The following is a 72,089-nucleotide window of genomic DNA, read 5'->3' as shown; positions in this document are numbered from 1 at the left end:
CTAACAATGGTCTGTGTCTCGAAATCTTGATTTCAATTTAATTTTTCTTTACCTGTCTGTATTTTCCCCAGCATCGACAATAAATATTTCTCCATTGCTGAAATTTGTCACTGATTCACACTTGAGTTTAACACATTCATTTTCTCGGGGAAAGATTTGTGTGCCATCTTCTTCAATTTGATTGAACCTTTTATTTTGATATCCCACACACTTAAACATTATTGCACTACAATAAATGGCTATACACATATTTCATTTTTAATAATGCCCACTAATGTCTAAAACTTCAAATCGATGCGCATTTGTAACCTTCTTTGCATCATGTACCTATTTTTGGAGACATGGCATAATTTTGTCTCATAATTTAATTTGGGTCAACCTAGACTTTATCAGTTTCACATTTTTTTTAAAATAAAATTTACTTAAAAAAATAGAAAAAGACAACAATATGCAAGCTTGCATCTCTTTAATATTTTGAACTGTTAGTGCTTTGCTGCCTTACAAGTTACAAGAGAATCTGCTTAGAAGGAGCCAAATAGTTAGAAGAACAATTACGTGGTTTAGCACTTCTGATTTCATAATTCATATTAGTAAAAAAAAAGTACATAGGGTTATTAATTAATGCTTCTTCATATAGTGGTCGTTACACATCCAATTTTGTATATATAAAAACGTTTTAGAAGCTTTAACAATGAGAACGAAATTAGGGTTAACAATGACATTGAGATGCTTAAGCAGTACTTGTAGCTTGTGACTTTTAGCCATGGAGTAGTGTCTAGGTTCTGTGGCGTACGTTAATTAGTGTCAAGTGGGTCAATTAAATACTATCTCTGCATCTTCTTCTTGCGACCAAAAGACATAGAAGCTCAACCAAATCACAAACGTGGCAAGTCATTTAACCCTGTGTTTGTCCATAAAAATGCATTAATTGGTTTCAAATACTATATCCTTGCCTTTTGCAGTCATTAATTAGTTTACATTAAAACTTGTTTTTCTTTTTTAATTTTTGTGCACAATTAAATTGTAACTTTCAAAATTTTCCATGTTCACATTTTACTTTTGTCACATGTCACAGGCCTTAGTCTACCATGGACGGTGCTCAAGGAAGGGGTTTCTAAAAGTGAAAAAATATCTTACATTTACTTATTGAGTTTTAATCTCAATATTGATTAAAATTTATTAAAAATTAAATAAATAAAAGAGAAAAATTAGCAAGACACACGTTACATTTTTAGTTTTTAATAAATTTTAGTTAATAATAAAGAACGTATTAAAAAAGTATATTCGTAGCATTATTCTTTAATGTATGCGAGTTTTTAAATGCACGCTTAAATATATTAAAATATATACAAACATATTCTTTTAACAGGGACCTATAACCTACCATGTATAGCCGATGTAGCATAAGCATGACAATCACTTGCTGATGACACCATTGCATACGGAATATTAAATATGGGTAGAATTAGAAAATTCAAAACAAAGTACTGTGCAGAGGCTGATTGATTAACATTCAAAATCGATTTTAAAAGAAATGAGAATTAAAATTAATTTATTATTCATATTTGTTGTTAATATTAACTTTAAATTTCTGTTATGATTGGAAAAACTTAAAACAAATATGCTTATAATAAAGTTTTAAGAAAGGGAAGATTTTATTTAATTGGAACTAAGTATAGCACACGAAAGTAATCATTTTCTTATATGTTTAAATTAATTTATATTTTTTTAATATTATTAAATAAGGCTTTAGTGTTAATTTACACTTACAAAAATGTATAGTTACGCGTGCGTTTCTATGCTGTTCATGGGTATATATTCGCACTATAACTGCATGTTAATTGGATATAAATTATTCAAAAAAATGACGACAATTTTTTTTAAAGAGCTTTGAAAAAAGTTAGTAAAACTAAATAATAATTTATAAAATAAAGTGACATTACACGAATTTCGATTATTGAAAAACTAACTTATATTGGACCTAACATACATTAAGTTATGAAACATTCATGTCAAGGCACCCATTTCCTTTTTATATTTTTCATAGATATACACATCTCACAAATGCTGTTATTATCCGAACTTCTATATCTCCCACGTATATTTTTATCAGTAAAATTAATTTGAGAATGGTTATCAATATCATTAAATGAGTAAAATTGTAATGAATTATTAATTATTATATCTATAATATATTTAAATAATAATTCGGCTCAACAGATTATCTTATGAAAAAATCCAGTAGTTTAGACAAAAAAATTTATCATCATTATCGTAAAATTGTTGTGAGAATTAATTAATAATATCATTAAATGTTGAGTCTAAAAGGATTTAGAATTTAATGTTTTGTACATAAATTAAAAAAATAGTCAGCATTCTAAATTTCATAAAAGATATTACTTGATTTCTTGTTATATCTTTTATCTACTATATCATTTAAGGTGATTTTTTTAGAAAAGATAGAAATAATTGTTCAATAATTTTATAAAATAATTAGCAAAATAAAATTACTAAAATATTAAAGAAAAAAATGGAAAAAGTGTTAAAAATTATTACTTATAAAGTTCCTATTACGACTTTTCATATATTTTTTTAGTAATTTTTAATGAAATTTATATTTATTGATTTTTTTAATCAATAGTTTTAGAATAATTGTTTGAAATATATATATATATATATATATATATATATATATATATATATATATAACTATCCAATAACAATAGCCAATAAGTTATGACATTCACGTTAAAATGTAGTTTAAATTAATTTTATAATCTATCTAAACGTTTAGTCATAATTTATAACATGAAAAATGACAAAATATGGATATACTTAATTCTGCATTAGAGAAAATTACTTAAGTCAAACTTGTGGGCTAGTTGAAATGTTGTCTGATTTCCTGGTAACACCACCTCAGCTCCAAGCCATTCATAGCATATTCTTCCATATGACATCTAAAATCCTGTAGTTAAAAAGAAGATGATTTGATATCTCCACGTCCTTATTGCAAATATGCATTCTAAAGAGTGATTTTGTGTCATGATTTTCCTTTTTTACTTAGATTTGACACTTTGGAGATCCTATATCAAAACTTCATCTCCAAGAAAAAGTCACAATCATGGATCGAGTTATCTTAGACTATAAATCATTGAAGAAAATTCTATCCCCAATCCATATCTGTGCATCTTTTTTGTAACACTATATATGAAAATTTAACACTCTACCTTTTTCTATGCTTAATTGTCCAAGTTCATGATTCTGTTAAACGGGTTGCTTCATCATCTTTGTTTGAAAAGCATCTAAATTATCTTCTCGTACTACTGAAATAGTTCGCTACGTTATTTAAATTCCCATTTCCACACATCTTTCTCTTCTGAACCGGATTGATGATCACCTTAGTTCTTATTTTAAATCTATTGCGGATCTCAGAAATGTACTATAGATAATCACGATTACCCAAATTGTTAACATTAAATAATTTTAATTAGTTTTTCTAAAATATGACAACATATTAATTTTTTTAAAAATTTAATTTAACCATTTTTTCTGTTTTGCAGTCAAAGATAATTCATAATTCATGTTCCTTCCCTTCAAAACAGTTTATTAGTTTTTCTAAGGAAGTTGCTACATTATTATTATTCAATTAAAGATCTTTTCATTGACAAAATTTTAAAATTAAAGTCACATTAAATATAAAAACAAATGAGCTCTTCATGTTAACGAGAACTAATTAAAAGAATATTCAATATATTATGTTAAATACGTGTAATTATACTTAGTAAAATAAGTATTAAAAATATGTATATTTTTAATCGAATAAGTACGATTTTTTATTAAATATTTTTCACTTTTATTTTCTTATATAATTTTCTATAACATTGGTTAGTGTTTGTTAATATAAAATATCGAAGAAGCCGGAAAAGGCATTCTTTAATTAATGGATAAAACATCTTGTAATCGTAGCAATCATTCTTCTGGGCTGCTTTCGATGGTCATAAGAATTGACTTTCTTTCAGTAACTTTACAATATTTTTAACTTAAAAATCATTTATCTAGAATATATAGCTAAACATTCTAAGAAAATCTTATGATATAACATTGATCGTTATTGATATATTAAATTAAATATGTATCAAAAGAGAATGCATGTAAAATTAAGAATATGAATCTACTTGTAGTGTAAAGGAAGAAACTATTCATGCAATCGTGGGCGGCCTACCAAAAAGTTGCCTATTGAATATATACTACCGATTTCAATATAGAAATTCATCATCTCAAAAAAATTCTTATGATAGATATCAATAAGCATATTATTCCATTATTGGCATGGGCCAAACAATTGGCAGCTGCATGACTTTCAAAATGTTGAATTAATTGAACCCCTTAGATTCGTCTCCGATTTAACATCAACTAAAGTGAATTAGTAGAGAGATAGATAGCTTTACAAAGCTTTTGATATGTTTTATTCAATGGGTTGATAAGTATTCGATGAATTGAATAATATAATTAATGGGTACTCCTTTCTTTTACTTGGAAATCTTTAGTAGTCAATAGCAAGTTGAATACAGATGTATTAATGAATCAAAGCTAGTATGCATAAATGGCAAGCAGCACGTCTAGATATATTAGGATTATATATATCTTTAATGGGTTGAATTAGCTTTGAAAGCGATGAATGATGCCAATATGTTGTTTTAATTTGATTGTAGTTTCTCTGCTTTGCATGTTGGAAAAGAAATCTAATTGGTATATGAGGTGCTTAAAGTGAAAGCCAAACATTTATCGTCAAAGATAATTGCTATTCGAGTGCATGCTTCGCTAAGCATTAAGCGAAGGATAGTTTACTTCCACGAAGAAGCAGAAGATGAATTGTATAAATCTCTGATCTTGAATATCTTAGAAATGGAATAGCACACGCCGACTATATGCACTATTGCAGATATATATACTAATTCAATACAAATTGCAATGAAAGTAAGAGTTTGGTTTGAGAAAAAATTTACTTTAATTTGTTTACTTTTGATACGGACTCAATGCAAAATAGAATTTGATATCAAGGACCAAAATTTCTTGCATATAGAGCAAGAACTAAATCCATATTGGATTGTTAGATTACTTTATATATATATATATATATATATATATATAAATATATAAACAACTCTTTGTTAGATTATTGTTTTCCTACTCTGGTGATATTATTTTGTGCTTAATCTACTGCTAATAATTGCAATTAACTACTTGTATTAGGTAAATGCAAGCAATTTTGCTAATACAAACTTATTTAAAACAATTTGTGATTACTTGAACTCAAACAATAAGATAGTTTTTAAATTTTGAAATTTTGGTCGAAGTCATACATAAATTTCATTTTAAGAAAATATCGGGTAGTGATATATATATATATATATATATATAGACATACAAAACTATGCAAATCATTATTGGAGAATTACGTTCATGAGCCATATTATGCAAAAATTAAGATAAGAGACTCGATACTGTTGAAAGTTAATTTGACATTATGCACGACAGGTCAACCCTGAAAGTTTACTTGCTATGATGCTGAATGGTTCAATATTGAAGGAATAAAAACCTTTCCACGATCTTCATTGATTAAAAAAAATGGAGGTGTATAATTATAATGAAATGCCAAGAGAAATTTCATCAACTATAATTTGAATTATGATAGAATTGTACGATTCTTAAACTCCAATATGTTTGTTTAAAAAATGTTTTCCGATGTTCTTACTGGACAAGTTTTTTTAGGAAGTATTTCTAAAATGGGTGGATATTAAAATTGAAAAAAGAATTATTATTTAACTTTTTGTTCATTGAATATATATTAAAAAAATTACAAGTCATTTTAAGATCGTTTATTATATATGCACTGTCTGAAATTAATATTGCAAATAACTCTTACAAATTTTAGTAATAATAGATTTAAATTCTCTAATATAATCATATGAGAAAGAAGAATTGGCAATTTGTAATAAATAAAAGCCTAGTATGCGGTATTATTCAGTCATTTGGCAAGAGAAAACATCCAGAATGCAATGAATACATGATGAAATAGTTAGATTTGTATTCAATCTATTTGAGAGTATTAATTTCATGCAGGGGCAAAGTATTTTGTTACATTAATAGTTAGTAGAGTCAAAAGTTGACGACCACTTTCAAAAGCAAATGTTCAGAAAAGTGAACATAAGACACTGTTATTATAAGCTTTGAACCACAGAGTGAGACATCAATGGTGAGAGAGAGAGGGGGAATCGAAAGGAACAAAAGGCAGCAAAAGACGGAGCCACGTCAGTTAAGCTGACTATAAGAGCAGCGTGTTGAATTGGCCGTGCTTCCCAATTCCCATTATTCACAAAACATATGAATAACAGAGCGCGTGCGTCAAACAACAGCTGCCAATCGTGTCATACTGTCATTACCCTTCAAATAAATACCCATTAGTTGAGGGGTCCCAAAATAAATTGTCGGCGGTACCCTTTTCTCCAAAATTTCAAATCTATCTATTCTTTATCTGCCATCTACTCTCCACAATTATGAATCTCATCACACTTACTCTTTGCTAGGCTGAAAGGAAAGTTCGAATCATAAATAAATTAACTGATTAAAAGGAAACTCTGAGTAAGATTATTTATTTATTTATTTATTTAACCAAACTAATTAACACATATATTATTATTATTATTATTAGAGTTTTTCTTCATTTTTCTTCCTTTCTTTTCTGACCATATAAACACTAGTTTAGAAAAAAGAGCTTCATAAAAGTTGGTACGGTTAAAATGAGAACTGAACCTTGAAATTACAGAATGTGATGATTTTGAAAGGTTTCACACCCCATTCCCGTCTAAATGTTGAAAATTTAATTTCAGAAAACATGGGCTGCTGCATGTGTGTTTTTATGCACTTTTTTTCCAATGGGTCTGAAAGGGAAGCATTTCGAATGCTTTTAATTTCCTTTTAAGTTAGCAGAAGGAACTCTTGTTTATGCATGCTTAATTTGGTGAAAAATGTTTCCTTTCATAGATTTATATAATTATGAGACTAATCATTTTTTAATTATAAAGAGTGTAAACCAGAAAAATTTCTTTTTAATTAAAAAGGCAATTTCAAGATAAGATGTTAATTTAAATCTTATATAATTATCAACAAAGTTTAATGCATTTAACAAAAATTGGATTAATGGAAAAAAAATTATAAAAAGAGACAAAAGTTACTATCATAATTTTTAACATTATTTTTTATTTAAAATTTAAGTTTTACTTTAATAATATATGCTAATGTTTATTATTATTATTATTTCATAAATTATTGAAATAAAACTTTAATCTTAATTAGAAAATAACACAAAAAACACTTGTAGTAATGTACGTAAATTTTTTTAAAATATATAGATTTAATTTTACTCATTTATTAAATAGACATAATCGAACATAAGTCTTGTATTATTTTCGTTTCTAGTTATCTTTTAAGAGAAAGAAAAGCATAAAAACTGTGAATATAAGAGGTAACTTTTTATTTTGAAATTTCAAATGCTTGGGGTTGAATCCATCGGTGAATATACGATTCCTTACTTTCGGTCTTTATAATTATAATTAGCGCTAATGAAATAAATATATGTTAACCTTAAGATTGAGTTTTAAGACTACTTATTATTATTATTAATTAAAAATATTTTATAATACCTTTATATTTTTAATGTATAATAAATATATTTTATCAATGAAATTTTATAATTTTTATATATTTAAACTCAATACTATAATTTATAGTTGATAAAACTAATAAAATAATTAATGTTGTGCTTAAATTGAGGCAAATAAATACAAAAATTAATTTATAATTGACACATGTAATACAACTTGGCCGAAGCTGAAACGGCTCTACCTAATTCTTTTTGTAATAATTTGATAAATTTCTCCTCATATAATAAAATAAAGTCATTAGTTTTTAGAATTAGGAAATTTTTTATTTTATTTTTTGTATTCTTAAGACACGATTTCTATTTAATTTATTTTTTGCATAATTTTTACTCAAATTTCATATCATATTATCAAATTTTTTATATTATTTTCACAGATCATAATCTCAAATTGATTAATTTTATATTTTCCCTTCCACATTAAAATCTGCCTTTTCTCCTCCTTATCTCAAATACTGCCAGTTTTATTTAGTATCTTGAAAATCACTCACTAATATTTTAGTTTATCCCCTAAAAAGATGAACGGAAGTCTAAAATATCAATACAATATGTAAAATATTTGTATTATATGTTACTTAAATGAAGTTATTTCGTGACCCATTATAAAAAGACTGACTATTTTTATACAATAACATGTGTTTTATTCTAGAAAATTAAAATAATTATACAACTGATACATTATTTGAATAATGAAATTACAAAACCAGCATAACTAAATATTGACATGATATATTAGCACAGAAATGCAGCTTAAAAGTAACACGAATTATACTAATTAAGCTCAAAACTCGATATTTTCATGCTGAAAATGAAAATCGAATCACAATATATGAAATTCGTACCAAGCATGTACTTGGATAGGATTTTCCTAGAAGGACTAGTCCATAAATGTGCATGTAAAACCAGAAAAAAAGATATTGACTCGAAGAGAAAAATGAAATTGGTTTAGCAGAAAGTCAGAGGACACAGTATGAAATATGAATAAGTTTGCAGCGGAATGGATGAGTTTGAGCATATTGAAATGGTAGGGAAACAAATTTTCTATATATTTGTTCACTCGTGGTAGAGGAATGAAAACTGTTTCTTTGGCATATAGATTTGAAGTCAACCTCAATCAAGGGAGAAAAAAAATAGGGTCCACTTGATCATGTTAAATACTAAATAAATTATTCTCTCTCTTATTTCTCACTCCACTCACCCAGCCGCAACAGAAAAAAAAACCGGACCCAACTCGTGACATAATGCCCAACCGACCACATAAACAAAAGAAACTCTCCAAAAATACGAATTTTGAAGTTCTTGGTCAAATCCTCGCCTAACATGCCTTTTTGGTCTCCTTTCACGCACCCTTCCCTTCTCCACTTCATATAAAACTCCACTGTGTCTCTCTCTCCTTTCATCCACGAACAAATCAAACTCTCTCTCTCTCTCCGCATTCTTCCTCCTTTATCTCTCTCTCTCAAGTCTATGGCTTCTGCCACACACATACCCAGCATAACCAACACGAATCACATCACATTCTCACAAAGCTTTCCCCCCTTAAAGTCTCATCCCTTTGGCCAAGTTTCGTTGCCCCATAGAAAACATGACTTGTCTCCCCCAAGCCACTCAATCATAGCTTCGGGTTCCGCACTAGGAATCACCACCGTTACCCCTACAAGACCCTCAACCCCTACTACTACTACTACTCTATTTAATTTTTGGCGAGAGGTTCAAGGGTGCAACAACTGGGATAACCTTTTGGACCCTTTGCACCCTCTTCTTCGCCAAGAGATTATTCGCTATGGTGAGTTTGTCACTGCCTCTTACAAGGCCTTTGACCTTGACCCCAACTCCAAACGATACTTGAACTGCAAGTATGGGAAGAAGAGCATGTTGAGTGAGGTGGGAATGGCAAACTATGGCTATGACGTCACAAAGTACATCTACGCCACTCCTGACATCAACCTTCCCATCACAAACTCTTCTTCTTCTTCTTCTTCTTCTGGTCGGTGGATAGGGTACGTAGCTGTGTCATCAGATGAAGCTGTGAAGAGACTTGGTAGGAGAGACATAGTTATAACTTTCCGGGGAACAGTTACCAATCAGGAATGGATTTCAAACTTGATGAGTTCCTTGACACCGGCCATGCTTGATCCTCATAATCCACGACCTGAAGTGAAGGTGGAATCAGGGTTTCTCTCCCTTTACACCTCTGATGAAAGCTCTTCCAAGTTTGGTCTCGAGAGTTGCAGGGAACAGCTTCTCTCAGAGGTGTCAAGGTTGATAAACAAGTACAAAGGAGAGAGCCTTAGCATATCCTTGGCTGGTCATAGCATGGGGAGTGCCTTGGCTCTCTTGCTTGCTTATGACATAGCTGAACTTGGATTGAACAAAAAAAATAACCACAAAAGCAGTAGTGAAGTGCCCCTTACTGTGTTTTCCTTTGGGGGACCAAGAGTTGGTAACTCTGAATTTAAACAACGGTGCGAGGAGTTGGGAGTGAAAGTGCTAAGAATAGCGAATGTTAATGACCCCATCACCAAACTACCTGGTGTTTTGTTCAATGAAAATTTTAGGGTTTTGTTGGGTCCATACGAGTTCCCATGGAGTTGTTCTTGTTATGCTCATGTGGGTGTTGAGTTAATGCTTGATTTCTTCAACGTCCAAAACCCTTCTTGTGTTCATGACTTGGATACCTATATTGGCCTTCTTAGGCGCCCCAATAATGTTGAAGCGCTGACGCGTCAAAGGGACGGAGTGAACTCTTTGTTGGAGAAGGCGAGAGAGTTGATGAGCTCACACAACATAAAAATGTTATCTGGAGTATTAACTGCATGTAACTACCATGATTTGTTCAATTCGGTCTCGAGGGATATATTATGTTCTTGGAGCGATGAACTGCTTTTTGGCCTAGTTCTTTTGTTGTTGTAACTAGTAATTAATGAAACTGGTTAATTACTATATATATACAAGTTTAGAACTAAAAAAGAATTAGCTACAAGTTGTAGAATTAATGAAGGGGTGAAGACGACCGAGGACTAGACTATATATATATATATGTATATATGTAAATCCTTGTAAATTGATCGATCCATGGAGCTTTAAAATCCATGTTTATAACTTGCAACCTAGTATATATATATGATATGCAGTTTCTACATTGTTTGTTTTCAACTAAATTTTCGTTGTCGTTTCATTGTCGTTTCATGAGCATTCGTGAACATGATCGGTAGGGCATCATCCTTAAAATAATGGGCTGATTTATTTAAGCTTAAATTTTCCTCTCAATTCTAGCAGGTTAGACAAGAAAGTGGGAAGGTAATTATGATCTCCTTCCCAAAACTCTTTCCCCTCTTTATTAAAGGGAAGATTAGACGTTTGATACTCACAAGATCATACTTGGGTGGAGAAACTGGCTAAGTCTGACAAGTTCAAACTCGTAATAATATAACAGCTGAGTTATATTTTCACATCCCTCTCTTCCTCTAACTGTTTAAAATCCCAAGATGGGGTGTCAAAAAACTTTCCATTTTATAACTGCTTAGAACTCTGCCATACGTATTTGCTAATATTTCCATTGTTATTTTACTTATCACTCGAGTTCACTCAAAGTAAATTTCTCAGATATTACCTATTAATGATGTGATATCTGAAGTGTATAGAATGTCCGAACCTTCATCTTTCCAAAGTTCTGCTGGTGCTCGTGTCAGTCGTGTGTGTAACACCATAGTTTCCACATGGAACAGTAATGTTTACAGAACATTTGGAAGGCAATATTTTTTGGTGTCCTTTGTGTATTTTAATGTACTATTTTCGTTTTCCATTTACTGTCTATTGAGAAAAAAAATTAATTAATCATTTTGTTAGAATGAATTATTAATTTTTTTAACAGATTATAACTACTAAAATAATATAAATATTTTATATAAACAAAAATGTATCAGTAAAATAATAATAATAATAATAATAATAGTAAATATTATTTTAAATTTTACACGAGTGAAATAATATGTATTTATAGTGGTTTAAATAACAAAACTCTGAAAAATATTACTTTATTTAAAGGATTCATGCCCTGTTAATTAGACAGTTAATGAATTTTGTATGGTTTTCGAAAATTGAAATCCTAACAGTTAATGTAAGTAGAATGATTTCAGGACTACAGCTAATAACTTGCTTTTAGATTTTGAGACGTTCATCGTGTAGATATGGTTCAAATATTAACTACTCTACTTGCTCACATGTTTCATGTCAAAAGACTTTCATGCAAGCATGTTTACTAGAGAGTAAAATAATTCTTGGATCTGTACCTAAAAGCACAAGCGTAAGCTTTTACAACTTTATTAATCTCAAAAGTGGAGAAAAAACTTGTATGCATCTAACGGTAATGCTATTAGGACATAAATGTTTGTTTTACATGGCCTTTTTTTTTTCTCTATATTGTTTTTACACTTCGATAATATGTCAAGCTATAGAAAAGAGGAGAAATCTTTCTCAATGGATGTAAAAGATAAATGTAACAAAATAAAAAAGCCATGTGAAATAAGCTCAGTTTTACATTGCTTTTCATATACTCTTTACAAAATATCAAATGACCACACAAAAAATAAAGGGAGAGAAACAGAATATTGCAAATAGATTTAAAAACGAGTATAAAGAGATTGAAGTGAAATTAAAAATTAGAGGAAGATATTATATATATATATATAAGGAAGATAGATAAATAAACAAATAAATATAGAAATAAATAACATCATGTATAATATTAATTGTTTACATTTTAAAAATAAATAGATTATTAAAGTTCCATTAAGAATCCTTGAGTGTGAAACAATAATTTGGTCATGATTACACTGCTGAAAAGTTTTAAATGTTGACATTTTTCTCTTAGTTTCTCTTTTGTGCAGCCGTATAATAGTCAATGTTAGTAACTTAAAGTCCAGCAACATTCCATACTGACTTAAAAAAAAAATTACTTTTTCTTTCTGCATAGGGTAATAATCCATGTCATTTTTAACGTTGCTTTTACCCTCACGAGCGGTGTTTGGTTTGGTTTCAATCAACTAAGTGTTTGGTATTTTTTTTTAAAAAAGGGGTGAAGTCATGAACATAAAATATTATGACTTATATATAGTACATGTTTGATAGTTGATTAAATATGAGAAATGCTTTTTTTAAACTCTTGCGAAATGTTGGTAAAAGAAATGATAAAACTGAATTAATAACCCTTGCAAAATTTAATCACCTGACTTTTTCTTCTCTTTTCTTTAATAGCTTTCAAATTAGAGGCACAATGGTACATAGAAATATAGCCTTCCTACGTGTGAGAAGAAAAGCAAGGTAAGAATCACTCTCAAAATACACCATAATCAATCTCCAATGTTTCCATGCAAAGCCAAAAGTATACTCCCTATATATAATAAGCCAACCCACATATTTTATAGTGATGCCACTAATATATATTGAAATCACAGTTCATTGCCACAACTTAAAAGATAAGTTCCAATCTTCTTATATTTACACTACAAAAAATTATATTATCTATTAACAAATAAAAATTATCAAACATTACGGCAATGTTTATCAATATATTACTTATATCTAACAATAATTAATTTGTTAATATAAACGTAAATGTTTACACTAATAGATAAAATATTATATTAACATTTAATATATTGACAATATGTATAAATATTTTTATACTAATAAATTTAATATATCATACACTTAGTATAAGTTCGTAAAAGCTAATCTAATATTAACTTATTAATAAACATAATGATTTTTTTATAATATCTTTTATTAATATCATATTATAAAAATTACAAAATTTGTATAATAAGCTAAAGACTTTATAAAATGAACATTAAAAAGATAAGTCTGTATATAAGTCGTCGTTTGCTAGCTATTCTCCAAACGGAGCTAGCTACTCTTATTTTCTATTATTTCTGAATATAGTTAGTACCATACTTTTTAATATATTTTTTATTATCTATTAAAATTATAAATATATGTAAATTTTAATTTTTTATACTATTAAATTAACTTTTTTTCTCTTGATTTTTTATAAATTCTAGCATTCCTCTCGTGTTTCTTTGTATGAAAGCACCTTCGTCACGCTCCGACTATTATCGGAAACACGTTGACCAAGTTTTGTAACTATTATTTGAAGCAATTTTTGGCAACCATTATTGACAAATTAGTGATTGTTACCTTCTTTTCTTATGTAATTCTTGAAAATCCAGTTCCTGACACAATTTTCAATTTAAAACCCACTAAATTTGAAGATTGGATAGCAAAATTATAAGGATTTTTCGAGGACATACTTGGTCGGAAAAAAAAAATCATTTGCAATAATAAAATATTGGAAATTCAACCACATATTTTCAACCTAAAATATTTGTATACATAAGAAACTTTCATATAATCATGATCAGTATTTTTTAAAACAATCGTATGTATAATTTTACGAAATTTAATGAAAATCATTAACATTTAAAGATATGATTTACAATATTAGCTATATTGAGAATCAATTTAAATATAAACTAGATCAAATAAAAAATTTAATTATCTAATGCTTTCTAATAAAATATTATTATACTTAAAGATTATTATATAATAACAACCTTCGTCTAAAAACAAAGAACACAATGCTGGGACAAGTAGACTCGTCATGGCTACGTATATACTGGACAGACCAATATGTTATTAGATACTCAACATTTTTTTACATCATTTAGGTCAACACAGTCGTGTAAAATCTTCGCATGGATGTTACTAAAAAATGTATTTTTTATTAACTAAAAATCTTATTAAAATAAGTTTAAAAGAGTTTATAAAAATTTAAATTATTTTAATAATTTTTCAATAAACTCTTTTAAACACACCTTAGTATATCAATAAAGCTTCAATCCCAAAATTCTCATAACTAAACACTTTTTATATATCCTATAATATATTTCTCTCTTTTAATCATGATCACTTTAATATGCAATACGCTTTTTTTTTTTCATTTGTCAGAATAACTTTGCAAGAACATAAAGAATTCAATAACTGCCAAACCATTAATTTATGTAGCATTGATACTTTAACTCTATCTCTTTATTATTTATGTAGCAAGTATATATTTTAAATGCAATTTGTGTGTATCAATTATTGACTATATATCACCCATGTTAGCAAGAGAATATGACAAATAATTTATGACTTCAAATATGATTCGTAGACTTGATGTCTATTATACTGCTGTGAAAAGGTAAAAATATTCTACCGTGCAATTTAGTCATAATAAAGGCATTCTAAAAGGGTAAACGGATCTTCATAAAGAATGTCATTGAAACTTAAAAACTTTCTTAATGATATTAAACATTTTTTTTTATGCATTACAGCTCTTAATTCTCATCATTTTTACCAACTTTATTTCTCTTTCTCTTAGCATATGCAGCCGATTATTTGTCATGTATAATGCATCTTCATTTATTTTTTTTTCATGAGGAGAACCCCTATTTACAATATCCACATAATCTACAAGACAATTCTTGCCAATGTTTCAAATTCATGAAGATACCATAAATTTCTTACCTTGTTAACTCATGTAGATGAATTATTATTCCTATTTTACTAATAAATCCAACAAATCTTGGTGATGACCTTATTAACTAATGTTCTTAAGATATTGACTATAAATTAATAATTATTTTTATATAAAAAATAATGTTAAAAATGTATTAAAAATCATAAGAAAGTTTGTTATTACACTTAGCATTTGCTTAATAGTAATAATATTAGTAACAGCTATAACAATAAAAATAATAATAATAATAATAATAATAACAATATAGAGTAACAATGGCAATATTCTAAGTGTTCCATATTTCATTACCTAATGTTCGTATATAGCTTAATTAATACTTAAGGCACACACCTTCTAGAGAGATGGATTTAACTCACACATCTATGGACAATATGTTCTTCCTTTTCAAACACATTTGCTAATTGAGAAAATCAGGAAAAAAAAATGGCTAGTAATTAAACTCGTAAAAAATGTTAAAATATGATTGAAAATTTTAAAATTTATATGACTGTTAAACTTGGATTCTCTATTGGACAATATGTTATTAGTGATGGTTAAGGAAAGAGTTTATTGATCCACTATGTTCGTTTGAAGAAGAACTACGGTATTTGGAAAAACTTTCTCTCACAAATGTATTGTCTTGTCTATATCTTTTAACCCTCGCCTATGTATCATGTATGTATGGATGCCTAACTCATAAGTGAATTGCAAGGGGGATCTTCTACTAAGATTTTATTTAAGTTTTGTTTAGAAGTTTGAAACGAAAAAAAAAAAAACAGAGTTTGAAATTTTTTTAAAAAAGATTAATAAAATTAAATTTAAAAATATGAATTTATAAAATATATATAATATTTAAAAAAATTTAAATAAAAATTATTATTAAATAATTTTTTTTCTCTTTTTTCATAAAAATAACTCTCAAACAAAGTTTTAATTAAAAGATTAAACATATAACTTAACCCATTTAGTATAATTAAATTAATGTGTCTTTTACTTTTCTGTGTAATTTAATTTCATTAAAAGTCCAATTAAAATTCGTCTAATGAGTTTCGTGTTCAAGTTTAACCTATTTTACGTGGTGATCCTATAAATTAATATTATGATGACCGTAATATTGAAGTTATATTTTGGTATTACAAATAATAAGTGATCTCTAAGAAAATATTATCGTTATCAAATAATAAAAATGTCAAAGGTGTATACCAATGTTATCACGTAGTAGTCTCTTCATCTAAATCGATTGAACACGATATAAAATATGTCAAATTTTTATTTTGATCTTGAGTAGGTTGAGTTACCGCAAATAATATTAATATTATTTGAACATGACTAAACATTTGGTAGTCACTCATTTACGGAACAGGATAGAGAACTCATAATGTTAGAGGGTTAAATCTTATTTAACTACCCTTATTCTTCTATGTGATTTATTGCATGTTCAGCATGCAGCTTTTTTATTATAAGGATAAAAATCGCATTTGATAAAATTAAAATATATAATATTTTATGATATGTCAAAAGGACCATATACGTTAATGTTGTTATAAAAACTATTGATGACATTCATATAATTGTTTATGTAATATTTTTATAGTAGATAAATTTAAGACTTTAATTATTAATTTCTGAATATGTAGAAATGTACAACTTACTATATCGTATTCATGAGTTGCAAAATGTAGACATTAATTTGCTCAATATTAGTCGTGTTATTGTTATTATTTTAATTCATAATAATACTCAATTAGGTAAGAACATATATTCTACATAAGTTAATAAAATTTTATTAATTATTAAGTCGTCCTTAATGCTTTGTGGCATCGAACACTGGTTTTAAAGACTTGATCATATTAATAAATAAATAATATATATATATATATATATATATATATTATATGAGCTTTTAATTAACAAATAATATAATAGATTTATGAAAAAGGATATATAACATGTAAAGATAAACCTATAAATTATGAAATATAAATGCATAGATGCTTCTAGAACGGTGTACATCAGTGTATGGATATGGCAAAATTACCAAGTCAATGCCATTAAGTTGTACAAGAGATGAGATATTAACCACTGCATGAAGAAATTAATGGGTTGGTGAGAAAACTCTTAGTGTACTTTTATTATGAGAGCAACGTGCACACACGTGTTAGACATGTGTGTTAAAACATATATATTGCTTGCCCTGCATGTATTGTTGTTTATATGGTTCGAATTTTTTTTATAACTTTTAAAATAATATTAAATGAAAATTATTTACTGAATATATAATGATTGAAAACCATGAGAAGAAAAAAAAAACTGAAAGAAATGAAATCAAAAAAAGGATATGATTATCAAAGTTAACATTATTACAATTTTCAATGAAATTAAAAATAATAATATAACACTGCACATTATAAAAATCATATTATATATCTCTATTCTAATTCATTTTTCTATAAAAAAATTATATAAAAAATAGCATTAATAATTTTGTTAAATTATTTAATAATTATATATTATTAATTATTAGTAGTAGTAGTGAGTTCATCTTCAACCTTCGAACAACTAGTATAAATATTTTATTTATCATACTTAAAAGTCTTGTATAAGCAAAATGGTAAAAGTGAAACAGACACTTAAAATTGATGTTATTTTTAACTTATACATAAATAAATATAAAAATAAAACTATCTTTTATCTCTAAACAAATAAATATAAATGGATGCAGTATAAATTAGTAAGGGACAGGCATTATAATAGCTTTCTTCATTATGATAATTTCTTTTGACAAAAAAAATAATAATATTAGTATAGTTTATATGGATTTATTACAATAATAGTAACATATTATATTAATAGATAATTTTGTCTGAATTAAAAATATTTTTTTAATGGAGATAATTCTGAACAAATTCAAAATTCTGTTTTAAAAAATAAGCATACATATTACTTAAACTAACTCTCATTAATATTAATAAATAATTTTATTAATATAGAAATTGATATATATATATATATATATAATACTTTAAATATTATTGTAATACATTATATTATTAATACAAATTTATAATCTTTATATTTCTAATTTTATTAAATAAAAGATAATATTAATGCTTTCTCTATTTTGGTTAGTGAAAGACATTTTTCTTTGTAGTGGTATTTAGACTTGACCCATTCATAAAACTAGGGTTTAGGTATTTCTACAATATGACACGAAAGTTATAATTATTAATGATGGGCTATAATGTAACTAGTGTTGATTTAGTTTTTTTGGTAGAAGTGGATAATGGAGAATTTTCAAACTAATAGTGTTAAAGTTATCATGTTTTTGCCCCTTTTTCATTTAACACTGATTGAATGGAGCAAGAAACCTCGTTTATAATCACCCACTTGTCACCCTACTGTAACTTCCCTTCCCTCACTCCGATTCTTGCGGAACAAAAATCAAATGGAGATGGGATAATGGGATAATGGGTTAATGGTTAATTATTTAATTAAATATTAACAGATATAAAAACAAAATAATTTAATTTTTAATTATGACACTTTAAAATGATTATTGAAAATAAATTTTATTTGTTCTTCTAGAAAGTGTTTTTAATTTATTTTAGTCAATTGCAGCGCCTCAATTAATTGATTGCAATGTTTAAAGAATAAGAGGTCCTTGGAATATTTAAAAGGCAAGCTTAAGGTTTTGGGATCAACCGAAATTCAATCAAGAATTTTTTATATACATAAAAATGAATAATTTGAAATTGTATAAAATATGTTGACGATATAAATATATTTTAACATATGTTACACTTAAAGTTATTCAGAATACCTGGCTTCAAAATTGAATTTATATATCTTTTGAAATTATCTGCACAGCATTAAGATTAGAATCAAATGTAATGATTGCAATTAATCTTATTCTAATATAAAACAAATAAGATTATTATTTTGCTAACTTGTGTCCACGATATTGTGGTGTAAACGCAGCATTCAATTATTAGATTCCATCAAAAGCGAAACTCTAGCTTGATTAAGATGTAAAATACCATCCATTTCTTAGTTTAATTTTGGCCTTGCCCTATCACTTGTAACATATCATTGTCAAATTAAAGTAAAGTATCTTGGCCCTTTGCCAATAATAAAAATCAGTTAAGCATATATTAAAAACCTTATACAGTACGTAATACATGCTTCCATTGCACAAATCTTTTGCATGACTTGACTTCCATAAACCTTAACAGACTGAATCATCGTCAAAATATATGATTAATTGTTGAATGTTAGCACTGTTCAAGTGGTGGCTGTACATGGCCCATGCCCAATAATTAATTAAGGAACAAAACTATATTCACATATTATTAACAATTAATGTATTTGGCAAAAGAGTTCTTCAGTTTCATCATATCAAATTCTACATAAAAAAATATATTAAGTCTTTTTTCTTTTACTTTTTTACATAAAAAAAGTTAGAAACTTAAAATAAAAAATAATATTATACTAATAATTATTTATAGAAAATTATATTTTAAACTACACACACCCTAACTTCGGCACCTAAGACACCGACAAAGAAACATTTCCCCTATATCTCCCCAAAGCACATATAATCTTGATGTGATGTTAGTGATTTGGTAGCGAGTATGTCTAGATCTTGCAATATTTACTTTTTCTTAGTCTGAAATTTTGACATTTAAAATAAACAAAGTCATGTGAAAAAAGAAAGAAAGAAACTAACACTTTGATAGGGTAAAAGAAAACATTAAAATTTAATTTAAAAATTTAAAAATATTCTTCCTCTTCAATCAAATAAAAATAGTTTTATTTAAACATATCTTAAAAGTACGATGGTTTTACCCTCATAAATAAAATTTTCAAAACGACAATTGTTTTATTCTGTCTGTCGTATTTTGTAATTTGTGTTAGAAAATTCTCAACCATTAATAATCGATAAGGATCTTTATATATTGATATAATATTTTTGCCTCTCCTTTGTATTTTTTGATCTATTTGTTTTTATCACATCAAATTATCTATAATATATTTTATGTATTTTTTTTATTATTAACTATCACAGTGAATTTGTCTGAATAAAAAAAAAACACGAACATTTGTAGTTATTTTGTTTTGGCATATTAAAACAAGTCCAAATGCAACAACGAATATGAAAATCTCTAGGAGTTCCTTTTTTTACCATTATTTTATTTAGATAAGAGATTAAGCTAAATATTTTTTCTTTAACTTTACTCTTTTAATCCTTGATTATTTTCTTCAAACATTACTATGTAAGGATATGAATCTCAATTATTGATATATTTAAAAAAAATGTATGATGAAAAGAGAATAGACCGGTGGAAGATGAAACTGCACCCTCTATTTTTATTTTTATTTCAAGTGTGGGAGATCCGTATCCAAAAAGATTCAGAGATAAACAAATTAAATTATCTTTAACAGAAATTGACTTGATTAATTAAGAATTCTTAAACACTATTAGTATTATATATAATTTTTGTCATATCAATGGTGTATATTGGGGGTGTCATGATTGAGATGGATGAGCTGGTGCATAAATTGTTGCCATTAGCTGTTCACTTTTTCTGCAAAAAGAGTTGTGAAGTTAAATAAAAAAATCATTTCCAATCTTAGAATATGAGCCAAATATACCATTGTCTATGGAAAGGATGCATGGTGTAAATAATCCAAATATTGATCATGAGTCACAACACTAATGAGGGGCGATGCACATTAAGTAACTTGTCTCTTTCATTGGTAACCACTTTTTTGGATGTAATGCAAGTTTATGTTTTAGTTGTTTTGAAAGAAAGAAAAACAAAAACAATAATGGTGTATTTTTATTTGTTTAGTTTGAATTTAAAGTTAACTTTCAAAAATAAAAATTTCATTTTTTTTCTCTTATTTTTCTTTCATCTAGCCAAACAAGGTATTAGAGAAATTCAACAAGAATTGGGGCAAGAAAAGCATGGCACTGATTTTCAAAGTCTTACTGAACATTAACTTTTGTAAAACTTGAACCTTAATCAATAATTCATCGCAGCTATGTCTGACTAAATACATCAAACCGATGACTAACTTGTTTCGATATTACGCAAAAGTGAAAGTGAAATAGTTATTCGAAATCTTTTACAATCCTTTTTGTTTTATTGTCTCTCACCACAGGTCGATGACTAGTCCTTTGTAAGCCATACAAGACATTAAAATAGGCTTCCTCTCTTTTAATCAAAGTTATAATATCTCTTCCATGATCAACAACATTAAAATCTCACATTTTATCAAAATAAATTTCTGATATTGATTAACAATAATAGTTTGAATTTTTAAAAATTACATCTAAACTGAGTCCATTATTATACTCATAACGTTTAGTTAAATTATCATTTATTACTTATCGAGGTTTTTTTTATGAACGAACGTGTAGATATTGAGATATTCTCTTCATACAATTTTAAAATTATTTATTATTTTTTATATTTATTTCCCTTGCATATTGATTTTCATTTTTTTTTACTTTTCAGCCATTAATACGATAATAGAGTTTGACTTTAAGTAAAAATAAGATTAGAATATTGCAATTATGTTTTAAAGTTCAATAGATTATCCAGCATTAACAGTTTTTTTCTTAATCCGTATGATGTAATCGAGAGAATCTTATAAATAAAATTGAATGAAGTAGGACTTATTTAAGTACTCCCTCCTGTTTTTTTTTATATATAATAAATAACAATGGGTATTTTTTAATTTTAATTATAAAAAATATAAACTAATTTTTAAACATATTGATTGTAAAAAAATAATATCTGTGAAGTTTAAGTTAACAAAGCACTTGCCCATTTACTATATAGCTACTAATTCAGCCATTTATGATGGAAGGTAAATGACTAGAAAAATAAAAAAATGAAATAAATTCATTCAAAGGAATAGGAATAGACATTCAAATGGACAGAAAAAATAATGCATTTTTTTAATGAGCGAAAAATGGAATGCAGTATATACCAACACAATAATGAGACGTTTCTAGTAAAATATTTGATATAAGTGATAATAAACAAAAAACATTTTATAATATGATACCGTGATTTTTAAAAAAAACAAGATAAGCTAAAAAAATACTAAATGCCAATGAATTAACCAGACATATAAGATAAGCTAGTGAAAATTAATCTTGATCAACTTTATATATAATTTATGTAATTAAGCTAAACTATTTTCATGACATGCATTCTCGTTTAACAGGCTTACGAATTTAAACAATTAATTAATATTGTTTTTATCTGGGTTTTAAAAATATGAGTTTAGCTTAATCTAAAAATGAGAATGAACAGATAAATCACAGATTAATTAAGGTTGTGTACGTGGCATGGTTAGGATAGCACTATTTTTGTGGTGGCGTGTGCGTGGGAAACATGTGATAAATTCTTTGAAATTAGGAAACATTTGGTATTCTTAATATAATACATTTGCTTTATACTCGGTTTAACATTTCCATTCGCTGACTTATTCTTATTCATACACGAACTGAGCGCGGCATCATCTATTTGTGGAGTTTAATTAATATTATTCCAAATATTTATAATGTGGATTATTAAATCTTTTCAAGATCATGGTCAACCATCAATTTAATCAATTCCTTTTAACAGAGCAATACGTTAAATCAGAGTAAAGATTTTGAAAAGGCTTATAATTAGAAAGGTAGAAGGGTCAAATCACGCAAGCTTCATCCAGTGTTTTAACATGTTTGAAACCACCTTTACACATGTTTTTAAATTACATTAACATTACCATTAAAATAAACGTGAATTTCACTCCCCAACAAAGTTTATGCGTTTCAAAGATGATTAGCCATTAATCTTGGGCTTTGGGTTGGGTTCTGTGGCCCAAAAATAACATAAAAGAACATTGCATGGTCTCAGATAGTTGCCACCCTGAAAACTCATTAGGAGAATTATAAAACCAGAAACTTGATAGTTTTGTTTTTGGCGTTGTACCACATGCATTATATTAGTATTTGTTGACCAAAAACATATATGAACATCGTAGTATTAATATACCTACCATTCTTTTAAACGCTTCTTATATATTTTCAAGGGGAATAACTCATTATTTTAAAAAATTCAGTGCAATTGAAACATTTAATCACTTGCATATTTTTAAAAATCATTTGCCCAGATATTCTTTTCTCATATTTGCTTACACGCAAGTCCTCACAATCATTTCCATTATCTTAAACAGAATACTCACCAGCTGGTTTGATTTTTCAATCCCTGTGACGACTTAACTTTGAAATCCTTGAACCTTGATTGTAATTTTTGATCACGCACATATAACAAGTATTACAAATTATTTAACAGAATAAAGACCATACTTTCTATTCTAAAGTGTCTAACCTATGATTTATTGTTATTCTTGTTTAAGAAATTTTTATGATTGTAAGAAGAAAAAGGTAATTTTAAAAAAATTACTTAAATAAGAAGACAATAAACAATTAGGAGAACCCAGTCTTCTTTTGGTATCAATTCATATTCAGCTATAGCTTGGGGCAGTTGTGGAGCTGCCATTGTAAGCCAATGCCATATCATGTTTCTCCATCTCATGAACTTGTTGTGTCCTGTATTTGTACCTATGTGCTGAATACAAGAAGATGGCAAAATTGAGCAAGCTCAAAGCAGTGAGAAGCCAGTAAAAATAATCAAACCTTCCAGTGTTGATGTTTTGGGACAACCAAGATTGTTTGGCTTGATCTGGGTTCCCAGTGGCAGATTTGATGATACTATTTAAAATAGTGGCCACAAAACAACCTAAGCCACCAGCAAGAGCAGCATAAGCAGACCCTATGCTCTTCATGGCATCAGGGGCTTCCTCATAAAGGAACTCCAACAAGCCCACAATGCAAAACACTTCAGCTACACCAATGAGACAGTACTGAATCAAAAGCCAATAAGCACTCAAGTTTGGCATTGGTGTGAGGAAAGTAGCCTCATATTCATGACTTATTGCATAGTTTCTTCTGTACCTTTCAAAGATTGCAGCCCAAGCAACAGATAGAATAGAAACTGCTAACCCAATTCCCACCCTTTGAAGTTGAGATGCACCATGAGGATGACCCGTGATGCGTCTGAAGAGAGGAACAAAGAGGGAGTAGTAGAGAGAGAGTATGAGGAAAACACTTAGGCCTGGGAACACAGGCATGCATGTAACTGGGAGTTTCAAATGACCCAAATGTGTGTTCAGAGTGTATGCTTGCTGGACTGAGAGAGTGAGGAACTCTGTTAAGATCACATTGAGCATGATTGTGCAAGCTGGTACGGGTATGAGTTTCAAAAGGATCTTCACTTCCTCTACTTGAGTCACTGTACAGAGTCTCCATGGACTTGGATTTGCTCCATCTTCTTTTAGTTGCAGTGCTGCCTTGTCAAGAAACCTTTTCCAAAAATACATAAAAACCATCAATTGGATATCTCACAAATGGGAAGAGATTCAACTGCGATAGCTGCAGATAATTCAGACTCATTAAGGTTTAGAAAATGTTTAATTGACATTTTTTTTCGGCACTCTTGTTAGAGAATATCACATTAACATAGAAGAAGGAAAAAGGAAAACTGAAAATGTTGTAGAATAATGAAGTGTTAATGTCAGTGTAAGAAAATAATTTATACAAAAATATGAAAGTTGAGAAAAGAGCAAATGCCACACACTTGGCTAGTATTAAGTATCTTGAATGGACTGCTTTTTTTTTTTTATACTGATAAAGTTGGGCAGGAAGGTTAGACTAGAAAAGTCATTCATGGCCAAGTTAATTGCATTCAAAACAATTAAGGTGATTTAATATCAAATTTACTATAGACTGTGCTTTGTTTGGTTAGAAAAAAAAGAAGAGAAACACAGATAACGTGGATTTTTATTTATTTGATTGAATGAAAAATATAAAAATTAAGGCATGAACATAGAACCAAGTGAAAATGAGCAATGACCTGAAATCATGAGTGTGAGGAATTTTTCGACTGCCCTTGATAGCAGACTGTCTACCAGGAACCTCGTACAAACCTACGAAATCACTGCTTTGAAAAGGGACATTTCTCTTTCGAAATGCAGCAACCAACACTTGAGCAACTCGAGTAAGTGGGCTACCACCTGGTAACCTATGCCTATACAATGGAGTCCCTATGAAGAACACCATATTTGATAAACCCATTGCAATTGCTAGGGACCCAAATGCTGATCCCCACCCATATTTCATTTGCACGTATACCACTGCTGTGAATGCCACAATTGCCCCTATTGTCACTGACAGATAGAAGAAGTTGAAGAATCTATCAAGGTGTGCTTTGTAGTTTTTGCTTCTCTCATCAAATTGGTCTGCTCCAAAAGATGACACGCATGGCCTTATTCCTGCAGCTCCAAACGCTGTTATGTATAGAACTGTATACAGATATGTCATCTGCCACGGTTTTGCTTCTTCACAGTGCCCCAAAAGCAGAGATAGTTGGTCACACTCTTGTTGGTTTGGTACAAAAGTGCTTATTGTTGCACATAATGTTATTCCTGTTAAACCCTGTTCATTTCGAATCAATTTATGCATCTCTTCCCATCAATACAATAGGCATAATATAAGTAGTCTAATCTTTTTCTAACAACAAGAGAGAAAATTGAAAAATGTTAAATAAAATAAGTAATATAAACAGTAGCTTTTATTATCTAGACGTATAAGTTGTTCTCGTTTTGAAAGGGATTTTGTTTTTACTAAAACAAAAATTTTCTGCTTTGACTAAACTTGCATAAGTATAATTAACAACAAAAATAATGAATGAAACAAAATAAAATAATATTCAATCTTATTTTAAATATAAAACATAATATTGGTGTTATTATGATTATATTAAATTCTAATCCATTTCATTAAGTACAAGTTTGCAACTTGTAATGTTTTGACACAGAACTGAAAAGACTATAAGCATACCACAAGATAGATTGTAGTGAAGATAGCAATTGTCCAGTAGCGTCCAAGATATGCATCAGCTAGAAATCCACCGAGCACAGAGGAAGCTTGAGATATCCCTAAGAAATTGTTGACTGCGTTGGATGAACTTGTAAAGGGTCTATGCATCACATAAAACATAAATGCCACCATGTTAACCGAAAGCCCAAAATATGCCATTCTTTCTGCCATCTCATTTCCTGCAACAACACAACCATAAATCGTTCATAATAATCATTTGTTTATAAAATGTTCTGTTGAAAGTATTCATACTCAACATGCATCATTGCGTCAAAAGATTCATGCATTGTTCTGTTTTTCTTACTGTTAAATGACCTGTTACCCCACCAGAAACATATTAATCAAGATTTTCAATCCCCTGAAATTAAATGCGTGTCTAAGTAAAACTTCATAATCTAAATCCATTTATAACGTGTTTGATTCTTTAATCTTCATTCATTTTTATCTCTAAAAACTGAGTTTTCATATTTAAAAATAATAAATTTAACTAAAAATTATCTAACATATTAAAAATATAATAAATGTTTTATTTCTTAATAAAAAATATTATTATTATTACTACTTAAATTTCACGTCGATAAAAAAAGTTACTTTTGGTCTAGGATTGTGCAAACATGCAAAAGTCAATTACGCTTTCACCCTTGTAATGGTAACATGCATGTAAACATGCCAAGGAAATTGCAGACATATTCTGGTGGAAACTTTGGCATTTTAATCTTCTAAAGTGATTTTACTTTATCTTATCAATGAACTCACTTTCAAAATAAATTATCTGAAACTCAAATCAATCTTCACCAAAATTAATTATAGTTAAACCAATAAATTAAGGCAACATTAAAACAAAATGGTCAAATATGGCAAAACGGGAAAGGGAATGGAAATACAAAGATACAGTAAAAGTGAGTATGGAATACCAAATATAAAGAATGCAGCAATCCAACCACCAGTCTTAGAAAGATCAACAATGGATTTGCCATGGATATCAACTGGTGTAGATCCTGCTGTGTACCCACGTCCTAAGGCCATTCTTCTATCCTCAGACTCGATGAAGTAAATCCCAAGCTTCTTTCTATTCATTGGTGTCCCTTGCAAGGGACCTTCTGGTGACTTTATCTCTGAGCTATCCATATATTCTAGTTCACTCTTAACACAAAACACACACAACACCTCAATTTTCAGATTCAAAACATGTAAGGGGGGGGGGGGGGTGTCATGGATCCACCTCAATTTGCATTGTGAAATATGGAGATCAAAGGCACCAACTTGTACTTGAGACACTTGTCTACTACTTATGGATATGGGATAAGAACCAAATTAATTGCGACTATATTGTTTAGACCCTATACTCCCCTAAGTGCAACTATTTGTCAGAGTGTGATAGATACTAGTAAATGGAAGCGAGTGACTTTTTGACTGTGAATGAATATAAGGTTGTAGTGTATAGTGTAGAGTATTAAAAGGAGGCTCAACTAACACGTGAAGACCAACCAGGATGAATAAATAAGACTACAACATAAATGGAAGCCATTGAAGACACAGCATTTATGGTTACCTGCTGTGGAGGCTGGCGCAATTGCTGACATTGAATTTTAACTCAATCCTACTATTTCTCCCTCAACCCATTTGCTTATGTACTTTGTTTGGGTCGGTTCAGCATGAAAATATGGGTACACTTAAATTTCCATTCCCATTGGGAGGTTGGACGTTTGGTGGTTGGTGCTTGAATTTTTGTGCCTCTTTTTAAATTCTTTTGTTTCAATGTGGGCACTTTTAAAATTTGATTTTTTTTTCTAATACGTGATCATGAGTATATTTTATTATATATCTTAAATTAAAGTTTTGAGATAACAAATATTTATTTTTTAAAATAATTTGTTATTGAAAATGTTCTAACGTGTTTTTTAGACACGTTAAAAAAATATTTAAAGTGAGCTGAAAATTTATAATTTATAATTTATAATTAATTGATTGAATTAGAACTATTTGATAAAAATAGGTGAAATGTGTTAAATGTTAAAAAAATAAGTGTTAATGTTACTTTGTGTAAAGCTAAATTATTTAAAAATTAAATAAAAAAATAAAAAAATATTTAAAAGCCTCTTGTAAATTAAATATTAATTGAAGTAATTTTTCGTAAATAAAATTTTAAAAATTATGTATATTTTTTTTATAAAACAACACTAGACAACACTTCTAACTTGCTGAAAAAAAAATTATAAACCCTTACATTATATAGCTTATGTCACCAAAACTTTTCCACATGTTTCATACAAAATTTAACCTTGACAGTGTTAAATTATACTCTCAATGAAGAAAAATAATTATTAAAAATTATTAATACACTTCTATTATTTTTTTAACATGTTTTTACTGTAATTTCTAATGATTTATTTTTATTTTTTTATGAGTATTTATTAATATAATTCTTTAACCTTTTAAGTATCTCATTTACATGATAAATGATGTTTCTCTTTATAAATGTTAAATACTATACCCCACTTATTTAGTATTTATTGAGAGATGGCCACAATTTTCAAGATGTCGTTGCCATGTTTAAATTTGACATAACATTCTTTTCCTACCAATTGGATAATTCCAAAAGAATACATTTTCTCATATTTAAATTTTACATGAAAAAATTATATGCAGCGACCATCTCTCTTGATAAATATTAAACAAGTAAAATTTTATATAAATAATGAGAGATAAATGCATAATTTACAAATACTTGTCATATCACACCAGATAATCCTTTCCAGATGTTAACATATGTTACTTGCAGTACTATTGTGAGCATAAATTTATGCAATTGTAGTTCCACTGCATCTAAGATAAAAATAAAGACTTCATATACTTGATCATAAATAAAAGAGACTTCATATGGAAAACATGAAAAACTGTGAAGGTTTTTCTAAACAAAATTGCATAAATTTTGTAGGACCTTGCGAACCTAAAATGGGAGTAAAATTTATAGGGAGATTAAACTAAAAGTGACGTGATGGACACAACCAATAGTATCATAACAGCACATTAAAGTTTTTACAAAAATAAAACAATTTTAGTTTTAACTTTTGGATACGGTAAAGAAAGTTTATAATTAAAAAAAAATAAGTAAGTAGAACCATTTAATAATCATAAAACAGAAAAAATTTATAACTTTAAAAAGTTAGCTTCTAAAAAAGATTGTTGAATTATTAATATTATCTTTTATAATTAGTCCAATAATCATGTTACTCTAGCGTATTTCAAAATTTTATTAATATTCATGATGTTCTGGTGTATTTCAAAATTTTTGAATTTGGGCCTGTTCTTTAAGGCAAGTGTCTTTGCATGCCTTTTTAAGTACCCGCTGAGGCTTGTTGCGAAATTACATTGAACGACGGATATAGCTTTTCTATTGTCCAATAGCTGTATATACCATAAGAATTACGGTAACGAACGTTTAAAACAATTTTCTACGCAATATAAAGCAACACCGAGTTTTGCACGCACACTTTTAAACTGATTATACAATTATTCTTAAAAGCCCTTGTGTCGCTTGTTCTCTAAAATTAGTCGCAACTAGTTCTGGGGAAAAATTTAAAGAATAATGGTTCGAGAAACTTGATTCGTTATGCTTACAACGCTCTTTTGGAGAGAACTGAATTATTTTAGTGAATCTTATCTAATCCATTAAATGTTGCTTCTATTTGGGCACGCCACTCGCTTCAGGAAACAAGGAACATCCCGCAATTCCTCTATGAAGACACAACCGAAACACAACCACAATTGGAGTTATATGCAATTGACAGAACGAAACACGGTTAACATCTATATGTTACATTCCCAACTCCGAATTTTCCATAACCTTGTCCTTTTGGCTGTGTTTAGAGTCTACAGTCTAAAACTTTCATCTTCCTAATGACTTCATAGGATAAGGGAAGGGACCTGTTGAACAGACGCTATCCTCAATTTATTAGCTAAACATACATTTGTTGCGTATCGATAATAAAACAAACACAACAGAACAAACTGTAGTGCTGACGAACTTAAAACATAAATAACATCACAAACACAACCGAACAGAACCGCTCTGCCACTGTATACAGGGAAAGAAATAAAGCGCTTTACGAGGAGCGGGCAATTTCCAATTCATACTGTATCACTGTCGCCTAAATGATTCCAAGAAGCACATTTACAGTAGCACACAACGCACAGCCACTGCCTTTTATTAATCCATAAACGGCGTCATACATAACATTACTAATCATAACGATCACACTTCAGTGGCTGACCAACTTAAGAGAGTTTGCCTTCTCTTGCAGGGAATCCAGGAGGCTGTCAAAACTTTTCTTAAACGATTCCACTCCTTCAATTTCAAGCTGAGAACCCACAAAACCCCAGTCAACACCTAATTTCTGGAGAGCATTGTATATTCCTTCAGCTTCCGATTCATTTGAGTCTATTGTCCTGGATACGGTACCATGATTAATAAATGCTTGAAGGGCTTGGTCTGGCATGGTGGATACCTGGGAAATAAGAAGGTAATGCTATCAGACGACAAAGATAAGTTGAAGATTACTCAACTTTGATTTCCAAGTTTGTAGACACAATCATCGCCAAACAAATTCATTAAAACCAATACTATTTGCTTCAGATAAATTCCAAAATAACTATAAGCAGATGATGGAAGTGAAAAATATGATGGCTTACAGTGTCAGGTCCAATAAGAGGAGCAACATATAATGTGTCAGGATAGGCAGGGTTCTTGACGCTGGTCGAGGCCCAGAGGAGCCTTTGCTTCTTGGCCCCTTTTTTAACTAGAGCTTCCCACCTTGGACCAGAGAATTTCCTTTGGTAGAGCTGGTAAGCCAGGGCTGCTTGTGCTACTGCTGCCTACAAAATTTGATGTACCATGAAAATTGAGTATAATTGATATCCAGAGGTGTAGTAAATCCAAAGGCAAGTGTTGGCAATTTTGAAAATGAACAGTTACCTTCCCACGTAGATTAAGGGCCTCGGGGGTGCCAGTTTTCTCGAGGATCTTGTCAATGAGAGTGTCCACTCGACTGACAAAGAAAGAGGCAACACTTGTAACTCTAGAGAGGTCACTTAACCCAGATGCCTCAAGACCATCCAAGTAAGCATCAATTACAGCTTCATATCTTGCAAGAGAGAATATCAGCTGTGTAAACAAATACCAGAAACAAATTTAGTTTCCATCCATGCAGAAAAAAAGATCAAGTCAGATGACAGCTGGAGACTATGAGATTTTTAACTTTCTTCAAGAAACTACCTCACTTCTAACCACAATGAGCTTAAAATAAATGTATATAAGATTACTTACTGTGTAAACAATTAAGTATTGTTGTAATGACAATATCTATAAGATTACTTACCAAGTAGTTAATAGCATACTATAACAATATATAATACTAAATTAATAATTTACTTAATTTGCAGACTATATGACGGAATGTAGCACAAACTTACAGTCACATTCACACTTATCCCGTTAGCAATAACTTCCTTAATTGAAGGGACACATGCAGCAGTAGCTGGAATCTTAATATACACATTGGGGCGATCAACCACTTTGTGAAGCCATTTTGCAGCTTCTATGGTTCCCTCAGTGTCATCAGCTAGCCTAGGAGATACTTCAACAGAAACATAGCCATCACCTCCATCTGTTTGATCATAGATTGGTTCAAATAGTTTGCAAGCATCTTGAATATCCTTCACTACAAGTTCCCAATACGCACTTTCAATGTCTGTCCCTGCTTGCACAAGTTCCCTGCATGATAGAGTAATTTGTTTATACCTATAGAGAATGAAAGGAAATTGCTAGAGCAATAGTGCAATTTAAGACGAAGATGACAATTACTAACATATCCATAATACCAAAGGACATTATTTTCTTGTTCTCTTTTAAGTATCTTTCTTCTTGTAATAACAGTATCCATTAAATTCGCAACAATATAAGACCTGAAGCAAACACAGAAGTATACTTAAGGGATTGAAATGCTTCCCTTCCTATGAAAAAGAGGAATTAAGGAGTATCTCGTTAATGCAGTTTACTAATTAAACATATCATATGAACAGAATAACAAATCTACAACTAAAATAAGTCAATGTTTTCTTTCAGTTTATTGTTTAGAAATAAGCATAATATCTCTTCAGCTTCATGAATGAATTGCGAAAAAAGAAAGTTATTCTTTCCCCTGGGAAAAGCTATACCAAACATGATCTATTACAGTGAGCACACACAGTATGACAAGCATGTTCAAGGGTGCAAGAATAAACTTCAGAATTAACAAAAGATGTTGATGGTACCTGAACTGATCATTGTAAGCATTCGAGGAGGAGATAGCTTTCTGAAAGATCTGCAATCACATGTACAGCAATGGATTAGAGCAGTAACATCCAATTATTAAACAAAGCAAGATGTTACAACTCACAAGGGTTTAGACCGTTAACCATTATTGATTTCTCCATTATTATTGTTAGGAAAAATATTTACCCACATGGAGAACAATACCCAAAGAAAAAGATCATCATTACCGCAGGGTTGCTAGTGACACCCCTAACACCACTTGCTATAAGAGGAAGCAGATCCGTGACCGGTCGGCAGAGATTATCATACCATGGACTCTGCCCTTCTTTCTCATAAAGATCATGAAGCACTGTCCTCTTTGCGGTGCTTCCATTCCCATCTGTTTGGGAGCATCTAATCCTGCATCAATACAATCAATCATCAAATATTTCCAACCTGTAAGAGCTGTTTAAGAAACAAAACAAATCCTTCAAAATACTAGCCACTAAGAAGATTAGTTGGTTTCAAACTGTTAGTCACTAAAGAAAATCAATAATGCATTAATCACTTTATTTCAAAAAATTTTCTGTCACTCGATATCTCAGCTAAATGCAATGAGAGATCAAGCATTAGTATAGTGAAATGATGTTCCTTTTATTCTTTGCACAAATTACTTATGAAACGCGGGAAGGAAGTATTCATCAATCAATAACAAGAATTCTGTTGCCACAATAAACTATCACGTTTATATATAAATTTTAATTATAAATATATAAGCATAAAATAAATTATATCCCCAGCCTTATAAATGTTAACAGGCACAAGGTATACTAATGCAAAGTATCGAAATTAAAATTTGTTTTAGTACAAAAAAATAAAATAAAATAAACAACGTAAATAAAATAAACGGCAAAATGCATTTAATTTTCTTGTTTCGCAAAAATTAACTCTTAGCAGTAATCAAAATTTGTATTTTCATTTTATTTTCGGCCACCGACTTTCCACTACTAAAGTCACATCATACCAAACGCGCCCTGACAAGACACTTCGATGGTAAAGACGACGATCGCAGTTCTTTCGAGCTCAAATCACGATCTGGAAAAAGATGCAAGGAAGAGCTAAGAGAGAGAACTTACCGCAAAGAGGTTTTAGAATGGTGTGGGTGAAGCGTTGGGAGGGACGATGCAGAGAGGTTAGTTTTGAAATTGGCGTTGAAAGGTTGGAAGGAGAGGAAGCACTTTGGAGAAGATCTGTGGCGAAGGGATTCTGATAAGGAAAGAGTTGGATTTGGCGTTGAGAGTTTGGAAACGGAGGCCATTGGGAATTGCAAGTCACAAAGCAAGCGATGGCTTCGGGTGTGACTTTGATTCCATTTATATATAAATAAATTATTATAATAAGATCAGATATGAAAATGAAGTTGGTAGAGGGAAAGTTGGTGTACCTTTTGGATTGACCCAAAAGCCAGTTGCAGGGCAACAAAATAATAGGTGTCATAGGGGTAATTTAGGAATCTCACCATCGTTTCGTCGCCTAGCCGCCATCTGCTCTACGCTATCATTTTGTTTTCTTATTTAGATTAGATATATTACATTCAGTAATTCACGGATTATATATATATATATATATATATATATTATTTTTTTTCTTTTTTTTTAAATTATGAAAATATGAAATTCAAAAATTGTTAACATTGATGTAAGTGTAGATTGAATATTGAAATTTTATGAAGTTTCAACAATTGTTAATGACAACTTTTTTAAATATTTTTTAAAAAAATTATCAATGATAATTTTTAAAAATAAAAAAATTAAGATATCAAAAAAATATCACTGAGTATTTTTAGTGATTTTAAAAAGTTTTTATATTTTTATAAACTTTTTCAAAACATTATGTCTGATTTTTTTTTATTTTTTTTCTATATAAAAAAAGAGCTAATAATTTACATCAAATTTAAATTAGGCTATTTATGAAATAAATTAAGATTTATTTATTTTGAAGTCGGTTTTTTTAAAAATTAATTTAAAAATAAATAAAAGAGTTTGTTGTCCTAATCAACTTATAAGGATTATTTTACATTAACCAGTCAAGTTTTAATTTAAATAAATATAATTATATTAAATACTCTAATAATCTTTATACTATAATACATCATAATTTCAGCTTAAATCTTAATAAATATAATTATATTAAATACGGAAATGAGCTCTGCAACTGATATTGGGTGTTAAAATATAAGTGAGCTAAGTTAAGAGAATTAAATAAATTTGAAAAAATGACTAGTTAAATTGTGGTCTGGAATTGGAATAATCTAATAAATATTGGAGGAAGCATGCATCACTCCCATCCCAGTTCAGTTATGGCATCGATTTTGTCCTTATCCGTTTGTTATACTTATCTTGCTATCCCTAAATCTCAATCTCTGGTACGCATTTTCTCCATTCATTTTTTTTATTTCTAAGTAACTCGAATATTCAGCAACCATAACCATAACCATTACCATTGCCATTCATTCATTTCAGCAACTCCATAATTTCTCCGATGCTTCCTTCTCCGGTGAGTCACTACTTTTCTGTTCTCACATTCACACTCCTTCATTCTCTTTCTTACTTCTCTCTCTTTGCTAGCAACCAAACCCAACGCCAGGAGTCGAATTTGTTGTTGCGCGCCATCGTTCCAGCGAAGAAACGTGCTTCTCTCTTCCATCGCAACCGTTGCCGGAACTTTCTGCGCCAATTCCGACACCAGAATCGCTCTCGCAGCTGAATTTGCCGATAGTATTTCTCTATTTGATTCAATTAACGCCCGAATTTGCGTTTTATGAATAATATGCATTGTGTCTTTACTCGTTGCATCATCTGTTGCATGTTATGTTTGTGTTACGATAAACACGATACTGTTGTGTGCTGTTGAATCGCGTATTCATGAAGAGAGTGTACATTAAGAGAAAGCATAGCCACAGAGTTGCAATACAATGTGATGCGTAATTTGTGAAAACAGTGCCAGCGCTTAGAGGGAAGGATTATGGCAAGACAAAAATGCGGTACCCGGACTACACAGAAACTGAATCGGGACTTCAATATAAGGTGATGTAGTGCGTTGTAAATATTTTATCGTTAACCATGCTTTCCATTATTATAATTACTATTACTATTATTTTTTAATTTTAATTAATTTATATTTATCAAGAATGCAGGACTTGCGACCGGGGAATGGCCCCAAGCCAAACATAGGGGAGACAGTAGTGGTAATGCACTGAATTTTTTATTTTATTTTTTGGTTATCATTGTTATTGTTAATGTTATTTTATGGATTGGTTAGAAATTAGAAATCTGATCTAGTTCTAGCCAGTTATTTTTGGATATAAAGGTTCTGAATCAAAATGAAAACATTCTCAGGCTCATTTTTTCTATGGCGCTCGGGAGTTTAGATACCAAATTTTCTTGCTTCACTGGAATGGTTTTTTTGGTATGAGATAACTTTTTGAACAGATTCGACAATTTTAGTGAAGAAAATTACAGTCGCCTGTGTTTCTCCAAGTGGACTCTCTCTGAACCAAGATCCCCTACTGTTTGTCTTTAAAGTGCACAAATCTGAACTTTTTTTACGAGTTTACTAAATTGGATAGAAACAGAGTTAAATAGTTTTGAATGATGAGATCTGCAACTGCACACCATGCAGTTATTTTTACAACTTACGGGCTTCAATTTCCATTCAGGTAGATTGGGATGGCTACACCATAGGTTATTATGGTCGGATATTTGAAGCCCGGAATAAAACCAAAGGTGGTTCGTTTGAGGTACGAAATACTTTGCATCTTCTAAATGGACACTGGAGGTGATTGATTTTAGTTACACACCTGTTGCGCTGTTTTTCTGACATGCAGGGTGATGACAAGGACTTTTTCAAATTCAAAATAGGATCTAATGAGGTGAGAGACGTCATCTTTTAATGATTAAACTAGTTCCTTGCAACTCAAATAGGATCTTTGTTGTGAATACTGTTTCATGAGCCATGTTTACATTGTTTGCCGCAATGTGTGGACCAAGTAATGCAGAACGCGCTAGGGTCATAATTGTTTCGGCTTACTAGGATCAGAATGCTATTTCTTTTGTAAAATAACTTTATATTTTGTCTTTATTTTCAGTAATCTTGTATTTCCACCATCGGAAAAGAGGTTTTAGGATTTTCTCCCTTGGTAACTGCTGGCATATAGAAGAAGGAACAATTGTGGTGCATGTTCTTGTGCAAATAAGTGTTAGTACTAGTCCCTTGTGTTTCCGTTTCTTTTTTATACTCTTTTATGCATGTTCTGGTCTTGGTTGACATCTTATGTGACGGAATGATTTGCTCCCTTCCACTCCAATAACAAAATTATGAGTGATACCCTTTCTTTGGGAAAGACCACTAAGTATTCCTATGCCCTTGTGTTGCATGTATTTGTGTACTTGTTTTCAACTAAATCCATCACAACTGTTAATTCACTAAAATTAGCCCACTTCCATATTAAAGCCAACATATCCTTGGTTGGAACTATAAGTCCTTGTTTGCCATGAAATACTTCTTAGTTATGTCCCCTTCGTCATGCTTCTTGACAAAATGCTCCTCTGTGAAGTAGCCAAGGGACATTACTGTTGGATGTTGGGAATACATTAAGCATCAAATGTGCCTTATTTTCTCACTTTCTTGAGGACTGATCTTTTATGTACTTTGAAATTTGAATGCTCAGGTCATACCAGCTTTTGAAGAGGCTGTATCAGGCATGGCACTTGGAGGCATTAGAAGGTGCTGCATCTATTTTTCTAGAAATATTTGACTCATACTAGAGTTGTGTTATAAAACTAGGTTTTTTGTGCCGTTACCGTGGCTGAACTTTCTTTTGTTTTGTGAAAAAATAGTGTTTTGAGTAACATGTAATTGGAAAATAGTACCATGCATATTGGAAGTCCATGAAACACAACATTATTTTCTTGAACTGCAACTTCTATCAGTTCTAACTCTGGATTTGGGGGACTTAACATTCTGACTTTCCCAAGTTAAAATTGTGAATCACTGGGAATTTTTTGTTCAAAATTATCTGTTTAACTCTTTTTATTCTTAAAAAAAATCTGAGTATGTAAAAAATTTAGGCAAATGTATTTCGGATTCATATACTGTGAAAAGAGACATATAGTGAGAGAAATGCAAATTTCACTATGTTTGTCAGTGATGCAGGATAATTGTGCCCCCAGAACTTGGGTATCCTGAGAATGATTTCAATAAGAGTGGTCCAAGACCCACAACATTCTCGGTAAGAATTGAATGTTTGTTCAGCCACTATCTGAGTGTATTATGATGAATATACAATAAAATATATTTTACAGGGCCAACGAGCCTTGGATTTTGTGCTAAGGAACCAAGGGTTGATAGACAAGACTCTCTTGTTTGATATTGAGTTGTTAAAGATTATTCCGAACTGATTTATTGAATTCTGCATTGACCCTCAAGTATCTCCATCAAAACATTGAGGTTAGTTTCTCTGTCGTTATGTATCTGTATTTTTATTAGTGTATGTTGAGCTCTGTAAAACTGAGAGAATTGTAAGAGCAGGAAACCAATGAACTGATGAAAAAGACTTTATTGATGTTGAACGGTTACTGAAGTCTCTTGGGTAGGCTTAGAATACTCCTCTCGGCCAAAATACTCCTTTGCCTTGGTTTTAGATACTCTCTAAAAGAAATGAAATATAAATAATCAATTTGGCAAACTGTCTCAAAAACACGGGGCACATAAAGGATAAAATTCCTAGGTGCTAAAAATCCTAGATGATGGTAATATAAAATCCCTAAGACTAATTAAAGATCTCTTGAATCGGAATAAACTCTAAAATTTTGAAGAATAACATAGTAATACTTAAGTAACACAATAATCCTTAAATATGTTTCTCTATTTCTCAATTGTTCTGTTCAAACTATCATGTTCAAGTTCTTAATTTGTTTTGGAATTCAAAATACATGAAAACATAGCAGAAGAAATGAGGTTATAAAAATGATTGAATGTAACATTGAGCCCTCATCCTTGAGAGAGGCCTACCACAAAACCCAGAACCTCACTTCAGAATTTTCTCTCCCCTTTTTCCCTCCTACATTGCCTTTTGAAAGCTTTCACCCTTCCATTCTGTATTTTCGTCTTTTCTTCCTCCTTCCCCCAACTCAGCAGCACTATTTTATTTTTTTATCAGCAGTAGTACCATATAGCCCAATTGGTAGCAATTAATTATTTGTCGGATGATCATCTGTCTTGAAATCAGTTTGTTGAATAATAATCTGAAAGATGTGACGTATATTGTATAACCCGCAAGAGCTACAGTTGATTTAATTTTTTCGTGCTTTCTCATTACTTTCAAGAACTTGGTGTTTTGGTTGTAGGACCACTATTTACAGAGGCTATGAGAATGCATGCAGACAATTGTCCAATCTTATGGACATTTCGTTAACATCTAAATTTGATGCTTGTGTCAATTGGCTTGGGAATGTATGCTACGAGTTGTATTATATGTGTATATTGTAGCTCTTCTTGGTTTCTCTGGTGACAATCACGTGCACCAGAAATTCTCCCTCAGCTGTTGCAAACTTGGATTTACTGTATGTACATGGGATAATAAAACATCATATAATTTATTAAAAATTAGTAATCTTTAGCAGAAAAGGATTGTGTGATTGCAACGTAACAGCTGTTGTGAACTTGATAGCTGTTTTTTTGCAGATAGAACGTTACAATCGCAACTTTCGTTCAGCCTTAGATCATTTTCCCGTGTCTACTTCAATACTTTCAAAAGCAGCAAGAATCGCCGTAATATGAGAACTGAACACTAAGTGAAAGTTGGCGATTTTCCAAGTACACACGGATACCAAGTTAAGAACAGTGCTTAATCACGTAATCAACCTTGTACTTACGGTGCTGCAACATTCTGCATAAGTAACTTTATTTCTCCCATTTTTCTTCTCTGATTTAGATATTTCATAAAATAAGTAAGTAAATAAATAAAGACTTGTCGATCTTTGGGTCCGATTAATTAACAGAATAATTCATAAGTAGCATGAATTTTGCTCACAGCCACGACCATGACTTCTCAATCAATCTAAGGAAATGGAAAAATCAACTCCAGTTCAAAAGAGTTCTCCAAACACGCTCGGGCTTTAAAAGAATTTCAATCAATGTAACAAATAAGACAAAATATTTACAACGATCTTTTTGAGAAGCTTCAATACACAAATTGTCTTTAAATCAATGTGACTGATCTCAAAACAGACCTAATTTCTTTAGTCTAGAGAGAAGTTTTGAACCTAAACGAAAACATTAAATTATAGGGTTGTTTCTTTGGTATAATTTTTGTTTATTAAAGATTAAATTATTTATATAAATGTATGACTTAATATTGATATAATGAAATATTTCATAAGAATATAAAATCTTGATAATAATTATGGAATTTGTGTGTTAACTAAATTGTCTGTATAGTAGTAAATTATTGTATAAATTTGTAATTTTTATATTAAAATTTAATTTTTGTTAGATAAAAATTATAATTTTTAGTGATAATTATGTTTGAACTCATGATCTTATACATACTACTGAACCCAAAGGCAGAGGACAGAGGCAGCAATGGGGAGCCTCTCATCAGCAGGAGGATACTACACCTAACCCACCGATACCAGAAGTTCTTGCTGAAAGGGGGGGACAAAAATCTCTTTTCTGTAGTGAAACAATTAAGGTCTGAAATGATAGAGATGCAGCAATTAAGAGAGAATGACGCTCTTGAACTGTTAGTCCTTAGGAGAAAGAATGCTAATTTGAGGGAAGAGATCATAACCTACATACCTTCTCAGAGTACCCCTTTCGTCTAGGAGCAAGGAGAGTCTTCGGCCTTGTAGGAAAAGCCAAAAATATGCCTGCAAACAAGAACTACTCCTTCCATTGAACGAGATGGAGCATCAGGTCGGAGCTCGTTCATTCAACTTATCTTGGAAGCTAAGTTATCAAAAAATTGGAAGGGCCTAACATTTGAAAAATACGACGGAACCTCTGACCTGGAAGAGCACCTGGATATTTTTACAACTCAGGTCAACTTGTGCATAGACAATGATGCCTTGTTATGCCGGATCTTTCCAACCTCACTTCGAGGACCAGCTCTCAACTGGTTTATCAAGTTACCCTCTTCATCCATCGCAATGTTTACCAGGCGATTCAAATTGCAATTTACTATAAGCTGTCCTCATCCATTGACGTCATTGGCATTAGTAAATATCTGTCAGGAGAAGAAAGAGACACTTAGAGCATTCACGGAATGTTTCGGCAAGGTGACCCTCTCAATTCATAATCTGGAGCCAGCAGTCGCAATGCATCACCTTACCACAGTTTTGAATCCAAGATCTTTCGTCAACAGTATATGCAAAAAACTACTTGTTGATCTAGAAGAATTAAGAAGTCGGGCAATGAAGTATATGTAGATAGAAGAATTGGCCGAATATCGAAGCCAAGTTCGAATGGAGCAAAGATCAAATCAAAGAGAGGGTGACAAGTGATGAATCCATATTTTACTAGTATTTTACAATAGTTTTTAGTGCAATTAATAAAGAAAACATGCTAGAAATAGTAGAAAATCCTTAAAAAAATAATAAAATGTTGCATGTCACTTTTAAACATAGTTATTTTAAAATTCATTGATATTCTATGTAAAAAGTGACATTTCAAGTATGCTTTTGTAGGGAATTATGAGTTAAGTTCATGAGGATTAGATGATCAAAGGAAAAATAGAAGAAAAGTAGCACAAATTGGGGAAAGAAGTTGATAATTGAAGAACAGCCTCTGAGTGATCACTTTCATGATCACTTTCGCTGGTGAAAGTGATCACTCCAGAACCATAAAATGGAGAAGAGCTTCTGCGTAATCACTTTTGCTGGCAAAAGTGATCGTTCCATAGAGGTTGCAATGAGAAGAGTGTCTGCGTAATCACTTTTTCTGGAAAAAGTGAGCGTTCCAGAGAGTCCTCCAAGAAGAGTAGCTGCGCGTGTTCACTATTACCAGCAAAAGTGAACACGCGCAAGAAAGCAGCTTCTGCGTGTTCACTATTTCCAGCAGAAGTGAACACGCGCATGACATTAGCAAAGGAAGCTTCTGCGTGCTACTATTTTCAACAAAAGTGAACACTTTGAAGTGCGCGTGGCTACTATCACCAGCAAAAGTGAACACGCGCAAGTGGAAATGAATAATTAGCCTCTGCGTGATTACTATTGCTGGAAAAAGTGATCACGCCAGCAGAGCGGGAATTCTATAAAAGGCAGTTAGCTCAGGAATTTTACAGTTTTTGTTCATTTTTTATTTTCCATTTGTTTTTGTTGTTGAGAGAGTCAGAGAGGGAGATTGAGGACGAACACCAAGCTTCATTTCTTGAGGGATCAGATTGGAGATTGGCTTGAAGATATTTCTTCTTTATTCATTCTCTTCTCCTCTTCTCTTCTCTTCTCTTTTTGTAATGTTTGCTTAAACTCTTTGTGGTTAGGAACTGTGAATCAGAAATGGAAATGTTGAATTGATTTTGGATCTGAACTTTGAGTTTTGGATTGGATTGAGTGATTGATTCTGCTGTTAAAGTAATGATTGAATAGAAATTTGATCAACTAATCATAGAGGAACTCTTATCAATGAGAATTGAATTTGTTTCTCAGATCTGAATTAATTGCCAAGGTTATTGGTTTCTTAGGGATAAGATATCTTAATCTTGCAATCTTTTGGTTTCTCAAACTTAATGCAACATTTGATTGGATTAGATCTAAGGGATTGGAGTGATTTGATTAGATGCTAGATTCATTGAGGCAAGGGATTGTCCTTTGATTAATACAACGTGAAACTGATTGTCATTCCATCTAAATGCTTGAAAGTTCAAAACTTTATTGATTCAATGTTGAAGTTTTGGTGAAACAATTTCCTAACTACTCTTTCTACATCTGTTTACTATATACTTTTGTACTAACTGTTCTGTTTTACTTTCTAATTTCGTTTTTGATACATTCATACCAATTCCATCTGAAATTTGTAAAGCTCAACTAATTGTGATCTTGTGAAGTGGTAATTGAGAACTTTATTCCCTGAGGACGATACTTGGAACTCAATTTGATTCTAAGATTTTTTATAACTTGCTACAACAACACTAGTACACTTGCTAGTCAGTTTACTTTCAGTGCAACAACAGTTGTAAAAAGTGTGACAAGTTTTTGGCGCCGTTGCCAGGGAATAATTTGTTTCAATATCATTAGTAGCAGAGAGATGGGTAGATTGAGCATTTCTTTTGTTGTTTTACTTTCTAATTTTTCTGAATAATTTTTTTCCTATATTTGTGTAGTTTTCTGCATAATTTCATTTTGCATTTTTCTGCATAGTTGTAATTTTCATTTTGCATAATTTTCTATATTTTCTACATGTTTTGTTTTGTAATTTTCTACATAATTTTAGATTTCATTTTGCTTAGTCACTAATTTCATTTGAATTTTGTTTACTTTCTTTTTGTATACAAGAAAAAAAAAGAGTTGCTCTATTGTTTGATGGCAACCAGCAAGTATCAGAATTTTCATCAAAGCCAAGTTGCAAGAACAAGAGCTTATGAAGCAGATGCTTTTGAAGCTTTAATTAATAATTTTCAAGCTGGAGTTGCCCAAACTAACCCCTTGGTGTGTGATTTTTACAGCAAAAATGATTTGAATGAAACTTATGATGTGGCTGCACTAGAATTTCAAGAAGAAATCAATTATGGAGGAAATTTTCAAAGACCTGAATTTACCTTTCCTCATGTATATCAATCTCAATCTAACATGAGTCAGCCATATTATGATTGGAATCAACAAATTTCTGCTGCAACAACACCTTTGTCAAGTCCTCATTGTTCACAACCTTATTTTCAAGCATCATATTCTCAACTTCAAAGAGGACAACAACCTTCAGAGGCTTCTCCAAAAAGAATGAATGAACTTGAAGAAACTTTGCTCCAATTCATGGAATTTACTCAATCAAGTTTCAAGAATCAAGAGGGATCCATGGAGAAGATAGAGATGCAAATAGGACAAATTTCAGAACATTTATTAAATAGGAATGATGAGAAATTGTTTAGCAACACCATTGTAAATCCTATAGAGCAATGCCAAGCTGCTTTCACAAGGAATGAGGTAGAAATTTCTACTCATGAAGTTACTGAGAAAGGGAAAGCATTAGATAAATTTGAAGAAAACAAGATTCAAGATAAACAACAAGAGGATTGCAAAGGAGTGCAGTTAACTATTTTAAAGAAAGAAGAACCACAGGATAGCAGCAAGACACAACCTGAAAGAACCAAAAAGCGGTTGTTTGAAGATGCATCTAAGCCAATAGCTGAAGCTAAACACAAAAAGTTTCAATTTTTTCAAGCAGTGCAGAATTTCAAGCAGGAAAAACAGAAGGATGATTCTGTTATAAAAGAAGTCCTTGCTGTAGTGACATATGAAGACAATGAAAAGGAAGGAAAGAAACTTAATGAGCATACCAAACTGTTGGAAGTCCCTCCACTTTTATTTCTCTCAAGTTTTGAATTAAATGAAGAGTTGCAAGTTGGTGAGAAAAAGGGAAAACATTTAAAGATAGAACAAGAGCCCTTATCATCAAAATCATCTCTTAGGATCAAAGATCAATAGGCGTCAAGCTAGTGACGTTAAAAGAGCGCTTTGTGAGAGGCAACTCACATTTCTGAACCATTTTTACTCTATTTGCATTTTACTTGAACTTTTGTTAACTCTTTATTTCAATTTCAGCAATTTTCTGATTTTAGATTCTGTTTTATATGTGTTTTAGGAATAATGTGTTGATTCAATGAAGGCTCATGTTGTGGATGCATAAATGAGCTGATTGAAATTGAATGCATGAGGCAATTAAGTTTCTAAGGAGCTTTGAATAACAAAATGAGTCACTATTTTGCAGAAAAGTGATCACACAGAGCTTCAATTACAGGGTTCCATTCTGAACAATCACTTTTGCTGATGAAAGTGATCATGCAGAGGAGCAAGGAACGACACCCTTCTCTGGAACAATCACTTTTGCTGATGAAAGTGAACACACAGAACCCTTTGGAAGACACCCTTCTCTGGAACAATCACTTTTCTCAGTGAAAGTAACCACGCCCAGGCTTAAATAGAGGTAATGTGATGCGCGTAGTTACTTTTTCCAATAATAGTGATCACGCGCATGAGTTATGTGTAGTTTCAAGTTAAAGTTGATGCGCGTTACCGCTTTTTCTAGTAATAGTAATCACGCAGAAGGATATTACCTGCACGTGATCACTTTTTCTGGAAAAAGTGAACACGTGCAGCTCATTTCAAATTACTCAATGCAAAGCCCTCTGGAACGTTCACTATTTCTAGCAATAGTGAACACGCGCATGCTATTTACCCTCAAAGTGTTCACTTTTGCCAGAAAAAGAGAACACGCACACAACATCATCTCTACAACTTCCATTTTTTCTGAAAAAAGTGGCCACGTGCAGTAAGCGTGTCTATTAAAATGCATAAAAGGAACCACACAGAGCCATTTTTAGAATCTCAAATCTTCATTTCTTCATCTCATTTCTCAAATTCTTGATCTTTCTGACCTTTTGCTGAACGAAATTTGTTTTTAAGCAATCAATTGAAGTTCATTTTGCACATTTCTCCAAATCCAGGTCAATATTCTACTTCTCTGATTTAGAAATTAGGGTTCTTCATTTTGCAGAGTTGTGGAAAACACTGAGTAATGGAAAAATAGAAATTTTCTTGTTAATAACTAATCTGAACATGCAATTACAAGGCAATGTAGAGTAATTCTCACTTCAATTGATAGATTTTTAGATGGAAAAAGACCTACATTGACAGATTGCATGAGTTAACCTTAGGACTTAAAGTGAAAAATAGTTAGGAAGAAATTTCTGCATAATTGTAACTTTTGAACTCTAGCATTTTGCATTCAAAATCATGAATATCTGAGTTTAAATGCTTCAAGGAACCATATTCTGCATTGTTATGATATTCTTAAATTCTGCATTATTCATATTCTGCTATTCTGAAATTGAAAATGTCCTGCATTGCATTGCATTCATGTCTTTCAGTGTATTGAAATATTCTTTTTATGCAAGAAATTTAAAAAAAATGGTAAGGACATCAGACAACACTCCAGTTGGCTCTTTTAGAGGTACTCCTAGAACAAAGAGAGGAAGATTAGCAGGAGCCTCTTCATCAGGGCCAAATTCTCAACATGATCCAAGGTTCAGAAGCATAGCTCATGAGAATTATTTCAGAGCTAATATCTTGAGAAGAAAGATTGTCCAAGATAGAGCAATTGAGATAGCTGAAGACCATTATCTAGAATACAAGGAGGAAATTCAGAAAAGAGAATGTGAATCCTTCTGCATGATGGCTGGCATTGGCTGGAGAGACATTACACAAGAATTTTATGCCAATGCCATGAGATTCAAGGGAGATCAGTTGCCTAAATACCATTCAATGGTCAAGGGGACAACAATTGATTTTTCTGCTGCTAACATCAATAGAGTCCTCAACATTAAGACTTAAAAGTAACTTGGGCAGCAAGACTTTAAAGCATTCAGGGATGCTGAAGATAAGGACTATGTTCAAGTCCTTGAGAGGATTGGGAAACCAGGGACTACTTGGGAGCTAAATCTATCAGAAAAGCCCAAATGCATCACAACCAAGAACCTTTTGCCCTTTGCAAAAGTGTGGAGCACATTTATTTTAAGTTCATTCATGCCTGTTAGGCATAGCTCCACTCTAGCAGTGAAGAGAGCTGAACTCCTATATGCTATAGTTGATGACTTTTATATAGATGTAGGAGAAGTGATTAGTGGATGCATTCTGGACATCCTTAAGAGGAAAAGAGATTCTTTAGCTTTCCCTTCGTTAATAACTGTTCTTTGTGAGGATGCAGGTATTGAAATTGGCGATTATCAAATCAAAATTAGAGTTGCACATCCAATTACAGTAGCTATGATGAAAGAGATTTATGCTACTGTCTCTTGCACATCAGCAGCCCCAATTCCCTCCCAGTATAAAAGAGAGAATCCAACCACAATGAAGGAGAAGATAGCCTTCATGGCTGAAAGACAAAACTCCTTAGCTGAGAGGCAGAATGAATTGCACAGCAGTTTGAAGGCTGGCATCATGCTTCTAGAAGGTGTTCTCATGAACATTGGTCAAAAGATGGGCATGACCAAAGAAGACTTGTACCACACTCCAGATCAAGCAGAGAATGCCCAATGCTTGAAGTCAACTGTCTTCAAAGACCTCCCCATCTACAGAACTCATTTCCCTCCACTAACAGCTGCTGCAGAAGAGGAAGAAGATGATGAAGAAGAGGATGATTTGGAAGATGAGGATGAGAATGAAGATGAAGAGTAGACTAGGAATTTAAATTTCTGTCATTAGTTTAATTTTTGTAAAAAGATTGTAATTAGAATTTCAGACTTTTGAGTGTTGTAATTACATTTTAGTTTTATTTTGGTTATGAACAATTTTGTTTTAAATATCTACTAGCTTTGAATTTTATTGAATTTTTATCTGATAATTGATGAACAACTTGTGATGTTTTTGTGCAGACCATGCTCTCAAACTCTGAACAAGGAGCGCATGGAATGATTGAAATATGCACAGCTACCATGAAAAGGGGGTTTAATTCTGTACCTCTATTTTCATGTGTACAGCTTACATTTTGCATAAAATATTCACAAGTTAGAAAATATTAAACTGCATTATATTTTGTTTTCTTGATAAATAAACCTGATTTTCACCTCATTGAAATTCTGATTGTTGAATTACATAAGTTGTTTTTCCCATTCTTAACATGATTGTCATACTTGTATTTTAAAAAAATAAAGCAGTCTTGCCATTTTATTCATGCAAATTTTTGAAGTAAATAGTAAACTGAATTGATGAATATTATCTATTTACTTCCTTCGTGAAACTTGAACCTTTTCATTCATTGATGTGTGACTGATCTCAAATTATGATTCACTCTCTAGAACTTGCTTTGTTTCTTAACTGAATATGTTGTTTTGCACTAATCACATAAAGGATGGAGGCCATTATTCAGATTTACCTAGTGAGCCAAATAGACTGTCTTTCATTCTTGAATGTCCTAGTTAGCCCCTTTGAGCTGATAGCCTTTCTTTGATTAACCTCAATACAAGCTTTTCTAGAAAAACCATTTTACCTATTCAAATAGAAAAGAGACAAATTGAGTTGAATCAAAAATAAGTTTTAAAACTAAATTTGGGGTAACATCATGTTTCTAGTGCATTACTTGAGGACAAGCAATGTTCTAAGTTTGGGGTAGAAAAGGATTGAGAAAAGGATTGAAATGAATTAAGAAAGTTAGAAAAAGTCATGCAAAAGAAAATATGAAAAAGAAGTAAAAAGCTGCAAGTAAAAATAGAACAATGAAAAAGAAATAAAAAGAAATCAGCAAATCAAAAAGGAAAAGGAAATTGGTAGATAATTCAGCAAAAAATTAAACTGTGATTGAAAGTTGATTAAGAATAGAAACAGTTGATGCAGCCCTTACTAAGTTTAAAAGCTTATCTACTCAATTTGCATCTTTTTCTGTTTGAAATTAGCTGCATTGATATCCTGAATTCATTGAAATCATACTTGTCCTTGAGCCTTAATATTACCTAAAAAGTCCTCTTGATATGTGATTAATTGTAAATTTGCAAAGGAGGTAGAGAATATAGGCAAGCTTATGGCAGAGTTTGATGAATTTGGTGATGCTGAGAGCAAACACAAGCTTAAACACTAATTGAGTTAGAGAAACACTTTTGAGAGCTGTGATAATGTTTCTCAACTCTGTTTGCATGTAGCTTTAATGATTTGCTTGATTGAAATGAATGAGATTGTGCAGCAAACAGATAAGTCAAGTGTGACTATCATGATGAAGAATTGGTGAATGACTTAGTGAGAAAACAATTAGAATGCATTGAAGTAAAATGGATTTTTAATCTGAATTTTTCTAAAAAATGTAAAAAGTTTTTGGATTCCAATTAATAAGAATTTACACCCTTGATATGTTCTAATTTGCTTGAGGACAAGCAAAAATTCAAGTTTGGGGTAGTGATGAATCCATATTTTACTAGTATTTTACAATAGTTTTTAGTGCAATTAATAAAGAAAACATGCTAGAAATAGTAGAAAACCCTTAAAAAAATAATAAAATGTTGCATGTCACTTTTAAACATAGTTATTTTAAAATTCATTGATATTCTATGTAAAAAGTGACATTTCAAGTATGCTTTTGTAGGGAATTCTGAGCTAAGTTCATGAGGATTAGATGATCAATGGAAAAATAGAAGAAAATTAGCAAAAATTGGGGAAAGAAGTTGATAATTGAAGAACAGCCTCTGAGTGATCAGTTTCGCTGGTGAAAGTGATCACTCCAGAACCATAAAATGGAGAAGAGCTTCTGCGTAATCACTTTTGCTAGCAAAACTGATCGTTCCATAGAGGTTGCAATGAGAAGAGCTTCTGCGTAATCACTTTTTCTGGAAAAAGTGAGCGTTCCAGAGAGTCCTCCAAGAAGAGTAGCTGCGCGTGTTCACTATTATCAGCAAAAGTGAACACGCGCAAGAAAGCAGCTTCTGCGTGTTCACTATTTCCAACAGAAGTTAACACACGCATGACATTAGCAAAGGAAGCTTCTGCGTGGCTACTATTTTCAACAAAAGTGAACACTTTGAAGTGCGCGTGGCTACTATCACCAGCAAAAGTGAACACGCGCAAGTGGAAATGAAGAATTAGCCTCTGCGTGATTACTATTGCTGGAAAAAGTGATCACGCCAGCAGAGCGGGAATTCTATAAAAGACAGTTAGCTCAGGAATTTTGCAGTTTTTGTTCATTTTTTATTTTCCATTTGTTTTTGTTGTTGAGAGAGTCAGAGAGGGAGATTGAGGACGAACACCAAGCTTCATTTCTTGAGGGATCAGATTGGAGATTGGCTTGGAGATGTTTCTTCTTTGTTCATTCTCTTCTCCTCTTCTCTTCTCTTTTTGTAATGTTTGCTTAAACTCTTTGTGGTTAGGAACTGTGAATCAAAAATGGAAATGTTGAATTGATTTTGGATATGAACTTTGAGTTTTGGATTGGATTGAGTGATTGATTCTGCTGTTAAAGTAGTGATTGAATGGAAATTTGATAAACTAATCATCGAGGAACTCTTATCAATGAGAATTGAATTTGTTTCTCAGATCTGAATTAATTGCCAAGGTTATTGGTTTCTTAGGGATAAGATATCTTAATCTTGCAATCTTTTGGTTTCTCAAACTTAATGCAGCATTTGATTGGATTAGATCTAAGGGATTGGAGTGATTTGATTAGATGCTAGATTCATTGAGGCAAGGGATTGTCCTTTGATTAATACAACGTGAAACTGATTGTCATTCCATCTAAATGCTTGAAAGTTCAAAACTTTATTGATTCAATGTTGAAGTTTTGGTGAAACAATTTCCTAACTACTCTTTCTACATTTGTTTACTATATACTTTTGTACTAACTGTTCTGTTTTACTTTCAAATTTCGTTTTTGATACATTCATACCAATTCCATCTGAAATTTGTAAAGCTCAACTAATTGTGATCTTGTAAAGTGGTAATTGAGAACTTTATTCCCTGAGGACGATACTTGGAACTCAATTTGATTCTAAGATTTTTTATAACTTGCTACAACAACACTAGTACACTTGCTAGTCAATTTACTTTCAGTGCAACAACAGTTGTAAAAAGTGTGACAACAGGAGAGAATCTTTTAAAAATAACCAAGAAAAGGATTGAAGAGGAGAAGCTGAACGACCACCAAGGGGACCTAAATATGCCACTTATACTACTTTAAACACTAACCCGTCTAGAGTACTCGAGCAGGCATTAGCAACTGAGATACTGTCTATCCCTAGGCACGCAAATACCCCCTCGGGCAGACAAGTCAAAATCATGTCGATATCATAGAAACAAAGGACATACCACTGAAGAATGTACAGCCCTAAAAGATCGCATTGAGGACTTGATTAAAGTTGGGCACCTTCAAGGGTTCATACAAACACTAGGGGTGTCCATGGGTCGGTTTGGGTCGGGTTTAGGAGAAAAAAAAATCCGAACCGATCAAAAATTGATTGGTTTGATTAGGTTTGGATTTGTAAAAAAAATTGAAAATCCGAACCAAACCGAACCAAACACGAACGAGTTGGTTCGGTTTGGATCATCGGGTTGTCCGATTAAATAAACTAAAATAAAATATGTATAAAAAAATAGAAAAATATCAATATTTTTCATTTGAATAATTTTTTACACATAAATTTAACACAATTACACAACATTCTAATACAAATATATAAATTCAAAATAAGTCTCAATCAAAACAAAAAAATTAAATTCAAGAAGTGGATATATTGGGTTGAACTTGAACATCTGTAAATGCTTCAGCCTCAGCCATCTCTGAAGCCAAAATAATTCAAACAGAAACATAAAAAGGGGAAAAAAATTAGTTCAAAACGAAATAAATATAGAACTTTGAAGATATAGATTAAAAAATTAACAAGTTCAATACCTTCTCCAAGCATCGTAAGTTGATCCATTTCAGCCTGTAAATCAACCTTCTTGCTAGCTTTTATCCAATTTTGGGTACAAATTAAAGCTTCAACAGTTGTGGGACTTAAACAACTACGAAATGGGTCAAGAACTCGACCTCCTGTGCTAAATGTTGACTCAGAGGATACAGTGGACACTGGAATAGCCAATATATCTCTAGCCATATGAGAAAAAACATAATATTTCGTTGAGGACTTTGATTTCCACCATTGCAAAATATCAAATCTGGGAGCATTGTCTTCAACATCATCCTCCAAGTACCTTTCTATCTCATTCCTTTTCACTTGACCTTGCTTTTTTTTTTTTCACATTCATTCTAAATTCATCCTCCCATGCATCATTATCATCATTACCATCATTGCTAATATCAAGATTAGACTGAGAGGCAACACTACTAGATTCATCAATAGGATACTGTGTCATATAAAGTTCAACCAATTTATTGATGAGGTCCTTCAACTTTTTCATCAATTCATTGCATTTTTCTACACCATACATCCGCTTAAAACAAAACTCAAGGTACTCAAGCTTATAGCGAGACATCTCATATGCATGTACTCTCCATTTAATAAAGTTCTACCATTCCAATCACTCATGCCCCTAATTAAATATGAAATAGCCAAGTTGTTAGCACTTGCATTATCAACAGTTATACAACAAATCTTTGAAATCCCTCAATCTTTCAAGCATTTCTCTAGGTATTTACCTATGGTGTCACCTTTGTGGTCAGTAATCAACCTAAAGCTTAATATAATGAGCAGTCACACAAATATAATTCATGTTTTGAATTGAAGTCCAACAATCAGTCGTAAGTGAAACCATTTGATCATTTTTAGACAATATAGCTTTCAACTTCTCCTTTTCTGATTCAAACAGTAGCATGCACTCTCTAGCAATAGTTTGTCGAGAAGGAATTTTGAATCTCGGTTGAGCCTCAAGCATAAATTTTCTAAATCCGAGACCCTCAACAAACTTAAAAGGTTGCTCATCCATAATTATCATCCTAACAAGTGCTGCCCGGGTTCGATCTTGATTAAAATCAACAAGTTTAAAACTAACAGTAGAGGCATCCTTACTCTCCTTTCCAAGTGCAAGTGTTTTTTGTCTCTTATCAACTATCCTATTTGGGTTTTTCGGACAACACAAAACATGCTTATTCAAGTTTGTGGTTCCATGGGTAGAACTATTAGATGCATATAGCTTTTGGCAATAGTTACAAATAGCCTTATCATTTTGTCTAGTGAAATGTTCCCAAGCATTGGATGGCGGTCAACTAGGTTTTCTTTTTAATACCTTGAGTCCTTGAGTTTGCGTAGGAGTCTCTTGTCCCTGTGTAGGAGTCTCTAGTCCTTGCGTAGGAGTCTCTTGCAGCAATGGAGTGTCTACATCACCTTGCTGTAGTTCCATGTCACTTGAGCTTGTTGGGGTATTCTCAGCAGTTTCACTGTTATTTGCCATTTGTGGGCTGCAAAATCATAAGCATAAACAGATTTCAGAGCAGAGTAAAAATTAAAAATAGAAAAAGTAGAGAAAAAATTAGACATATACTCACTTTGATTTAGATTTGAGATGCGGAAGCGAGAGAAATCCAAGTTGAGCTGTAGCGGAACAACAAAACAGGTTAATGGCGGTTGTCCTCACCAGCGGCGTAACTAGGTTAAGGGTTGCAATGTTTGCAGAGCGGTTCCAATGTAACCGCTCTCCAAAGGTCACTTCGGAGAGCGGTTATATTGGAACCGCTCTTCAAAGGTCACTTCTGAGAGCAGTTGAAATTGAACCGCTCTTCAAAGTGAATTTGCTCGGGTTCATCGGGTATAAACACGGGTTATCGGGTTGATATAGTAATACCCGTTATCCAAACCAAACCACGTCGGGTTTGATCGGTTTGGTTCGGATCGGACCCGTCAAGCATTGGTTTGGATTTTTTTTAGTTTGGATCGGTTTGGATTATCGGGTTTATTGGTTTACCCGATCCAATGGACACCCCTAACAAACACACCCTTTCAGTCACACAGAGAGGAGTAGGGACCATTATCTCGAGCCATCAAGAAGATATAATGATAAAAAAAATAGAATAACAGCGTAGCAGGTCAAGAGAGTCCCATGTCAAGCATGATGACGAGCGCAAGAAGTACCCTCGCCGAATCATTAACATTATAGCAAGTGAGTTTGCTGGAGGAGGATTTACCAACTCGGTCAAAAAAAGGCATTTGAGACACCTTCAGTTAGTCAATCATATATCATTGGGAAGTAGAATCTGAATCCCTCCCATTACATTCATTGACAAGGATTTTCAAGGAGTGGACCCAGTTCAGGACGACCCCATGGTCATAAGTGTTGATATTCTTAATTGTATGGTTCGTAAAACCTTAATTGATTAGGGGAGCTCGACTGACATCCTGTACTGGAATACCTTCAAGTAGCTGGGGATACTTGAAGTAGAATTGAGAGAATATAGCGAACCGCTAGTCAGATTTTCAGGAGAGTGAGTAGAAACCCGAGGCTGCATAGATTTATACACTCTTTTTCGTTCAGAGCAGGATGAAAGATGTATCAAGGTAACATATCTAGTAGTACACGCAAGCACTTCATACAACATACTGCTTGGCCGACCATCCCTCAACAAGCTAAAAGCCATAGTATCCACTCCTCACTTGGCAATGAAATTCCCCTTGGACAGAGGCTGAATTATTACGATCCATGCAGACCAGAAAATGGCTAGAGAAGGCTATTTTACAAGCTTACACTCCCCACACATAGACAAGAAGTTAAAATTGTATCCCCTAAGTCAGCAGTAGAACTAGATGTGGAACTTGACCCAAGAATAGATGAAGGGCTTTGGGTTGAACCCAATAAAGATAAGAAATTTTTTCAGTAGGTAAAAAATTAAAATAGGTCACTTACCTTGGAACTAGTCTGTCCTCGGACGGACAACAGGTCCTTCAAAAGGTGTTGATACACAATGCTGATTTATTTGCATGGTCGGCCTCAGATATGCAAGGAATAGACTCTAATTTCTTGTGTCATCATTTATCCGTCTATAAGAGGGCCAAACCCGTAGCTCAGAAAAAGAGAGAGATAGAGGATGATAGAGCACGAGCAGTCCAAGAAGAAACACGCAAGCTGTTACAAGCTAGCTTTATCCGAGAGGTAAGGTACTCTACCTGGTTGACTAATGTTGTGATGGTAAGGAAGGCTAATGGGAAGTGGAGGATGTGCACCGATTTTACTAATCTAAATAAAGCATGTCCTAAGGATGCTTACCCTCTTCCTAAAATCGACAACCTAATCGACGGTGTTGTCGGCCACAAGGTACTCAGTTTCTTGGATGCATACTCCGAGTATAATTAGATATATCCCCCAGACGAGGAGAAGACGACATTTAATATATATTCAGCAAATTTTTGCAATAAAGTTATGTCCTTTGGTCTTAAAAATGCAGGGGAGACATATCAAAGGTTATTGAACAAAATCTTTGCAAAACAAACAGGGAAGTGTATGGAAGTATATATCAATGACATGGTAGTTAAATCCATATCTCTTGATAGACATATTGCCCACTTAAATGAAGTGTTTGGTGAAGCAAGATGGCATGGAATGCAGTTTAACCCAGAGAAATATACATTTAGGGTAGTCAGAGGAAAATTCTTAGGATTCATGCTTTCAAAAAGAGGGATTCAGGCTAACCCAGATACATGTAAGGCTATTATTGAGATGACGAGTCCTTGTAATACCAAAGAGGTACAACAGCTAGCTGGTTGAATAGCTGCCCTTGCTAGGTTCCTACCTACAATGGCAAAAAGATCTCAGCCTTTTATTGATCTTCTCAGGAAATCACAAAAATTCACCTGGATGGATGAATGTGAAGAAGCTTTTATTCAATACAAAAACACACTAGCAACGCCCGCCCATTTTAGCAAAGTCAAGATCGGGACAAGATATGATAGTCTATTTGGTTGTATCAGACAATGCTATCAGCTCGGTCTTATTACATGAAAATCCTGAGCAAGTACTAGTATATTTCATTAGCCGAGCCCTTCAGGATGCCGAAACTCGATACCAGTTAATGAAAAAAGCTGTGTTAGCACTAGTTCATACAGCCCAGTGACTGAGACATTACTTTCAAAGTCATCAGATAGTAGTACAAACAGATTGTCCAATTGCCAAAATCTTACGAAAGCTAGAGTTAGCAGGTCGACTAATGACATAGACGGTTGAACTATCCCAATTTGATATTTTCTTTGAGACTCGAAGACCTCTTAAAGCCCAGATACTTGCCAACTTTGTCAACGAATTTACTACTCAGAAACAAACTGACTCCAAAATGTGAAAATTGCACGTTGACGGATCATCAAACCTTCGTAATTGTGGAGCAAAAGTTATATTAGAAGGGGCGAACACTGTGATGCTTGAACAGTCTATTCAGTTTGGGTTTAAGGCATCCAATAAACAATACGAATACGAGGCGCTACTGGCCAGACTCAGGCTGGCAAAAGAAATTGGAGTCAGACGCATCACATGTTAGAGTAACTCAAAAGTAGTGGCTGAACAGGTTAACGATACCTATTAGGTAAAAGACCCAATTATGTTGCAATATTATCATGAATACAAACGAATTGAAAGTGAATTTGACGAGTTGTGTGTTCGGTATACACTGAGAACCATGAATGAACAAGCTGATAAGCTCACAAAGTTGGCTAGTCAAAGGAAACCCGGTCAACTTCAAAGTATGATTCATCAAGAAATCAATATCCTTAGCATAAATAGATATGAATGCATGGAAATTAAAGAAACATCTCAGAACTGGATGACAGAGATTATTTAGTATCTGAGTACAGACAAGTAACCTGAAGATCTATATCAAGCAAGACAACTTAAGAAACAAGCGACAAAGTTTACTCTTGTCAGCCTGGAGTTATACAAACGAGAAATCTCCACTCCTTTGCTGAAATGTCTTAATGAAGAGCAAGCCAACTATGTGATGAGAGAAATTCATGAAGGTATTTGCAGTACCCATTCGGGGGAACAAACAATGGCAGCGAAAATTCTGAGGACCGGATACTTTTGGCTGACCCTTTCCAAAGATTGTAATTTTTTTGTCAAAAAAATGTATCCCTTGTCAGCAGCATGGACCGTATATACATCAGCATGCCAATAGCCTTCATCCAATTACCTCACCTTTGCCATTTGGGGAATGGACCTATTAAGACTTTTTCCTTTGGCTAAAGGACAGTGCAAGTTTTTTTCGTCGCTGTTGATTATTTAACCAAATAGATTGAAACAGAGTCGCTTGCCACCATCACAACAAATAATATTAAAAAATTTACTTGGAAAAACATCATCATACGGTTTGACATACCACATGCTTTGATCATAAATAATGGTCTGCAATTTACAGATCGGCGCTTTAATGAATTTTAAGAAGGATTGCATATTAAACACCGAGTCACTTCTGTTGAACATTCTCAGACTAATGGTCAGGCTGAGACAGCAAACAAGGTCATTCTACATGAACTTAAAAGAAGACTGGGTTTGGAAAAAGGTGAATGGGTAGAAAAGTTACCTGAGATTTTATGGGCTTATCGGTGTACTCCCCAAACAACCACAAAGGAGACACCTTTTCGGTTAACCTATGATACTGACGCCATGATCCCGGTTGAAATTGGGGAACTATCTTTTCGGAGGCAACACTTTGATGAACACTCTAATGATGAATCCTTAACTGTTAACTTGGATTTATTAGATGAAACACGTGATCAGGCAGCAATCATGGCTGAGGCTAGCAGAAGAATAATGGCAAGAAAATTCAACTCAAAACTTAAACCAATGCAGTTTCAAGAAGAAGACTTGGTATAGAGAGCCACAGGGGAAGCCAGACGAGACTGACGAGAGGGGAAACTTGCAGCCAACTGGGATGGACTTTTTCGAATAACAGGCCGCCTCAATAACGGATCATACAAACTCGAAATACTCGAAGGAAAAGCTATACCAAGGACGAGGAATGTGTCACACCTTGAACATTATTTTAGTTAAAGCTTATTATGTAAATCAGTGCACTCTTTTTCTCACTCAGGTTTTGCCCTCTTAAAAGAAAGTGAAAAGGAGTTTTCTTGAGAAGGTTTTTAATGAGACATTTTGTTAATAAAATTACCTCTTTTTACAAAATAGTCAGTTATTACGGATTTTCGCTTATTTTCCTCCCGAGTACCCCACTCGGTTAACGATGAATCGATTAAATTATTCTCTCCTAAGTACCCCACTCGTTTAAGGATGAATCAATTAAGTTATTCCCCTCCTGAGTACCCCACTCGGTTAAGGATGAATTAATTAAATTATTCCCTCCTGAGTACCCCACTCGGTTAAGGATGAATCAATTATCTTATTCTTTCCCGAATACCCTACTCAGTTAAAGTTGAATTATTCTAAGTACACATCTCGACTGTTCACTCAATTATGATTAAATATTGGTTCGCAACACAAATATAAAAAATAAATCAAATGAATAATGTGTAAAATAGTAATGCATACTGAAAATTTTAAGTTAGTATTCTCTTCAAACTTATAAGTTATTAGGTGAAAACTTGTTTACCTTATTATGTTGAAAATGAGTTTACCTTACATGAGTTAGAGATTTTAACCGCTCAATCTTCTTTACTCCTCTTCTCTACTAGGTATCAATCAAATAAAAAAGCGTAGAATTATCATACAATTGTATAAATATTATTTCATATGCTCTTATTTAATATTTTTAGTTAAATTACATAGATTAGAAAAATATTTAAAGTAATTAATTTTTTAAACATTAATTATTAGATTCAAATCTATCTATATTTAAAGTTAAACTCTATAATATATCATATAAATTATAAAAAATTAAATTTAGGTATTTGAAAAAATTATTTATTATATTTTATGATGTTAATATAATAAATAATTTTGAATAAAAAAAATATTACTTTGAATTACTTATCCTTGACTAAAGTTAAAATTTCCTTAAAAAATATAAAAGTTTATTCCCACTTGCTATTATCCATACAGTAGATTGGATCACAAAGGAATCCAAACGCGTGGTGTGGTCGTCGCCTTGCAATTTGCATGTATCTCTAAAGGTCCACGTTATCAAGAAGGAAAAAAAAAAGGTGTTTGCTTCGGTACCCGAACCGTGGTGTGGTCTGTTATAAATATATTCGACCACGTAAGGAGGGTAGAGGTACCCTTCAAAATTAGAAGGTACCGTAGAAACCACTAAAAAAAATTAAAAAACACTAACATTTCTCTTAACTCAATTTTAACTTTTTAAAAAAATAGAGGATTATACTTAAAATATTAAATTAACTGATTAAAACATCTTAGTATAAAATTTAAAATTATTTTTTAGATTTTCTTAACAAATCATATGCAACACTATCTTACTTTTATGCCTTCTATTTTTAATTAGTTGGAATTTTAGATTTTATACTTTAATTAGTATATAATGTTGGTCTCTTTAATTAAACTACTTACATATAGTTAAAGAAATGAAAATTATATCTAAACTAAAATGTGAAGATTAAAAGTGAAAGTAAACTTTTATATTTCTGGGTAGCAAGCGTGCTTCTTCTTGTCTTAACTTCTTGCAGCTACGAACATACATTCATATGACATTATATTATGTATGCTGGATTTGGATTTCGCTTTTACTTATTCTACAATCTGATAAGTGGGCGATGGAACTTTTATCCAATTGGTAGAACATACGATCGAATAGCATGAGATTCATAAGATCATAAATATATAATTGTAAATAAATTAGTTATTATTTTGCTTTCTCCTCCCCACACATACTGATAAAGAAGATTGTATGCCGTAAAAGGGCACTCGTTTTGCTCAAATGCTACAACTTTGTGAAGGGCCACACCTCACTTGATCTCTTCAGATACGTCACTTTCTCAACAAGCTGTAAAGAACCCCATCCCTTATTCCTTCGCTAGACAACAAGGATGCTTTTTTAATTATCCTACTAGAAGATTAGGAAGCTATTTTATCTTAATCTAAAGATGTTTGTTTTTGCAAATAATTGGACTGTTTTCATCAATACCCATTTTTCTGTAATCATAAATTTTTTATATTTTGATAATATTTGATAAATTAGATGAAAGTAAAAATAATAAAAAAAGTTTAAAGGTGAATTTAGAATAAAACCAAATTACTAATTTTATCTTTTTTATATTTAGAATATATTTTGTGATATGCATCTAGAAAAGTAAAAAAAATAATTTATAATATTATATACAATATAAATTTTTGGTAATTTAAATAACAAAACTGGTCCTATATAGGTAGTGTTTCAAAATACTATTGCACTTAGTAGGGTTGAGTATTGGTTGATTTTGGACCTAAAAGTCCCCCATAGAGGCATGACGCTAAAGATCTAAGCCATTTTTTACCACATGGCACTTCGTATTGACCGAGTTGTGAGTCACTCAGGTGAGTTTTATCAGATTTGATGGAGATGATGAAGAGAGTGAAGACTACAAAACGAAATTGAGAGGCAAAGAAAAGGCGCAGCTGAGCATTGTTTTGTTTAGAAATACCCGTAGCATCATGTTAACGTTATCACTCCTCACTTATTTGTCATCAATCCTAACTATTTATAGTGCTAAAATCACCATAAAAAACAGAGAATGAAGTATAAATAAATATGGGAGATAGATAGATGCTGTGGTAGCATTTCGTTTTCGCTTTGAGAGAGTGAGAGCAGTGATGGCTGCCATTGAATTTAGGGTTGGCGTGTGCTATGATATTCTAAAAATTTTTTATAGGTATCATACTCCAAAAATTTATACTAATAAAAAAAATGCATGACAAGTTAAAAAATATTATTATATATAATTTATTTAAAATTATATTATTTGTTACATAATTCTATTATTATATATATATATTGTATATTAAATTTTTTATTTTATTTTTTTATCACTTTTTATAAATTTTTAATTTTTAATAAAATATTTATATTTAAATAATTTTTATTTATTATAATATAATATATTAATATAATATTACTATTTTATTTTTAAATTTTAATTTATTTAATTTTAATTATATTATAGTCATTCTTCAACTTATTTAAATATATATAATAATTTATTATTTAAATACGTATCTAAATATTATTATTAAAAAATTTTATCTATGATGCAGATTTTTCTACTCTTTAGAAACAAACAACATCGTGTAATTCTATAATTAAAACATACATTGCACTCGATTGATTAGTTTGGTCACCGTTGGATTCAAATTCCGTCACCTGAACCCAACTGCTCTTAACCATTCAAAACTACAAATTGAATTCGTTGGTGGATCATAGATCCTTTATATTTCTGATTTGAATAATATTAATATTTTACACGGTTGAATTATGATCTATTTATAAATTTAACTGATTAAATTAATAATTTAATTAAGATGAACTTTTACAGTGTAGAATAGATTTTAACTTTTTGTGATAATTAACATTAAAGTCATACTTATCATGTATTTTAATTGATTGATAATGTACGATTGTGTTTAGATAAATGAATTCTAAATCTTTAATTTAGATTGCATGTATTTGATTAATAAAAAAATATTTTTTAAATTTTAATTCGTGAAATGTAAAGAATTTCAAATAACATGTTATTAGAGAGAATTTATTATACTTAAATTTTTTATAATTATTATTTATAACTCGTCTTATATTTATTTAAATTTGAATTATTCTTTATTGTTAATGTCAAATTTTCATAAATTCTAAAATTCTTTGTACGAACACAAATTAAAAGTCTTTACATTGGCAATATATATATATATATATATATATATATATAACATGAATAAATTCTATGATAGATTAAATATTTTATCAACTTAATATTTATCTTTTAAAAAAACATAAAGTTGGTGATAAAGGACCACGTCAAAATGGAGTATAAAGACTTGGAAATTGAACCACCAAAAAGCTTGAGAGGAGATTCTAATATTCGACAGGTTAATCAATGAAAATTATAAAGAATCTTAGAGGAATTTTAGTAAAAAGTTCGCAAATTTGAATGGCTAAAGGGAGACTTTAAGATGGACCTCAGAATCTTCGGAGCATCGATGGTCTTTTTAATATTTTATCTTATCTGTTCATCTATTACTTTCTCTGATGTTACATATAAATTCAGGTATGATAGTTTAAAATATAACTCATTTTTATATATTATTTTAATCGAAGTTGAATGATCAATCTGTGTTGATTGAGGGGTGCAAATAAAGCTTTTATACAAGGCTTGATGTAATTTTAGAAATTGATTCTGTATATAATAATAATAATCTCTAAATCTATAATAATCTTTATCCTCATTTGCTTGGTAGTATTCAATTGTTTTTACAGTAAATAATGAATTTCACCCATTGTAATCATATCTATCGTCGAATTAACTATAATGTGGACATGTTAGTTCATATAGTCTTCAAAGACTCTCTTAATTGTATTTTCCTCATCTTAGTTCATGTAGTTCATATAGCTTGCTGATTCCCAATGCCATTTTCATTTATGACATTATTAGCATCTAAATAGTAATTATATTGATTGATTCTAATGATTGTCAATTGAGGTACATCATGTTGAATTCTAACTCTTTAAATGACCCATGAATTTGATTGCTTTTCACGTATTATGAAACCAACAAGACAATCCACTGAATTGCTTTTAACATTTGATTATCAATTTGTAATCGGCAAGATTGTAACTTAATTTCTTTCTCAATCATTGTTATTATATTTCTATTAATAATTATTAAACTGTAATTACATTCCATGAAACTAAACAGCTCTTAAGTGTAAGCAAATAAATTTTTCAAAACAATACTCACAAGTCTTAGACTAGTTTTTTCTTCTTCTCCTTCTTTTATATGATCAACATTTTACATGTGTATTTTGTAAATCTTAGATCTCCTTGTGTAAGGTACATTGGGCTGATAACCCATGTCGAAGCCCCTTTGGCATCATTATGAAATGGGCTAAGGTTTTCTGTCCTCTGTTAAAGGACTGGGTTTCTCTCCCTAAAGCATCACCAATCTGGCCCTGATCTTTTGGGAGATAAAATTTTGTATATTTTATTATATTTAATAAATTTTATAGTTAAATGCATGGTATAAATTATATTTTAAAAAATATTTAATTAAATAATTTACGTAAATAAACATTGAAGCTTAATAAATTTTGATTGATGTTCTATTGTCACCTCCAACAGTATGATGAATCTTAATTCCACTACGCTAAAAATGCGTTTTTGAAACGCTAACTTAGACAGCATTTAGTAAAATTTGCTTTGTAACTATATATTTAGAGAGCAGTTAATAGAGAACCGTTCTCAGATCTATACTACTGATAGAGGTTCTCTATGTGAATACCCAATTTTATCCGGGTCCCTGTCACAAATAAATTTCAAAACAAAAAAAATTAAATATAATAATTTCTTTTTTTAAGAGGTTAAGAAAATAGATAAAAAATTAATTTAAAATTTAAATTCAAATTTTTAATTTTTAAATGTAAAATCAGATTTAGAAATGGTCAAAGTAGTTAGTAGATTTTTAGAAAAATGGATAAAAAAGAAAAAAAAATTGATTACTGGTAATCGAAAAATAAGGGAGCCTTTATTAGGATCTAGGGTTTTAGAAAATGCCTATAAATAGGAAGCTTAGGTCTTTAGAGAGGGGGACTTGGTAGGTGGACACCTTTTATTTTCTTTACGGAGATACCTTGAGAGCACAAAGAGAAAAAAAGAGAATTCAAGAGAGAAAGCTCAGGAAATGAAGAGAAAGAGGAGATTCGAAAGAGAGAGAGCTCGAGAAACAGAGGAAAGAGCTAAAAAGAAATAACTGAGAGTTAAAGCATAGTCCTAGAGATTAATTGGAAAGAACATATCTAGAAGGTTGAAGGAAAAGTTGACTCAAAAACTCTGAGTCATCACAAATGAGTCAACAAAAATATAATCCACTTCTTTTTATCATTCGGTAAGAACAATTATTTTCTTTTTCTTTTGTTATTCCTTTTTTCTTTTACTTATCATATCTTTATGTGTTTTTTCTTTCATCTGTATTAAAATGTTTTCCTTTTACAAATCTTAGTTTATCTAACCTAAAAACTTTTCCTTTTCTTATAAACTTACAAAATTTTTAATTTTCCTTTTAACTCTAAAATTTTTCTTTCTGCAAATCCCAATTTTTTTTTACATGAAATATTTGTTCGTTTTGTGAAAAAAAAATATTTTTTTACCCCAAAAATCATTCCTTTTGCAAAATTCTAAAAAATCTAATTTTTCTCAAACAACCCTTTTTAATGATAAACCCTTTTATTTTATTTTATTTTTCGTAAACCTAAAAATCCTAATGTTTTTTTAACCCTAAAAACCCTCAGTCAAACGCTAAAAAAAAATAATCTAAATCCATGAAAATTAATTTTTTTTAAACTCCGAGTATTACCTTTTTTACAAACCCTAAAAACAAACTATTTTTTTTCTAACTCTAAATTATTCTTTTTTGCAAACCTTAAAAATAATATTTGTTTTTCTAACCCAAAATCATTCAATTTTTTTTTTGTAAGGTCTAAAACAAACTATTTTTTTAACCCTAACAATTTTGCAAATTATAAAAATGTAATTTTTTCTAATCTTAAAAATTCTTTCTTTTCATAAATTCTAAAACTCCTAATTTCTTTGCATATCCTAACCTAAAAAAGAACTTATTTCCTAAATTGAATAAGAGTTATTTACTCATCATTTTTGTTTGTTCTTTTATTTGTTTATTTGTTCTGTATGTCTCTCGTTTGTTTCTTATTTTGCGTGCAAAAATGTCATATTAAAAGTTATATCAATTTTTCATTATTAAAAAAGGGAGTCTTTTGAGTCCACGTAACGGCCAAGTAATTTTGATAGAGTGGAGGATCCACCTTCAACGTTGCTTGGATCGTAAGGGTTTATTGAGTAGCCGTGTGCTAACTTGAACCTTGTGCAGGAGTGGATTTATTTAAAAATAATAAAAAAAAATCAAGTTTTTCAAAAAAAAAAAAAAAAAAAAGACAGAAAATCTTTGAAACTTATCCAAAATACAATTTTTGAAAAAAAACTACGTGGTAGCTTTAATTCCTACGTTACACACGGAGGATACGTAGGAGCGGGAACCTGACCTGTCAAGTCCAATTTTTTTTTAAATTATTTTTTTTTCTGGTTCAAAATATTCTTAAAATTGTTTTAAACTAAGATTAATTTCTAGCATATTTTTTTAGAAAAATTAAAAAACCAAAATTTTATTTTATTTTAAAATATAAAAAATATAAAAAATAAAAATAAAGTGTTAAGATATGTTGTTTTACTATAATATTTCTTTAATACAAAAAATAAAAAAAAAGAATAATATTTTTACAAATAACTCATTCCTTTAATTCAAATAATTTTTATTGTGTTTCCTTATTTTAAAAAATAAAATTAAAATCTCTTAAAAATTTGGTAAAAATTAGAAATAAATCTAAAAATAATAATAATAATAACAAATTTGAAAATAGTAAAAAAGATATTAATTAGTTTCTCTTAGAGTGAAATAAATGTTTTTTAAAGTTAAAGTAAAATTTTGCACAATTAATTAGAAGGTAACTGTTTTAACCAACGGATGTCGTAAGATGCTAATACCTTCCTTACACGTAAACGACTCCCGAGCCCAAATTTAGTTTCGAAGATTTTTTTTTTAATTAAAAGTTTTTCCAATGTTTTCTTTAATAAACTTTGGTGGCGACTTCTTGTCATCGCCCTCCCGTCGTGACCCCAGTTGCGGCAGATGGCGACTCCGCTAGGGAAATTTTGAGAGTTAAACCTAATCTAATTAAGTGTGCAAAAGTTTTAATCCTTTTTTTTATTTTACTCATCATTTTGTTTGTGTATTCTTTTTATTTTATTTATTGTTCAGTTTATTTTTGTAAATATCTTGTTACTATTACTTCTCTTGCTATATTGTGAATCTTAGAGTAGATGACTTTTGTACATTTTTCGGTATTTGTTAGTCTGTGTTAGATGGGTAGTTAATAGGATAAAGACTTGTATGCTCTATGCACACACATAACTAACACTTACCTCACACACATTCGGGCTTTATACCCAAGCCTATGCGAGCCTAGGAGTAGAAGGTGCCTTAACAACTACTATTGAGGGGCTTTATGCTTATTTGGTAGTTGTTGAGCTACCACTCAGATTGTTACTAGTACATTGACTTACTCATATTGAGAGGGCACGTCCCTACTTATGACTAAGTCATGAACTAGGTCCTTATTATTTAATAGGAGCAATCTGGGAGCCATACAAGACCATAGAAATTTAGATCTATCCATAAAACCATGCACCAATAAAAGGACATAGTGAACTCCAAAAAATTAGAGGTTTTACCATAGAAATGTAAAACATTAAAATAAATAAAAATAAAATATATTTTCTTTATAAAATTTATCATGTTCCTTCATTTGTTTAAAATCATTCATAATTATTCATCCTACATGTTTTGTACAAAAAAAAATGGTTCATGCATTCGCATATACAAAAAAATTGATTCATACAAAAATAAAATATTTATGAATTCGTGTATACAAAAAAATATATTTATCCATTCGTATATACAAAAAGAATTGATACAAAAATAAAATATTCAAGAATTCCTATATACAAAAAAATATATTCATACATTCACATATAAAAATGATTCATGCATTCGTATATAAAAAAAATAATTCATGCATTCACATATAAAAAACGATTCAGACATTCGCATTCTCATTTAAAAATGATTCATGCATTGGCATATAAAAAAATAATTCCATCATTCACATATACAAAAAAAATGATTCATGCATTCACTTGTAAAACAAAAAAATGATTCCATCATTCACATATACTAAAAAAAATTATTTATGCGTTCACTTGGAAAACAAAAAAAATGATGATCCCTCCATTCACATATTCCAAAGTCATTAATCCATTCACTTTTTTAAAAATAATTCATGCATTTATCCATATGTTCATTTTTCAAAATAATGTATATTTATATAACATTTTAGAAGCATACTAAGTTGTATTTTTCTTATTTCTAATTATTTTTTAAAAAAAATTTCTTTTAGAGTAAAAATATTTAAAGTTGTTCAATGTTATACTAGCAAATGAGAAATATCAAGATTATGTTTACTTATTATTGAGTTTGATTTAAACAATATCCATTGATGAACAATAGTCTTTTGATTGAAAATATATGATGTTTTACACATTGCTAGTAGATAGACCTCATCTACTAAGGAGTGAATGCTCCTTTAGAATGAGAGTCAACCACTTTCTGACCTAAGAGAAAGCATACTTCTAGTGTTAGAATTTAGGAAACTTTTTTAAATAAAAAATAAACATATAAGTCTTTTCACTACCAATTCCTATCTTTTGTAAATATATATATATATATATATATATATATATCAATTTCAAATCTTACATTCTTACGTTGAACGTTCCTAATTGGACATGATCAATAAGTTAGAATACCATAACCAAGAGATGAAGAGGGATATGAACCAACCAAAGGTAAAAATGACCAGAATTTTAAAGTCACAACGATCTCTAAAGAAATAGAGTAAATTGGTTCTTTTTAGATATCTCACCAATGCCTATGCTTGTTTGCCAAATAAAATTTAACAATTGAGAAGCCATCAATCTTCCTTTGATTTTTAATTCTTCAAAATAATTTTGCAATAATTCTAATGTTTTACCTAAGGATTTAGGGTATCCCTTTTTTTTTGGAATTTGAACTAACATGTTTTCTTTTTGTATATTTTGAACCTTATTTTCTTACCTATTATCTTTTGTTTTAAGTTCACTATTCATATTTTTTATCCCAAACAATGCAATAATGGTAGTATTATATCAAGTAACTTTGACTGTCTCATTATTCAAGCAAATGAGAAAAATGCATGTATTTGGAAGGTTTATCTTAATATATGAATATCGTTGTAATGAACGGTCACAAAAATTGGATTGCAATTGGGGCAATATTTTGGGAGAAAAAAAAAGGTTTGGATCAAAGAAGAATAAGTGCAATGGGGCAACTTTTTGTGGAATTAAAATAATTTTCCTTACAAAAGATGACAAAACCTTCTTTTAAGAGTACAAATGGAAACAAGTTTGAAAATAAAAAATGTGATCATACTTATAAATTAGACCCCACTTGGACATCAAAACATTGAATACATTATGCCACAAGGATTTCCTGATTATGCTTCACTTCTCCTAGATATGATAGTTGGGATCTCTTTAAAAAGAAAACAAAAGAAAAAAGAAAAAAAAAAGGGAAAGATTCGATTGTTAGATTTGAAAAATACCAAAAAGGAAAAAGAAAAAAAGGTTTCATGAAAAAAAAAAAAAAAAGGGTTACCAAAAAGGATCTTAAATGCAAATTAAAAAAAAAGATGTCTGCTAGGTTGAAAACACAAAAGAGCAACCTAGGCAAAAAGTCAGCGCAAAAGAAAAAAAGAGAGACTTGACTGCTAGATTTACCAAAAAGAAAAAAGAAAAGTAAAAAAAAGGGTTTCATGAAATAAAAAAAGTTACCGAAAGGGATCATAAATGAAAACCATGATAAAAGCTTAAATTGGATCAATGGCTGTGTTAAAATCCTTAATCTGGGACAATTGGCATGATATATTCAAATAGGGGCAATCGATAAGTGTCAAACCTTAAATTGGGATAAATGATGTTCCAAGCTTTTCAAAATGGGGTAATTAATAATTTTGAGATGAAAAGAATGAAATAACATGAATGCAAACTGAGGCAAAAGAGAGCCAATTTGCTTGACTTCAAACTGTATCATTAACAAGGCTTCAAGTTTAGTTAACCTACTTCTAAGCTTGTTATTGAGTGGTCAATATTATTAACATGTGCAACTAGCATTGTTCAAAAAACATTACTCCAGTATCATTGTAGTCATTCATTTTGATTCCATCCACTTCAAACTATATGCATTTCATTCTCACCCGCTATACATTACTCTCTTTGCAATGTGTTTCATCTCTCTCTTAAATAAATTGTTGATTTTCTTTGTTTTACCATTAATTTATTTTACATTTTGATAAACATATATTAAAGGGAAACATGTGTTCACAAAAAAAAAAATTGCAATTATTTTGATTTGTCTTGAGTCATAGAAAGTTCATTGAGTTCTCAATAAATACAACATAAGCATATCATCATTTTAGCTCACAGAATATTAGCAGAAGCTAATCCGAAAGCACGTTGGCCAATCATCTAGTCACCAGTCAAGCAAAAAAAAACCATGAGTCCTTCCTCATATTTGATTCATAAGGAGCATGACTTTGTAAGGATGATGAGCTTCAAACTATTTGAAAAATGAAAATACCTTGTTTTGCATCATTTTCTAACATAATCTTGATTTCTCATATTTGATTCATAGGGTGCGTGACTTTGTAAATATGATAGGTTTCAAACTATTTCAAAATAAAAATAATTTATTAATATTCATTTTACATTCTTTACGTTTTACATCATCTTGACATCTTGCATCATTGACATTAGCATGCATCAATTAATTCAATTCGAATTGTCTTTCATAGTGCTTAGATAATCTTGATCTCTCAACCATTTATAATTTTATCTTCATTATGCTTGTTGCATATGATAAACAGTCATTTCATAAACTCACACTTGTTGTACATCATAAGATTTCTTGTTGTTCAAGTCCTTGTGCTCACTTCCTATTAAGGACACCATTTACTCCTAGTTCAAAGACCGTCTTATTGGTTCTATCTCATAACTCTTTTTTTAACCTTTGAAAGGTTTTTGTGTCTATTTCATTCCATAGTACCTTGTGCTTATTACTTCTTAATAGCTCTAGTTGCTACTCACCTTAAAGCCTCATAAGCTTGTTATGCCTATATTTGTTCACCATGAAGGACCATTTGCCTACTCCATTCCATAAGTCCCATGCCTATCTCATCTTATAAGCTCTGATGTTAACTAATCTTAAAACTTTGGTACTTGCTTCTTCTCATAAATTCTTATGTATTCTCTATCTCACAGACTTCTGTACCTGCATATCTCATAGGTCCCATAGTTGTCCCATTTCACAAACTCATGTGCCTATCTTATCTTATTAGCTACAATGACAACTAATCTCAAGCTTTTATATTTGCTTTTTCTCATAGGTTCTTATGCATTCTTCACTTTACAGACTTCTGTAAATACCCATCTCATATATTCATTGCTATCGCATTCTACATGTCCATGTATCTATCTTATCTTATAAGCTTTGATGTCAACTAATCTCAAATTGTGGTGCTTGCTTCTCCTTATAGGTTCTTGTGCTTTCTTTATATCACAGACTTCAATACATACCCATCTCATAAGTCTCAAGCCTATCTCATTTCATAGGTCCATGTGCCTATCTTATCTTGTTAGCTTTGATATTAACTAATCTCAAACTTTTGTACTTGCTTCTTCTATTAGGTTCCTATGCACTTTTCTTCTCATACACTTTTTTTTGTACATACCTATTGCATAGATTCCATGACTATCTCACTTCACAAGTCTATGTATCTATCTCATCTTCTCATACACTTTCTTCTTATAAGTTCTTGTACAGTCTTCATTCCTCACACTTATATACATACCAATCTCATAGGTCCCAAGGCTATCTCATTGCACTGGCCCATATGCCTTGATGTCAACTAATATTAAGCTTTTGCACTTACACACTTTATAGGCTTTCGTGCTTTCTACTTTCATAAGTCCATACCTTCTCTTATAGGCCCTTTTGCACATACCTAGGACCTATGCCTAATTAGGCTTTTGTGCATATGCACTCCTAAGATTGCACACATCATAGGTTAGCATGCTTGTTCTAATAGTTTTGGTGTCTACGCCACTTAATATGTCTCACATCTACTCACCTCATAGGCCTTTATACCCATTATGTCTCATAAGATATCGTGCTTTTTCATAGACTTTCATGCTTGCTACATCTCATAAGCTTTTGCACGTACTTACCTCATAGCTTCATGCTTGTTGTATCTCATAAGCCATCATGCCTGCACTTGTTAGGCTCTAGTGTTAAATCCCCATGCTTACTTTAATCCATAGGTATCTAAACCTTCTCCATCTTACAAACTTTATGCTTCTACATAGACCTCATAGGTTCTCGTGCTTTCCTAATCTAATAGGTCTCTATGCTCATGGCATCTAATAGACTCTTACCTATCCACCTTATAGGCTTTCGTGCTTGTTACTTTTAAAAATCTATCTTCTATTTATCGTGCTAGCCTTCGTGCTTACATAGGTTTTATGCTTATTAAATTCCTTTGACCTTTATGATTATGAACATGTAAGCTTATTGTGCCTCATAGGTTAGCACGCTTATTCTTACAGGCCTCACTCACTTACCAACTAATCCCTCACGTACTTTCATCTCATCGGTTTCTACGTGTTTTCATATAAGTCTCTATGCTCGTGGCCTTCGATAGACTTTTAACTACTCACTTTGTAGGCTTTCATACTTGTTGCTTTCAAAAATCTATCTTTTGTCTATTGTGCAAGCCTTCATGCCTACATAGGTTTTATGCATATGAACTCCTAAGCTCATTGTATCTCATAAGTTAGCGCGTCTATTCTTACTTGCTTACCAACGAAGCCCTCACGCAAGTTTATCTCATAAGTCTCTACGTGCTCTTCATCTCCAAGGACTTGGTGCCTATTGTAATCTTAGGCCTAATGCCTATTTTACCTTGTAGACTTTTATGTTAGCTTATTTTAAAAGTTGTAGTGCCCATCCATCTTACAAGTACTCATGTTCATACATCCCTGAGGCCTAAGCCAATACATGTGCTTAATCATAAGCTTCATGTATTTTGTGCATCAAAGAATGTTGTACTTGTTGCAATTCATAAGTCTCATGCTTCACATTTCAGAGGCACTCATATCAAATTTTCTTAAAGGTCCACATGCTCATTCCAACACTCATGCCCTTATATCTCATAAACTTTACTCTCATTCTAGTTGGATCCTACAAGGCTTCTTGTTATCTCATATGCCTATATTTTATTCTTATCTTATACCTTTGCATGTTTGAATCATCTTATGAGCCTCATACATACCTCATTTTGTAGGCCTTGTGCTTATTCATTTCATCTGCTCACATGCCTAGTATGTCTCATAGACCTTTTTGTTCCTACTCCTTTTCCAAAAGTTGTCATGCCTTTCCTCATACCAAAAGTCAAGACTTGACTTACTTCTTTATTGTTCTACCAAAGCTTAGTAACTAATTGTATCTTTAATTTTTTCTTAAAGCTTGAAATCTTATCGACCCCTTTACTTCTTATCAATGTTCGAAATCTGAAATTTGACACTCAAACACAAGAACAGGAACAGGACCAAACCTCTTCCTCTTCCTGACCTATCATCAAATGAAAGACAGAGTAGGCAAAACAAGTCCTCTCTTCTCCCCTCTTTACTTTTCTCAAAGTCCAGAATCTGACTGGCACTTTTTACATTTTCATAATGTCTAGAAACTGACGGGTTCTCCTTCACAGAAACTGACGGGTTCTCCTTCACAGAACCTGACAGACACCTTTACATTTTTTTAAAGTCCAGAATCTAATTGGCACATTCACTTTCATTGAAAGTCCAGGACCTGACTGGCACATTTACTTTCATCAAAAGTCCAGAATCTGACTGACATCTTTACTTTCTCAGAAGTCCAGAACCTGACTGGCACATTTACATTTTTCAAAGTCCAGAATCTGACTGA

The 72,089-nt window shown here is 31.2% G+C and overlaps 4 protein-coding genes across 9 annotated transcripts; 2 read left to right on the top strand and 2 right to left on the bottom strand.

Moving 5' to 3' along the window:
- Window positions 1–9,187: 9,187 nt before the first annotated feature.
- On the top strand, window positions 9,188–10,633 carry LOC113863906 (galactolipase DONGLE, chloroplastic-like). The gene has a single exon (XM_027497684.1). It carries the CDS (start codon window positions 9,188–9,190, stop codon window positions 10,631–10,633), a length of 1,446 nt encoding a protein of 481 aa, XP_027353485.1.
- Window positions 10,634–23,554: 12,921 nt separating this feature from the next.
- On the bottom strand, window positions 23,555–27,882 carry LOC113862006 (protein NRT1/ PTR FAMILY 6.1). Its single transcript, XM_027495155.1, has 5 exons — window positions 27,833–27,882; window positions 27,195–27,423; window positions 26,242–26,459; window positions 25,256–25,836; window positions 23,555–24,705 (listed from the first exon to the last, which is right to left on the bottom strand). Exons 2-5 carry the CDS (start codon window positions 27,406–27,408, stop codon window positions 23,808–23,810), a joined length of 1,911 nt encoding a protein of 636 aa, XP_027350956.1. The 5' UTR covers window positions 27,409–27,423; window positions 27,833–27,882; the 3' UTR covers window positions 23,555–23,807.
- Window positions 27,883–30,007: 2,125 nt separating this feature from the next.
- Window positions 30,008–33,999, bottom strand: LOC113861711 (transaldolase). The gene is made up of 7 exons (XM_027494703.1): window positions 33,709–33,999; window positions 32,821–32,992; window positions 32,593–32,642; window positions 31,753–32,053; window positions 31,256–31,444; window positions 30,973–31,155; window positions 30,008–30,788 (listed from the first exon to the last, which is right to left on the bottom strand). Exons 1-7 carry the CDS (start codon window positions 33,888–33,890, stop codon window positions 30,543–30,545), a joined length of 1,323 nt encoding a protein of 440 aa, XP_027350504.1. The 5' UTR covers window positions 33,891–33,999; the 3' UTR covers window positions 30,008–30,542.
- An 868-nt stretch (window positions 34,000–34,867) lies between these two features.
- LOC113861246 (peptidyl-prolyl cis-trans isomerase FKBP19, chloroplastic) lies at window positions 34,868–39,417 on the top strand. Of its 6 annotated transcripts, none has more exons than XM_027493944.1 (11): window positions 34,868–34,997; window positions 35,095–35,128; window positions 35,203–35,349; window positions 35,573–35,658; window positions 35,762–35,819; window positions 36,291–36,371; window positions 36,459–36,503; window positions 37,302–37,357; window positions 37,787–37,862; window positions 37,936–38,080; window positions 38,980–39,255. In XM_027493944.1, the coding sequence occupies exons 2-10, from the start codon at window positions 35,114–35,116 to the stop codon at window positions 38,029–38,031; spliced, it is 660 nt and encodes a 219-aa protein (XP_027349745.1). In that variant the 5' UTR covers window positions 34,868–34,997; window positions 35,095–35,113; the 3' UTR covers window positions 38,032–38,080; window positions 38,980–39,255. The 6 variants fall into 6 exon arrangements, with proteins under 6 accessions (XP_027349745.1, XP_027349744.1, XP_027349743.1 ...); XM_027493943.1 differs by having other exon boundaries at window positions 35,200–35,349; XM_027493942.1 differs by having other exon boundaries at window positions 34,924–34,997; window positions 35,200–35,349; window positions 35,769–35,819; window positions 38,980–39,229.
- The last annotated feature ends 32,672 nt before the right edge of the window (window positions 39,418–72,089 follow it).

The sequence above is a fragment of the Abrus precatorius genome, unplaced genomic scaffold, assembly GCF_003935025.1.
Source record: "Abrus precatorius isolate BTA unplaced genomic scaffold, Abrus_2018 Scaffold3, whole genome shotgun sequence".
In the NCBI taxonomy this organism is placed as follows: domain Eukaryota; kingdom Viridiplantae; phylum Streptophyta; class Magnoliopsida; order Fabales; family Fabaceae; genus Abrus; species Abrus precatorius.
This window is presented reverse-complemented; position numbering and strand designations above follow the sequence as displayed.

Bases quoted from the DNA above. Each gene is read 5' to 3' on its own strand.
- LOC113863906 (XM_027497684.1), top strand. From the start codon at position 9,188: ATGGCTTCTGCCACACACATACCCAGCATAACCAACACGAATCACATC.
- LOC113862006 (XM_027495155.1), bottom strand. From the start codon at position 27,408: ATGGATAGCTCAGAGATAAAGTCACCAGAAGGTCCCTTGCAAGGGACA. The intron at 26,460-27,194 runs GTATTCCATACT...GTGTTGTTGCAG, and splicing joins TGCTGCATTCTTTATATTTG to GAAATGAGATGGCAGAAAGA. The intron at 24,706-25,255 runs GTCATTGCTCAT...TTTTTGGAAAAG, and splicing joins CCTCACACTCATGATTTCAG to GTTTCTTGACAAGGCAGCAC.
- LOC113861711 (XM_027494703.1), bottom strand. From the start codon at position 33,890: ATGGCCTCCGTTTCCAAACTCTCAACGCCAAATCCAACTCTTTCCTTA. The intron at 32,643-32,820 runs GTAATGATGATC...ATGTGATTGCAG, and splicing joins GTGTCACTAGCAACCCTGCG to ATCTTTCAGAAAGCTATCTC. The intron at 30,789-30,972 runs GTAAGCCATCAT...CTTATTTCCCAG, and splicing joins CTCTTATTGGACCTGACACT to GTATCCACCATGCCAGACCA.
- LOC113861246 (XM_027493941.1), top strand. From the start codon at position 34,932: ATGGCATCGATTTTGTCCTTATCCGTTTGTTATACTTATCTTGCTATC. The intron at 34,998-35,094 runs GTACGCATTTTC...CATTCATTTCAG, and splicing joins TCCCTAAATCTCAATCTCTG to CAACTCCATAATTTCTCCGA. The intron at 35,129-35,199 runs GTGAGTCACTAC...TCTCTTTGCTAG, and splicing joins CTCCGATGCTTCCTTCTCCG to CAACCAAACCCAACGCCAGG.